The 72,089-nt window shown below is 42.7% G+C and overlaps 1 protein-coding gene across 4 annotated transcripts; it reads left to right on the top strand.

Annotated features, from left to right (window-relative positions):
• Positions 1-16,456: 16,456 nt before the first annotated feature.
• On the top strand, positions 16,457-57,146 carry ACCS (1-aminocyclopropane-1-carboxylate synthase homolog (inactive)). Of its 4 annotated transcripts, XM_056527754.1 has the most exons (16): positions 16,457-16,805; positions 19,995-20,622; positions 30,780-31,309; positions 32,939-32,998; positions 34,190-34,260; positions 35,100-35,169; positions 35,250-35,316; positions 37,397-37,494; positions 38,734-38,811; positions 42,706-42,806; positions 46,475-46,564; positions 46,836-46,881; positions 47,098-47,239; positions 49,685-49,827; positions 52,775-52,928; positions 55,677-57,146. In XM_056527754.1, the coding sequence occupies exons 2-16, from the start codon at positions 19,998-20,000 to the stop codon at positions 55,958-55,960; spliced, it is 2,559 nt and encodes an 852-aa protein (XP_056383729.1). In that variant the 5' UTR covers positions 16,457-16,805; positions 19,995-19,997; the 3' UTR covers positions 55,961-57,146. The 4 variants fall into 4 exon arrangements, with proteins under 4 accessions (XP_056383729.1, XP_056383731.1, XP_056383732.1 ...); XM_056527756.1 differs by lacking the exons at positions 16,457-16,805; positions 19,995-20,622 and adding an exon at positions 22,383-22,492; XM_056527757.1 differs by lacking the exons at positions 16,457-16,805; positions 19,995-20,622 and adding an exon at positions 22,401-22,500.
• Positions 57,147-72,089: the final 14,943 nt, after the last annotated feature.

A 72,089-nucleotide genomic window follows, 5' to 3' on the forward strand; every position in this document is an offset into this window, starting at 1 on the left:
TCTAAGGAGAGGAGGCATTATATATAAGGAGAGGAGACACTATATATAAGGAGAGGAGACACTATATCTAAGGAGAGGAGGCATTATATATAAGGAGAGGAGACACTATATATAAGGAGAGGAGACACTATATATAAGGAGAGGAGACATTATATCTAAGGAGAGGAGGCATTATATATAAGGAGAGGAGACACTATATATAAGGAGAGGAGACACTATATATAAGGAGAGGAGACATTATATCTGAGGAGAGGAGGCATTATATATAAGGAGAGGAGACACTATATATAAGGAGAGGAGGCATTATATCTAAGGAGAGGAGGCATTATATCTAAGGAGAGGAGGCATTATATCTAAGGAGAGGAGACACTATATATAAGGAGAGGAGACATTATATCTAAGGAGAGGAGGCATTATATCTAAGGAGAGGATACATTATATCTAAGGAGAGGAGGCATTATATCTAAGGAGAGGAGGCATTATATCTAAGGAGAGGAGGCATTATATCTAAGGAGAGGAGACACTATATCTAAGGAGAGGAGACATTATATCTAAGGAGAGGAGGCATTATATCTAAGGAGAGGAGGCATTATATCTAAGGAGAGGAGACATTATATCTAAGGAGAGGAGGCATTATATCTAAGGAGAGGAGACATTATATCTAAGGAGAGGAGGCATTATATCTAAGGAGAGGAGGCATTATATCTAAGGAGAGGAGGCATTATATCTAAGGAGAGGAGGCATTATATCTAAGGAGAGGAGGCATTATATCTAAGGAGAGGAGACACTATATCTAAGGAGAGGAGGCACTATATCTAAGGAGAGGAGGCACTATATCTAAGGAGAGGAGGCACTATAAGGAGAGGAGGCATTATATCTAAGGAGAGGAGGCACTATATCTAAGGAGAGGAGGCACTATAAGGAGAGGAGACATTATATCTAAGGAGAGGAGACATTATATCTAAGGAGAGGAGGCATTATATCTAAGGAGAGGAGACATTATATCTAAGGAGAGGAGGCATTATATCTAAGGAGAGGAGACATTATATCTAAGGAGAGGAGGCATTATATCTAAGGAGAGGAGGCATTATATCTAAGGAGAGGAGGCATTATATCTAAGGAGAGGAGACACTATATCTAAGGAGAGGAGGCACTATATATAAGGAGAGGAGGCACTATATCTAAGGAGAGGAGGCACTATAAGGAGAGGAGGCATTATATCTAAGGAGAGGAGACACTATATCTAAGGAGAGGAGGCATTATATCTAAGGAGAGGAGGCATTATATCTAAGGAGAGGAGACATTATATCTAAGGAGAGGAGGTACTATATCTAAGGAGAGGAAGCATTATATCTAAGGAGAGGAGGCATTATATCTAAGGAGAGGAGGCACTATATATAAGGAGAGGAGGCACTATATATAAGGAGAGGAGACACTATATCTAAGCAGAGGAGGCACTATAAGGAGAGGAGGCATTATATCTAAGGAGAGGAGGCACTATATATAAGGAGAGGAGGCACTATATATAAGGAGAGGAGACACTATATCTAAGCAGAGGAGGCACTATAAGGAGAGGAGGCATTATATCTAAGGAGAGGAGGCATTATATCTAAGGAGAGGAGGCACTATATCTAAGGAGAGGAGGCACTATATATAAGGAGAGGAGGCACTATATATAAGGAGAGGAGGCACTATATATAAGGAGAGGAGGCACTATATATAAGGAGAGGAGACACTATATCTAAGCAGAGGAGGCACTATAAGGAGAGGAGGCATTATATCTAAGGAGAGGAGGCATTATATCTAAGGAGAGGAGACACTATATCTAAGGAGAGGAGGCATTATATCTAAGGAGAGGAGGCATTATATCTAAGGAGAGGAGACACTATATCTAAGGAGAGGAGGCACTATATCTAAGGAGAGGAGGCATTATATATAAGGAGAGGAGGCATTATATCTAAGGAGAGGAGGCATTATATATAAGGAGAGGAGACATTATATCTAAGGAGAGGAGACATTATATCTAAGGAGAGGAGACATTATATCTAAGGAGAGGAGACATTATATCTAAGGAGAGGAGACACTATATCTAAGGAGAGGAGACATTATATCTAAGGAGAGGAGACACTATATCTAAGGAGAGGAGACATTATATCTAAGGAGAGGAGGCATTATATCTAAGGAGAGGAGACACTATATCTAAGGAGAGGAGACATTATATCTAAGGAGAGGAGGCATTATATCTAAGGAGAGGAGGCATTATATCTAAGGAAAGGAGGCACTATATATAAGGAGAGGATGCATTATATCTAAGGAGAGGAGACATTATATCTAAGGAGAGGAGACACTATATCTAAGGAGAGGAGACATTATATCTAAGGAGAGGAGACACTATATCTAAGGAGAGGAGACATTATATCTAAGGAGAGGATACATTATATATAAGGAGAGGAGGCATTATATCTAAGGAGAGGAGGCACTATATCTAAGGAGAGGAGGCACTATATCTAAGGAGAGGAGACACTATATCTAAGGAGAGGAGACACTATATATAAGGAGAGGAGGCATTATATATAAGGAGAGGAGGCATTATATATAAGGAGAGGAGGCACTATATCTAAGGAGAGGAGGCACTATATCTAAGGAGAGGAGACATTATATCTAAGGAGAGGAGGCATTATATCTAAGGAGAGGAGACACTATATGTAAGGAGAGGAGACACTATATCTAAGGAGAGGAGACATTATATATAAGGAGAGGAGACACTATATATAAGGAGAGGAGACACTATATCTAAGGAGAGGAGGCATTATATCTAAGGAGAGGAGGCATTATATCTAAGGAGAGGAGACATTATATCTAAGGAGAGGAGGCATTATATCTAAGGAGAGGAGGCATTATATCTAAGGAGAGGAGGCACTATATCTAAGGAGAGGAGGCACTATAAGGAGAGGAGACATTATATCTAAGGAGAGGAGACATTATATCTAAGGAGAGGAGGCATTATATCTAAGGAGAGGAGACATTATATCTAAGGAGAGGAGGCATTATATCTAAGGAGAGGAGACATTATATCTAAGGAGAGGAGGCATTATATCTAAGGAGAGGAGGCATTATATCTAAGGAGAGGAGGCATTATATCTAAGGAGAGGAGACACTATATCTAAGGAGAGGAGGCACTATATATAAGGAGAGGAGGCACTATATCTAAGGAGAGGAGGCACTATAAGGAGAGGAGGCATTATATCTAAGGAGAGGAGACACTATATCTAAGGAGAGGAGGCATTATATCTAAGGAGAGGAGGCATTATATCTAAGGAGAGGAGACATTATATCTAAGGAGAGGAGGCATTATATCTAAGGAGAGGAGGCACTATATATAAGGAGAGGAGGCACTATATATAAGGAGAGGAGACACTATATCTAAGCAGAGGAGGCACTATAAGGAGAGGAGGCATTATATCTAAGGAGAGGAGGCACTATATATAAGGAGAGGAGGCACTATATATAAGGAGAGGAGACACTATATCTAAGCAGAGGAGGCACTATAAGGAGAGGAGGCATTATATCTAAGGAGAGGAGGCATTATATCTAAGGAGAGGAGGCACTATATCTAAGGAGAGGAGGCACTATATATAAGGAGAGGAGGCACTATATATAAGGAGAGGAGGCACTATATATAAGGAGAGGAGGCACTATATATAAGGAGAGGAGACACTATATCTAAGCAGAGGAGGCACTATAAGGAGAGGAGGCATTATATCTAAGGAGAGGAGGCATTATATCTAAGGAGAGGAGACACTATATCTAAGGAGAGGAGGCATTATATCTAAGGAGAGGAGGCATTATATCTAAGGAGAGGAGACACTATATCTAAGGAGAGGAGGCACTATATCTAAGGAGAGGAGGCATTATATATAAGGAGAGGAGGCATTATATCTAAGGAGAGGAGGCATTATATATAAGGAGAGGAGACATTATATCTAAGGAGAGGAGACATTATATCTAAGGAGAGGAGACATTATATCTAAGGAGAGGAGACATTATATCTAAGGAGAGGAGACACTATATCTAAGGAGAGGAGACATTATATCTAAGGAGAGGAGACACTATATCTAAGGAGAGGAGACATTATATCTAAGGAGAGGATACATTATATCTAAGGAGAGGAGGCATTATATCTAAGGAGAGGAGACACTATATCTAAGGAGAGGAGACATTATATCTAAGGAGAGGAGGCATTATATCTAAGGAGAGGAGGCATTATATCTAAGGAGAGGAGGCACTATATATAAGGAGAGGAGACATTATATCTAAGGAGAGGAGGCATTATATCTAAGGAGAGGAGACACTATATGTAAGGAGAGGAGACACTATATCTAAGGAGAGGAGACATTATATATAAGGAGAGGAGACACTATATATAAGGAGAGGAGACACTATATCTAAGGAGAGGAGACATTATATCTAAGGAGAGGAGACATTATATCTAAGGAGAGGAGACATTATATCTAAGGAGAGGAGGCATTATATCTAAGGAGAGGAGGCATTATATCTAAGGAGAGGAGACATTATATCTAAGGAGAGGAGACATTATATCTAAGGAGAGGAGGCATTATATCTAAGGAGAGGAGACATTATATCTAAGGAGAGGAGACACTATATCTAAGGAGAGGAGACACTATATCTAAGGAGAGGAGGCACTATATCTAAGGAGAGGAGACACTATATCTAAGGAGAGGAGACATTATATCTAAGGAGAGGATACATTATATCTAAGGAGAGGAGACACTATATCTAAGGAGAGGAGACATTATATCTAAGGAGAGGAGACACTATATCTAAGGAGAGGAGACATTATATCTAAGGAGAGGAGGCACTATATCTAAGGAGAGGAGGCACTATATCTAAGGAGAGGAGACACTATATCTAAGGAGAGGAGACACTATATATAAGGAGAGGAGGCATTATATATAAGGAGAGGAGGCATTATATATAAGGAGAGGAGGCACTATATCTAAGGAGAGGAGGCACTATATCTAAGGAGAGGAGACACTATATATAAGGAGAGGAGACACTATATCTAAGGAGAGGAGGCATTATATCTAAGGAGAGGAGGCATTATATCTAAGGAGAGGAGACATTATATCTAAGGAGAGGAGGCATTATATCTAAGGAGAGGAGGAATTATATATAAGGAGAGGAGACATTATATCTAAGGAGAGGAGGCATTATATCTAAGGAGAGGAGACATTATATCTAAGGAGAGGAGGCATTATATCTAAGGAGAGGAGGAATTATATATAAGGAGAGGAGACATTATATCTAAGGAGAGGAGGCATTATATCTAAGGAGAGGAGGCATTATATCTAAGGAGAGGAGACACTATATCTAAGGAGAGGAGACACTATATCTAAGGAGAGGAGGCATTATATCTAAGGAGAGGAGACATTATATCTAAGGAGAGGAGACATTATATCTAAGGAGAGGAGACATTATATCTAAGGAGAGGAGACATTATATCTAAGGAGAGGAGACATTATATCTAAGGAGAGGAGACACTATATCTAAGGAGAGGAGGCATTATATCTAAGGAGAGGAGGCACTATATCTAAGGAGAGGAGGCACTATATCTAAGGAGAGGAGACACTATATCTAAGGAGAGGAGACATTATATCTAAGGAGAGGAGACATTATATCTAAGGAGAGGAGACATTATATCTAAGGAGAGGAGACATTATATCTAAGGAGAGGAGACACTATATCTAAGGAGAGGAGACATTATATCTAAGGAGAGGAGACATTATATCTAAGGAGAGGAGACATTATATCTAAGGAGAGGAGACACTATATCTAAGGAGAGGAGGCATTATATCTAAGGAGAGGAGACACTATATCTAAGGAGAGGAGGCATTATATCTAAGGAGAGGAGACATTATATCTAAGGAGAGGAGACACTATATATAAGGAGAGGAGGCACTATATCTAAGGAGAGGAGGCATTATATCTAAGGAGAGGAGACATTATATCTAAGGAGAGGAGACATTATATCTAAGGAGAGGAGACACTATATCTAAGGAGAGGAGGCATTATATCTAAGGAGAGGAGACACTATATCTAAGGAGAGGAGGCATTATATCTAAGGAGAGGAGACATTATATCTAAGGAGAGGAGACACTATATATAAGGAGAGGAGGCACTATATCTAAGGAGAGGAGGCATTATATCTAAGGAGAGGAGGCATTATATCTAAGGAGAGGAGGCATTATATCTAAGGAGAGGAGACATTATATCTAAGGAGAGGAGGCATTATATCTAAGGAGAGGAGACATTATATCTAAGGAGAGGAGACATTATATCTAAGGAGAGGAGACATTATATCTAAGGAGAGGAGACATTATATCTAAGGAGAGGAGGCACTATATATAAGGAGAGGAGGCACTATAAGGAGAGGAGGCATTATATCTAAGGAGAGGAGACACTATATCTAAGGAGAGGAGACACTATATCTAAGGAGAGGAGACATTATATCTAAGGAGAGGAGACACTATATCTAAGGAGAGGAGACATTATATCTAAGGAGAGGAGACACTATATCTAAGGAGAGGAGGCATTATATCTAAGGAGAGGAGGCATTATATCTAAGGAGAGGAGACATTATATCTAAGGAGAGGAGACACTATATCTAAGGAGAGGAGACATTATATCTAAGGAGAGGAGACACTATATCTAAGGAGAGGAGGCATTATATCTAAGGAGAGAAGACATTATATCTAAGGAGAGGAGGCATTATATCTAAGGAGAGGAGACATTATATCTAAGGAGAGGAGACACTATATCTAAGGAGAGGAGGCACTATATCTAAGGAGAGGAGGCATTATATCTAAGGAGAGGAGACACTATATCTAAGGAGAGGAGACACTATATCTAAGGAGAGGAGGCATTATATCTAAGGAGAGGAGACACTATATCTAAGGAGAGGAGACACTATATCTAAGGAGAGGAGACATTATATCTAAGGAGAGGAGACACTATATCTAAGGAGAGGAGACATTATATCTAAGGAGAGGAGACACTATATCTAAGGAGAGGAGGCACTATATCTAAGGAGAGGAGACATTATATCTAAGGAGAGGAGACACTATATCTAAGGAGAGGAGACACTATATCTAAGGAGAGGAGGCATTATATCTAAGGAGAGGAGACATTATATCTAAGGAGAGGAGACATTATATCTAAGGAGAGGAGACATTATATCTAAGGAGAGGAGACACTATATCTAAGGAGAGGAGACACTATATCTAAGGAGAGGAGGCATTATATCTAAGGAGAGGAGACATTATATCTAAGGAGAGGAGACACTATATCTAAGGAGAGGAGGCATTATATCTAAGGAGAGGAGACATTATATCTAAGGAGAGGAGGCATTATATCAAAGGAGAGGAGACATTATATCTAAGGAGAGGAGGCATTATATCTAAGGAGAGGAGGCATTATATCTAAGGAGAGGAGACATTATATCTAAGGAGAGGAGGCATTATATCTAAGGAGAGGAGATATTATATCTAAGGAGAGGAGACACTATATCTAAGGAGAGGAGGCACTATATCTAAGGAGAGGAGACATTATATCTAAGGAGAGGAGGCACTATATCTAAGGAGAGGAGACATTATATCTAAGGAGAGGAGACACTATATCTAAGGAGAGGAGGCATTATATCTAAGGAGAGGAGACATTATATCTAAGGAGAGGAGGCATTATATCTAAGGAGAGGAGATATTATATCTAAGGAGAGGAGACACTATATCTAAGGAGAGGAGGCACTATATCTAAGGAGAGGAGACATTATATCTAAGGAGAGGAGGCATTATATCTAAGGAGAGGAGACATTATATCTAAGGAGAGGAGACACTATATATAAGGAGAGGAGGCATTATATATAAGGAGAGGAGGCATTATATCTAAGGAGAGGAGACACTATATATAAGGAGAGGAGACACTATATATAAGGAGAGGAGACACTATATATAAGGAGAGGAGACACTATATCTAAGGAGAGGAGGCATTATATCTAAGGAGAGGAGGCATTATATATAAGGAGAGGAGATATTATATCTAAGGAGAGGAGACACTATATATAAGGAGAGGAGACACTATATATAAGGAGAGGAGGCATTATATATAAGGAGAGGAGATATTATATCTAAGGAGAGGAGACATTATATATAAGGAGAGGAGACACTATATCTAAGGAGAGGAAACATTATATCTAAGGAGAGGAGGCATTATATCTAAGGAGAGGAGACACTATATCTAAGGAGAGGAGGCACTATATCTAAGGAGAGGAGGCATTATATCTAAGGAGAGGAGGCATTATATCTAAGGAGAGGAGGCATTATATCTAAGGAGAGGAGACATTATATCTAAGGAGAGGAGGCATTATATCTAAGGAGAGGAGACATTATATCTAAGGAGAGGAGGCACTATATCTAAGGAGAAGAGACATTATATCTAAGGAGAGGAGACATTATATCTAAGGAGAGGAGGCATTATATATAAGGAGAGGAGACATTATATCTAAGGAGAGGAGGCACTATATCTAAGGAGAGGAGGCACTATATCTAAGGAGAGGAGGCACTATATCTAAGGAGAGGAGACATTATATCTAAGGAGAGGAGACACTATATCTAAGGAGAGGAGGCATTATATCTAAGGAGAGGAGACATTATATCTAAGGAGAGGAGGCATTATATCTAAGGAGAGGAGATATTATATCTAAGGAGAGGAGACACTATATATAAGGAGAGGAGACACTATATATAAGGAGAGGAGGCATTATATATAAGGAGAGGAGATATTATATCTAAGGAGAGGAGACATTATATATAAGGAGAGGAGACACTATATCTAAGGAGAGGAGACATTATATCTAAGGAGAGGAGACATTATATCTAAGGAGAGGAGGCATTATATCTAAGGAGAGGAGATATTATATCTAAGGAGAGGAGACACTATATATAAGGAGAGGAGACACTATATATAAGGAGAGGAGGCATTATATATAAGGAGAGGAGATATTATATCTAAGGAGAGGAGACATTATATATAAGGAGAGGAGACACTATATCTAAGGAGAGGAAACATTATATCTAAGGAGAGGAGGCATTATATCTAAGGAGAGGAGACACTATATCTAAGGAGAGGAGGCACTATATCTAAGGAGAGGAGGCATTATATCTAAGGAGAGGAGGCATTATATCTAAGGAGAGGAGGCATTATATCTAAGGAGAGGAGACATTATATCTAAGGAGAGGAGGCATTATATCTAAGGAGAGGAGACATTATATCTAAGGAGAGGAGGCACTATATCTAAGGAGAAGAGACATTATATCTAAGGAGAGGAGACATTATATCTAAGGAGAGGAGGCATTATATATAAGGAGAGGAGACATTATATCTAAGGAGAGGAGGCACTATATCTAAGGAGAGGAGGCACTATATCTAAGGAGAGGAGGCACTATATCTAAGGAGAGGAGACATTATATCTAAGGAGAGGAGACACTATATCTAAGGAGAGGAGGCATTATATCTAAGGAGAGGAGACATTATATCTAAGGAGAGGAGGCATTATATCTAAGGAGAGGAGATATTATATCTAAGGAGAGGAGACACTATATCTAAGGAGAGGAGGCACTATATCTAAGGAGAGGAGACATTATATCTAAGGAGAGGAGGCATTATATCTAAGGAGAGGAGACATTATATCTAAGGAGAGGAGACACTATATATAAGGAGAGGAGGCATTATATATAAGGAGAGGAGGCATTATATCTAAGGAGAGGAGACACTATATATAAGGAGAGGAGACACTATATATAAGGAGAGGAGACACTATATATAAGGAGAGGAGACACTATATCTAAGGAGAGGAGGCATTATATCTAAGGAGAGGAGGCATTATATATAAGGAGAGGAGATATTATATCTAAGGAGAGGAGACACTATATATAAGGAGAGGAGACACTATATATAAGGAGAGGAGGCATTATATATAAGGAGAGGAGATATTATATCTAAGGAGAGGAGACATTATATATAAGGAGAGGAGACACTATATCTAAGGAGAGGAAACATTATATCTAAGGAGAGGAGGCATTATATCTAAGGAGAGGAGACACTATATCTAAGGAGAGGAGGCACTATATCTAAGGAGAGGAGGCATTATATCTAAGGAGAGGAGGCATTATATCTAAGGAGAGGAGGCATTATATCTAAGGAGAGGAGACATTATATCTAAGGAGAGGAGGCATTATATCTAAGGAGAGGAGACATTATATCTAAGGAGAGGAGGCACTATATCTAAGGAGAAGAGACATTATATCTAAGGAGAGGAGACATTATATCTAAGGAGAGGAGGCATTATATCTAAGGAGAAGAGACATTATATCTAAGGAGAGGAGACATTATATCTAAGGAGAGGAGACATTATATCTAAGGAGAGGAGACATTATATCTAAGGAGAGGAGACATTATATCTAAGGAGAGGAGACATTATATCTAAGGAGAGGAGGCATTATATCTAAGGAGAAGAGACATTATATCTAAGGAGAGGAGACATTATATCTAAGGAGAGGAGACATTATATCTAAGGAGAGGAGACATTATATCTAAGGAGAGGAGACATTATATCTAAGGAGAGGAGACACTATATCTAAGGAGAGGAGGCACTATATCTAAGGAGAGGAGGCATTATATCTAAGGAGAGGAGACACTATATCTAAGGAGAGGAGACACTATATCTAAGGAGAGGAGACACTATATATAAGGAGAGGAGGCATTATATCTAAGGAGAGGAGACACTATATCTAAGGAGAGGAGACATTATATCTAAGGAGAGGAGGCATTATATCTAAGGAGAGGAGACATTATATCTAAGGAGAGGAGACATTATATCTAAGGAGAGGAGACATTATATCTAAGGAGAGGAGGCATTATATATAAGGAGAGGAGACATTATATATAAGGAGAGGAGACACTATATCTAAGGAGAGGAGACATTATATCTAAGGAGAGGAGACATTATATCTAAGGAGAGGAGACATTATATCTTTAGGTTTAGTTACCTGCTGCTTTCTGGCACCAGGTACTGAGGAGACATTCAGGGCTCCCGGTGGGGTTTTCAAACAGAAACGCTGTGCAGGGGAAATATATATAGAATCCCTGGGGCGGTATATATCTGGCCCCCACAGCGCTTCTATATATCTTACCCCCCGCAGCGTATTTATATATGTTCCCCCTGCAGCGATATGAATGAAAAGTGTTCTACAACAGCGCATCTGGCCGGCGCAATGTGCTGCTGAAAGAATACTTGTCATTCATGGCGCTGCGGCGGCATATGATTATAGAAGCACTGTGGGGGCCAGACATATGGATATATGTCTGACTCCTGCAGCGCATCTATATACAGATGCCGCTGCAGCACTCTGAATGACATGTATTCTTTCAGCAGCACATTGCGCCGGCCAGATGCGCTGTTGTAGAACACTTTTCATTCATATCGCTGCCCGGGGCTTATGATGCCGCTGTGGGGGGGAACATATATAAATGTGCTGTGGGGGGTGAGATATATAGAAGCGCTGTGGGGGCCAGATATACACCCCCCCCCCCCAGCGATTCTATATATCTTTCCACACCACATCGCTTCTATTTGAGAACCCCGCCGGAAGCCCTGATTGGCTCCTCAGTATCGGCCATTCAAGGCTCCCAGTGGGGAATTTAAAAAGGAAAGTAAATAGATCATATATCGCAGGGTAGTGGAGCATGCCGCCCGCTCCCCTGTTTATTAACTTCTAATCGCATCGGGTCTCAGAAGTGAGACCCGGTGCGATTAATTCCTCAGCCCCTGTACTACAACCCCCATCATGTAACAGAGTATGTTTCATGATGGGGGTAGTAGTACAAACACTATTGTCACCTCCCCAGCGGTCTGCAGACTCCCACAGCTGGGGAACTACTACTCTCATCATGGAAGAAGTCTGTTCAATGATGGGAGTAATAGTAGTCCCGGCTGTGAGAGGTGTTAAAGCGGCCATACATGAGGGATGTTATAACGGGTCTTTACGGATGAATATTTATTCTGCCGCTAGCACCCGTTATTTCATCAGTTATTATACATCCGTTTTTACACAGAAAATGGACGTTTAATAACGGATGAATGCTCATAGTGTGAAAGGAGCCTAAGCTGGTTTGAACAGGATTTTAACCCCTTAAGGACCAAGGACGTACCGGTACGTTCTTGGTCCTGCTCTTCTGATATAACGCGGGGTTACACAGTAACCCCGCGTCATATCATGGCGGGCCCGGCGTCATAGTGAAGCCGGGACCCGCCTCTAATAGCGCGCGGCGCCGCGCGCTATTAACCCTTTAGCCGCGCGCTCAAAGCTGAGCCGCGCGGCTAAAAGTGAAAGTGAAAGTTCCCGGCTAGCTCAGTCGAGCTGTTCGGGATAGCCGCGGCTAATCGCGGCATCCCGAACAGCTGACATGACAGCGGGAGGGCCCCTACCTGCCTCCTCGCTGTCCGATCGCCGAATGACTGCTCAGTGCCTGAGATCCAGGCATGAGCAGTCATCCGGCAGAATCGTTGATCACTGGTTTCTTATGAGAAACCAGTGATCAACATAGAAGATCAGTGTGTGCAGTGTTATAGGTGCCTATGGGATAACAATGATCAGTGTGTGCAGTGTTATAGGTCCCTATGGGACCTATAACACTGCAAAAAAAAAGTGGAAAAAAAAAGTGAATAAAGATCATTTAACTCCTCCCCTATTAAAAGTTTGAATCACCCCCCTTTTCCAATAAAAAAAAAAACAGTGTAAATAAAAATTAAAATAAACATATGTGGTATCACCGCGTGCGGAAATGTCCGAATTATAAAAATATATCATTAATTAAACCGCTCGGTCAATGGCGTGCGCGCAAAAAAATTCCAAAGTCCAAAATAGTGCATTTTTGGTCACTTTTTATATCATTTAAAAATGAATAAAAAGTGATCAATAAGTCCTATCAATGCAAAAATGGTACCGTTAAAAATTTCAGATCACGGCGCAAAAAATTAGCCCTCATACCGCCCCATACACGGAAAAATAAAAAAGTTATAGGGGTCAGAAGATGACAATTTTAAACGTATTAATTTTCCTGCATGTAGTTATGATTTTTTTCCAGAAGTCCGACAAAATCAAACCTATATAAGTAGGGTATCATTTTAATCATATGGACCTACAGAATACATATCAGGTGTCATTTTTACTGAAAAATGTACTACGTAGAAACGGAAGCCCCCAAAAGTTACAAAACAGCGTTTTTTTTTCAATTTTGTCGCACAATGATTTTTTTTCCCGCTTCACCATAGATTTTTGGGCAAAATGACTGACGTCATTACAAAGTAGAATTGGTGGCGCAAAAAATAAGCCATCATATGGATTTTTAGGTGTAAATTTAAAAGAGTTATGATTTTTTAAAGGCAAGGAGCAAAAAACGAAAATGCAAAAACGGAAAAACCTCTGGTCCTTAAGGGGTTAAACAGGAGCTGGCATCGTTTCAAGCCATCCTTAGCTAACATGTTGGCCTCTGACAACCTCTCAGCAGAGAGGCTACCTCTCCCTTCCTCTCACAAGGAGAGGCTGCGCTGGCTAACTAACCTTTCTCCTTTTCTCAGCAGAGAGGCTAGCTCTCCCTTCCTCTCACAAGGAGAGGCTGCGCTGGCTAACTAACCTTTCTCCTTTTCTCAGCAGAGAGGCTAGCTCTCTCTTCCTCTCACAAGGAGAGGTTCCACTGATTAATTTTCCTCCTCATCCTCTTAGTAGAGAGGCTATATCAGAGTAAGTTCCTCTCCTGCCTCTGGAAGGTTCCTATAAGTATTTGTATGTGTTAACTCCTTATTGCTCACAGCCATGCCTGGTACATTTCAGTTCCAATAGTAAAGAAAACATAATAAAACAATGCAAACAGGTAGAAATAATCTGTATGGAGGCATCTGCCAGATCCTAGTAGGACACTGCAGTACTATATACACTATATATTTGTGCTCTCTAAACGGCAGACTGCCAGCTGTTGCAAAACTACAACTCCCAGCATTCTGGAAGTTGTAGTTTTGAAACAGCTGAGGGTTGACCGTTTGGAGACCATGGCTATATATATTTCTAGTTTCCTGGTACCCTGTAATCATTTGGGGCCCCACATTTTTTATTTTGCCCAGGGCCACACTCAGGTCACATTTACACAGTGTACTTTAGCCATAAAAAATATGGCCCTGTTTTTTTTTCTTTTTTTCTTAACCCCTTAAAGGGGTACTCCGCCCCTAGACATCTTATCCCCTATCCAAAGGATAGGGGATAAGATGTCAGATCGCCGCGGTCCCGCTGCTGGGGACTCCGGGGATCGCTGCTGCGGCACCCCGCTATCATTACAGCACAGAACGAGTTCGCTCTGCACGTAATGATGGGCGGTACAGGGGCCGGAGCATCGTTACATCACGGCTCCGCCCCTCGTGATGTCACAGCCCGCCCCTTTCAATACAAGTCTATGGGAGGGGGCGTGGCGGTCATCATGCCCCCTCCCATAGACTTGCATTAAGGGGACGGGCCGTGATGTCATGAGGGGCGGAGCCATGACGTCACGCTGCTCCGGCCCCTGTATCGCCCGTCATTACGCACAGAGAGAACTCGCTCTGTGCTGTAATGATAGGGCGGTGCCGCAGCGGGGATCCCGGGGCTCCCCAGCAGCGGGACTGCGGCGATCTAACATCTTATCCCCTATCCTTTGGATAGGGGATAAGATGTCTAGGGGCGGAGTACCCCTTTAAGGACCACGTGTTTTTCCGTTTTTGCACTTTCATTTTTTCCTCCTTACCTTTAAAAAATAATAACCCTTTCAATTTTGCACCTAAAAATTCAAATGAGGGCTTATTTTTTGCACCATCAATTCTACTTTGCAGGGACATCAGTCATTTTACCCAAAAATCTACGGCGAAACGGAAATAAAAAACCATTGTGCGACGAAATTGAAGAATGCCGCTTTTCTATAGACTCACATGAGATACACTGCGGCGTTTTCGTAGCCCATGTGTAAAGCATCTGCTCACGTTGGATTTACCGAGTGGCGCAGACCTGGAATACGCCTGTGCAACAAGCGCAGAAACCTAAGCCAGATTACATTTTTGCGCCAATTTAGATAAATTTGGCATGTGCTGAGGTTACGTCCCCTTGGTGTGAATGGCTTATAATGAGAAAAGGCTCAAAGTTCTTGCAAAAACCCCATTTTGATAAAAAAAAAAAAAAAACCCTGTGCATTTTCACAATTCACGCCAGCAGCTAAATGTCCATTACTTAAAAAAAAAAAAAAAAAAAAATTTTATATATATATATATATATATATATATATATATATATATACACACACACACAGTGATCCCTCAACTTACAATGGCCTCAACATACAATAGTCTGGACCATTGTAAGTTGAAACCAGACTCAACATACAATGTACAGACAGTCCAGATCTGTGAAATGTGTCAATGGCCGGAAGAACCGACCAATCAGAATGAGCAATTTACTGGTAAAACCCCTGTATTACTTAAGTATATGCACTGACTGGTGTCTGGTAGCGCCCCCTACAGTACAGGGAGGTATTACATGTTCTGTACTCTTTATCTGTACCAGGGTTACCTGCTCCTTTGGACACCAGGTGAGGGCGACTCCATGTTACTTTTTTAGGACATTGTGTGCTGTACAGGACCCCGAAGAAGCTCCTGTCCTCTACATAGACCAGTGTTTCCCAAGCAGGGTGCTCCCAGCTGTTGCAAAACTACAACTCCCAGCATGCCCGGACAGCCTTTGGCTGTCCGGGCATGCTGGGAGTTGTAGTTTTGCAACAGCTGGAGGCTCCCTGCTTGGGAAACACTGACATAGACAGTGATTACCGCTACCAGTAGATCTTTCTTACTTTTATATGTAAGGATTTGCTTTATCTATATTAGTTATCTACTTATTTTTCTTTAATTTTCACTTTTTCATATTTTTGGATGACATTTTGGTGCCTTTAGAACCAATTACCAGGTTTCCATAGAGTTCTGGTCTCAACATACAATGGTTTCAACATACAATGGTCGTCCTGGAACCAATTAATATTGTAACTTGAGGGACCACTGTGTATATATATATATATATATATATATATATATATATATATATATGAACATGGCCTTCGTCTGAATCTCAACCTGATTTATATAAAGTCTCTTAGGCTCACTTGAAATTGTACTCTTGTCCTGCAGGGCTCTGCATCCTCCTCCCCTGTGGTGGGACTACAACTCCCAGCAAGTGCTGCCAACAGGTTACACGTGTCTGCTATTACTTACGGAAGCTGCAGTACCCGCCTGTGACCACACGATGCCGCCAGCACACCCGCTCTAGGTGGAGGGGGGAGGTTGTCTCAGTCCCTCCCGGCCGCACAATGACTGACACGGACCAAAGTTATCCCGGAATAATGGCAGCACGCATGTGCACGGACCCGGATGTGATCCGCCCCGCCCGGAGCCTCGTTCCCGCAGCTTACCGGCCCGAGCTGTGCCGAACCGGACCGTGCCGAGCCAGGACAACCCCAAGCGGGTCACATCGGGGCCAAGCGCACCCCTCCCCCCCCACCAGGACCAGCCGCTAGTGATAAGGGAGTCACGACATAGGACTATATCGCGATAGCAAAGAATTCCGGGAAAATATTAGCGATGCGATCCTAATAAGCGGAATCAGGTTATAATATCCAGGAGGTGCCACTAATATAAGATCCGGGAGAGAATTCTAATGATCAGAACCGACCATTATATCTACAGACACTTATAATATACAGTAGTTATATCACCTTATAATATATAGTAGTTATATCACCTTATAATATCCAGTAGTTATATCACCTTATAATATCCAGTAGTTATATCACCTTATAATATATAGTAGTTATATCACCTTATAATATATAGTAGTTATATCACCTTATAATATATAGTAGTTATATCACCTTATAATATCCAGTAGTTATATCACCTTATAATATACAGTAGTTATATCACCTTATAATATCCAGTAGTTATATCACCTTATAATATCCAGTAGTTATATCACCTTATAATATACAATAGTTATATCACTACAGACACTTATAATATATAATAGTTATATCACCTTATAATATACAGTAGTTATATCACCTTATAATATCCAGTAGTTATATCACCTTATAATATCCAGTAGTTATATCACCTTATAATATCCAGTAGTTATATCACCTTATAATATATAGTAGTTATATCACCTTATAATATCCAGTAGTTATATCACTACAGACCCTTATAATATATAATAGTTATATCACCTTATAATATACAGTAATTATATCACCTTATAATATACAGTAGTTATATCACCTTATAATATACAGTAGTTATATCACCTTATAATATACAATAGTTATATCCCTACAGACCCTTATAACATATTAGTTATATCACTACAGACCCTTATAATATATAATAGTTATATCACCCTATAATATATAGTAGTTATATCACTACAGACCCTTATAATATATAGTAGTTATATCACCTTATAATATACAGTAGTTATATCAACTTATAATATCCAGTAGTTATATCACCTTATAATATACAATAGTTATATCACTACAGACCCTTATAATATATAGTAGTTATATCACCTTATAATATCCAGTAGTTATATCACTACAGACCCTTATAATATATAGTAGTTATATCACCTTATAATATCCAGTAGTTATATCACTACAGACCCTTATAATATATAGTAGTTATATCACCTTATAATATACAGTAGTTATATCACCTTATAATATATAGTAGTTATATCCCTACAGACCCTTATAACATATTAGTTATATCACTACAGACCCTTATAATATATAATAGTTATATCACCTTATAATATATAGTTGCTATATCACCTTATAATATACAGTAGTTATATCACCTTATAATATCCAGTAGTTATATCACCTTATAATATCCAGTAGTTATATCACCTTATAATATACAATAGTTATATCACTACAGACCCTTATAATATATAGTAGTTATATCACCTTATAATATCCAGTAGCTGCAACCAAAATAACCGATCCTGGTGATCCCGGTATAATAACCAGTCGGCTGTAATATAAGGGTAATGCCCGGTAATAATAAGACTGTATAGTTATAATAACATCATCTGGTTAGAATAAAAAGATACAGGAATAATAATGACCAGAACTGGTAATAATAAAATGAGTTATAATATGATATAAGGCCCAGGTATAATAATAATTAGGTCTCGTCAGTGAGCGCTCTGTAGTCTACACCCCCTCTCTCTCTTTAGTCTCTCTCCTCTCTTTATTGGTTCTCTCTGCAGTCTCTCTTTCTCTTTATAGGTTCTCTCTGCAGCCTCTTTCTCTATTGGTTCTCTCTGCAGTCTCTCTTTATTGGTTCTCTCTGCAGTCTCTTTCTCTTTATTGGTTCTCTCTTTCTATAGGTTGTCTCTGCAGTCTCTCTTTATTGGTTCTCTCTGCAGTCTCTCTTTATTGGACCTCTCTGCAGTCTCTCTTTCTATAGGTTCTCTCTGCAGCCTCTTTCTCTATTGGTTCTCTCTGCAGTCTCTCTTTTTATAGGTTGTTTCTGCAGTCGCTGTCTCTTTCTATAGGTTGTCAGGCTTTTATACTCTCTATAATATATATAGTGTTTCTCTCTCTTTATATGATATGAAGTCTCTCTATAGTCCTAATAGACTTTCTCTCTAGTTTTTATAGTCTCCTAGTCTTTTTCTACAGTCTCTCGCTGTTGTCTCTGTACTGACTTTATAGACTTTTATAGTTTCTCTCTTAATGGACTTTCTATTGTCTTCATAGTCTCTCTCTCTAGTCTTTCGCAGCAGTCTCTCTTCATTTCGCTGTACTCTCTAGAATCTCTATCTATAGTCTCTCTAATCTTTTCAGTCTCTCTCTCCCTATATTCTCTCTATAGTATTTCCCCGTAGTCTCTTTCTATAGTATTCCCTGTAGTCTCTCTATAGTATTCCCCGTAGTCTCTCTCTATAGTATTTCCCATAGTCTCTCTCTATAGTATTTCCCGTAGTCTCTCTCTATAGTATTCCCCGTAGTCTCTCTCTATAGTATTTCCCGTAGTCTCTCTATAGTATTCCCCGTAGTCTCTCTCTATAGTATTTCCCGTAGTCTCTCTCTATAGTATTTCCCGTAGACTCTCTCTATAGTATTTCCCGTAGACTCTCTCTATAGTATTTCCCGTAGACTCTCTCTATAGTATTTCCCCGTAGTCTCTTTCTATAGTATTCCCTGTAGTCTCTCTATAGTATTCCCCGTAGTCTCTCTCTATAGTATTTCCCGTAGTCTCTCTATAGTATTCCCCGTAGTCTCTCTCTATAGTCCTCTCTTTAGTCTCTCTAATCTTTTCAGTCTCTCTCTCCCTATATTCTCTCTATAGTATTTCCCGTAGTCTCTCTCTATAGTATTTCCCGTAGACTCTCTCTATAGTATTTCCCGTGGTCTCTCTCTATAATATTCCCCATAGTCTCTCTCTATAGTATTCCCCGTAGTCTCTCTCTATAGTATTCCCTGTAGTCTCTCTCTATAGTATTTCCCGTAGTCTCTCTCTATAGTATCCCTGTAGTCTCTCTCTATAGTCCTCTCTTTAGTCTCTCTAATCTTTTCAGTCTCTCTCTCCCTATATTCTCTCTCTATAGTCTTTCCCTATATCCCCCCATACATTTCCCCTTTATGCTCCTTATATAAGAGTCTCCACATGACAGGAGTCTGGCAGCAGCTTTAGTAGGGTGTGTAGTATGTCTGTGCTGCGGGGCCCTGTAGTGTAGTCGATTCGGGGGCCTCGTTCTCTCCATATTTTGCCGTCATATCTGTAGGGGATGGATTTCCGTGGGAAGAAGTATGAGCGGGGCAGCAACTGGTCGGACCCGGAGGTGGTGGAGCTGCTGCAGCTTTGGGGCAATGAGTCGGTGCAGATGGAGCTGGAGAGCTGCCTGAGGAACCAGCACGTCTTCAACCGGATCGCAGACGTCCTGAGGGAGAAGGGGATCCACCGGACCGGAGATCAGTGCCGGGAGAAGATCAAGAAGATGAAGCTGGAGTACCGCCGACTGAAGGACAACAGTAAGACCCTGCGGGGGGGCCGCGCCTGGAAGTTCTATGAAGTCATGGACAGAGTGCTGACCCACCGCCCCACCATCTCTTATGGGGCCATGGCTCCTGGCGGGGTGCTGGGACAGCCGGTGCTGCAGAGTCCGCTCTCCGATGGGTTCCATACTCACTTCACCCAGTACAGTCACTCCCAGCATCCGGAGCTGATGGAGATCAAGTGTGAGGAGGTGCAATCCGACGAGCAATGTCTGACCCCCGAGCCCCCCACCATGACCTACATACACGACTCTGGGGCCGAACAGGAAGAGGAGGAGCAAAGCATGATGGACAGGGGGGGCCCCGACTCCCCAATATCAAGGGTGGAAGTGACCGGAGATGCTGCCTCCCCCTCAGGTAAAGCTATGGTGACCCCAGTGTGACAAATCTGTGGGCTCAGGGGCCCCGCTGTTAGGGCCATGTCCTGTACATTTTAGAAAAATCCACCAGGTGTATCCCAGTGTTCCCCAACCTGTGTCTCTTCTGCCTTACCACAACTACAACTCCCATCATGACGTGACACCCTTCGTCTGTGTAGCTCACAGTTAAAGGGGGACTCCGGTGGAAAACGTATTTATTTATTTATTTATTTTTTTAATCAACTGGTGCCAGAAAGTTAAACAGATTTGTAAATTACTTCTATTAAAAAAATCTTAATCCTTCCAGTACTTATTAGCTGCTGAATACTACAGAGAAAATTTATTTTCTTTTTGGAACACAGAGCTCTCTGCTGACATCACGAGCACAGTGCTCTCTGCTGACACCTCTGTCCATTTTAAGATCTGTCCAGAGTAGAAGAAAATCCCCATAGCAAACATATGCTGCTCTGGACAGTTCCTAAAATGGACAGAGATGTCAGCAGAGAGCACTGTGCTCGTGATTCAGCAGAGAGCTCTGTGTTCCAAAAATATAAGAATTTCCTCTGTAGTATTAAGCAGCTAATAAGCACTGGAAGGAATAAGAATTTTTAATAGAAGTAATTTACAAATCTGTTTAACTTTCTGGCACCAGTTGATTTAAAAAAAAAAAAAAAAAAAAAAGTTTTCCACCGGAGTACCCCTTTAACCAACCCATGGCTTCCCAGCTCTTGCAAAACTACAACCCCCATCATGCCTTGACACCAATAACCTGTGTAGCCCAGTGTTCCCCCAACCCGTGGTTTTCCAGCTGTTGCGATACTACAACCTCCATCATACCCTGACAGAAATGTTGGGGCGGTACAACTCCCATCATGACTTGATACCCCTCGTCTGTGTAGGTAACAGTTTTCCAACCCATGGACTACAACTCCCATGATGCCCTGACAACCTTCGCCTTTGCAGCACAGTGTTCCCCAACCTGGGGCTTTCCGGCTTTTCCAAACTACAACTCCCATCAATCTCATGGGTGGAGTTGTACTTTTGGATCATTTGTAACGTTTTGCAACTGTTTAGTAGGGGAATGATGGGAGTTGTAGTTTTGCTACAGCTGGAGAGTTACAGGCAGGTGGAACATTGGTGCAGCATAAGGGTATGTTCACACGGAGCGAAAAAAAACAAAAATGCGTCCTTAATTTATTTATGGCTATATTTTTTATCGTAAACAACAAACGCCCGCAAAGTAATAAATTGTTTGTTTTTAGGGTTCTCAGCATTGCCCCCCCAACCTACAGAACAGGGTTTCCCAACCGGTGTGCCTCTATCTGTTGAAAAACTACAACTCCCAGCATGCCCGGACAGCCAAAGGCTGTCCGGGCATGCTGGGAGTTGTAGTTTTGCAACAGCTGGAGGCACACTGGTTGGGAAACACTGCTTTAAATTTTATCATTTAGCTCTACAGCAGAGTTTCCCAACCTGTGTGCCTCCAGCTGTTGCAAAATTACAACTCCCAGCATGCCCAGACAGCCTTCGGCTGTCTGGGCATGCTGGGAGTTGTAGTTTTGCAACAGCTGAAGGCACCCTGGTCGGTCGGAAAACACTACCATAGAACATAAAGCAGCAACCTGATTGGTTGCTACAGTCTTTATTGCTCAACTTTTTCAGTGTGGTAAAGTGAAAGCTGAACTGTGATTGGTTGCTATAGGCAACAACAGTGATAGTTGTCTCATCTGGGGGGAGGAGCAGTTGCCCATAGCAACCAATCAGATTCCCGCTTTCATTTCTTCAGAGGCCTTTTAGAAAAATGAAAGCTGAGATCTGATTGGTTGCTATGGGCAACTGCTATGGGCGAAAAAGAACAGCGGCCAAATGTTAGTTGGTACTTATTAGCGCATTTTTTTTGTTTGGTGTGGATAACATGTCTGACCGCGAGTATCTGTCCGCTGGGGACCCCGCGGCACCGAAGTCCGCTCTGTGCGACCACGGCCGCCACGCCCCCTCCATTCATGTTCTATTGGAGGGGGCATGACGACTGTATACATAGACATGAATGGAAGGGGCGTGGCATGATGTCACGAACATGGAAGCCCAAGGCCTCCATGTTTATGATCGCCGCAGTGCCGGCCCAGAGATCGCGGGGGTCCCAGCGGCCGCCTCTCCCACGATCAGACATGTTATCCCCTAATAACCTATCTAGGGGCTGAGTTCCCCTTTAAGCGAATCTTGGCTTTTTTTTTTCCTCCCGTAGACTTCTATTGTAGGAAAAACAAAATTCCAAGAAAAAAAAAGCGCAATGTGGGTTTAAAGGGGTACTCCACTCCCTGGCATTCGGAACATTTATTTCCGAACGCTGGTGGCGGTTTCGGGGGTTGCCACGCTCCCTTGTGACATCACGTCCCACCACTCATGATGTCATGCTCCACCCCTTCAATACAAGTCTATAAACTTGCATTGAGGGGGTGGAATGTGACGTCACAAGGGGGCGTGGCGACCCCTGAAGCCCGCACCCAGTGTTCAGAAGAAAATTTTCCGAACGCTGGAGAGTGGAGTACCCCTTTAAAGGAGAAGTCTCATGCCGGTATTCACAGTCACTACTGTCCCCTCATCTCTTCTGTGTTACAGTCACTACTGTCCCCTCATCTCTTCTGTGTCACAGTCACTACTGTCCCCTCATCTCTTCTGTGTTACAGTCACTACTGTCCCCTCATCTCTTCTGTGTCACAGTCACTACTGTCCCCTCATCTCTTCTGTGTCACAGTCACTACTGTCCCCTCATTGCTTCCGTGTCACAGTCACTACTGTCCCCTCATTTCTCCCTGTGTCACAGTCATTACTGTCCCCTCATTTCTCCCTGTTTCAGTCATTACTGTCCCCTCATCTCTCCTGTGTCACAGTCATTACTGTCCCCTCATCTCTTCTGTGTTACAGTCACTACTGTCCCCTCATCTCTTCTGTGTCACAGTCACTACTGTCCCCTCATCTCTTCTGTGTCACAGTCACTACTGTCCCCTCATTGCTTCCGTGTCACAGTCACTACTGTCCCCTCATTTCTCCCTGTGTCACAGTCATTACTGTCCCCTCATTTCTCCCTGTTTCAGTCATTACTGTCCCCTCATCTCTCCTGTGTCACAGTCATTACTGTCCCTTCATCTCTCCCTATGTCAGTCACTACTGTCTCCTCATCTCTCCCTGTGTCACAGTCACTACTGTCCCCTCATCTCTTCTGTGTCACAGTCACTACTGTCCCCCCATCTCTCCTGTGTCACAGTCACTACTGTCCCCTCATCTCTCCCTGTCACAGTCACTACTGTCCCCTGATCTCTTCTGTGTCACAGTCACTACTGTCCCCTCATCTCTTCTGTGTCAAAGTCACTACTGTCCCCTCATCTCTTCTGTGTCACAGTCAATACTGTCGCCTCATTTCTCCCTGTGTCACAGTCATTACTGTCCCCTCATCTCTCCTGTGTCACAGTCATTACTGTCCCTTCATCTCTCCCTATGTCAGTCATTACTGTCCCCTCATCTCTCCCTGTGTCACAGTCATTAGTGTCCCCTCATCTCTCCCTGTGTCAGTCATTACTGTCCCCTCATCTCTTCCTGTGTCACAGTCATTAGTGTCCCCTCATCTCTCCCTGTGTCACAGTCATAACTGTTCCCTCATCTCTCCCTGTGTCAGTCATAACTGTCTCCTCATCTTTCCCTGTGTCAAAGTAGTTAGAGATGAGGGGACACTAATGACTGTTACACAAAAGTAGCAAAATTGTGTTCTCCCCCCCTCCTGAATATATAATTGCTTTTATTTTAAATTTTTTATACTTTTTATTTATATTGATGAAATCCACAGCATTTACCTGTTAAAGGGGTACTCCGCATAGCCCCGCCCCCTCATGATCTCACGCCCCTGCCCCCTCAATGCAAGTATATGAAGGCTGTCATGCACCCTACAATAGACTTGCATTGAGGGGATGGGGCATGACGTCATGAGGGGGCTTGGCTATGGCGTCACGAGCTCCCGGCGCCGGCTCTAGAGTTCGGAACAGTTTGTTCCAAAGGCTGAGTAGCGGAGTACCCCTTTATGGATGCAGGGTGTATGGTTGCGCCCTTGTGCCCGAGTCCTTAAGGCGTACCTGTTCATCCTGGTCCCGTTACCGGCGTTAAAGACACACTCACTGGCTGAGCGTTAAACCCCGTGGGTCCCGACTGCTATAAGCAGCCAGGACTGAGGGTTAATGCCGGGCATCACCGATCGGGCATCCGGCATTAAACCTTTAGACGCCGCAATCGAAGTTGATTGCGGCATCTAAAATGAAAGTGAAAGCATCCCAGCAGCTCAGCGGAGCTGATCAGGACCTTCGCTATGTCCTGATCAGCTGAGAGGACAGCAGGAGGGCCCTTACCTGCCTTCTCGCTGCCCAATCGGTCCTCTGCTGCTCCAGGAAACTTCAGCAGGATAGAGCAGCAGAGCACCGATAACACCGATCAATGCTATGCAATGGCATAGCATGGAACATTATATGCAATCAAAAGATTGCATGGTATAGCCCCCTATGCGGGCTAAAAAAAAAAAGTAAAAGAGTTAATAAATGTGAATAAGCCCCTCCCCTAATAAAAGTTTGAATCACCCCACTTTTCCTATTTTTTAAATAAAATAACGTAATAAAAAATAAAAATAATCATATGTGGTACCGCCGCGTGCGTAAATGTCCGAACTATTAAAATATAAGGTTAGCTAAACCGCACAGTCGATGGCGTACACGTAAAAAAATACCAAAGTCCTAAATTGTGCATTTTTGGTCACATTATATACCATAAAAAAAATTATAAAAAGCAATCAAAAAGTCCCATCAAAACAAAAAAAAGGTACCGATAAAAACTACAGATCACGGAACAAAAAATAAGCCCTCCTATGTCCTCGTATACAGAAAAATAAAAAAGTTATAGGGGTCAGAAGATGACAATTTTAAACATTTTAATTTTGGTGCATGTAGTTATAATAGTAGTAAAATAAAATAAAACCTACATAAATTGGGTATCCTTGTGACCGTATGGAACTACAGAATAAAGATACGGTGTCATTTTTACCAAAAAGTGCACTGCGTAGAAACGGAAGCCCTAAAAAGTTACATTTTTTTTTTTTTTTTTTATATGCTCACACAGAGCGGAAAAAAAACAAACGCGTCCTTAAAGGGAAAACTTTTTTTTTTTTTTTTTTTTTAAATCAGCTGGTGCCAGAAAGTTAAACAGATTTGTAAATGACTTCTATTAAAAAATCTTAATCCTTCCAGTACTTTTTAGGGGCTGTGTACTAAAGAGAAATCCAAAAAAGAAATGCATTTCCTGTGATGTCCTGACCACAGTGCTCTCTACTGACATCATGACCACAGTGCTCTCTGCTGACCTCTGCTGTCCATTTTAGGAACTGTCCAGAGCAGCATATGTTTGCTATGGGAATTTTCTACTTCTCTGGACAGTTCCTAAAATGGACAGCAGAGGTCAACAGAGAGCACTGTGGTCAGGACATCACAGGAAATGCATTTCTTTTTTGGATTTCTCTTTAGTATACAGCCCCTAAAAAGTACTGGAAGGATTAAGATTTTTTAATAGAAGTGAATTACAAATCTGTTTAACTTTCTGGCACCAGTTGATAAAAAAAAAAAAGTTTTCCACCGGAGTACCCCTTTAATTTATTTATGGCCATATTTTTAATCGTAAACGACAATCGCCCGCAAACTAATACTGTGCATTGTTTGTTTTTAGGGTTCTCAACATTGCTCCCCCCCCCCACCTACAGAACAGGGTTTCCCAATCAGTGTGCCTCTAGCTGTTTAAAAACTACAACTCCCAGCATGCCCGGACAGCCAAAGGCTGTCCGGGCATGCTGGGAGTTGTAGTTTTGCAACAGCTGGAGCAGCACTTGTTGGGAAACACTGCTTTCAATTTTATCATTTAGCTCTACAGCAGAGTTTCCCAACTTGTGTGCCTCCAGCTGTTGCAATTTTTTTTTCATTTTATTTCACCTGACAAATAAGTTTGTTATAAGGCATAATAAATAAGGCAGATTATGTTTATAAAATAATTGATGTCATTATAAAGTACAATTGATCTATTTATCCACTCTTTAAGATATAGGTTATTGATTTCTTAAAGAGGTTATCCAGGAAATATATATATATATATATATATATATATATATATATATTTCAACTGGCTCCAGAAAGTTAAACAGATTTGTAAATTACTTCTATAAAAAAAAAAATCTTAATCCTTTCAGTACTTATGAGCTGCTGAAGTTGAGTTGTTCTTTTCTGTCTAAGTGCTCTCTGATGACACGTGTCTCGGGAACCGCCCAGTTTAGAAGCAAATCCCCATAGCAAACCTCTTCTACTCTGTGCAGTTCCCGAGACAAGCAGAGATGTCAGCAGAGAGCACTGTTGCCAGACAGAAAAGAACAACTCAACTTCAGCAGCTGATAATTATTGGAAGGATTAAGATTTTTTAATAGAAGTAATTTACAAATCTGTTTAACTTTCTGGAGCCAGTTGAGATATATATATATATATATATATATATATATAAGTTTTTTCCTGGAATACCCCTTTAACACCAACCTGTGCTGCTGTGACCACCCCACCACCACCATAGCAGACACAGATACAATCATGTTGGCGGTCTGCCAGCAGCACATAAACGCCAGTCTGTGTATTTCTCAGTAACGTCCCGCGGTCTTCTCCTGCTCCATCATAAGAGACCCTCAGTGTCCTTTGCGGATTTGGCGTCTTCGCTCCCCGCACAGAGCTTCGTTGTCTCCTTCATAGACACTTCCTGAGACTCCACCGATGGGTCAGTCTCATGTGAGCGGGGGAAGACTTCGGGCGTGCTGATCGCGTAAAGCAGCGGTGCCCTATAGAATATACCTAAAGGTAAGACCCCCCCCCCAGGGGCTTTTCCAAAATTTGCATTATATTTTACTAATCTACAGGGGAAAATTGCACAAAGTTTTTTGTTTTGTTTTTCGCAAATCTGGCGAATACCAAAATGACAAGTTGTCGCCAGTGATGCAAATGCAAAAACACTGTTTTATGCAACAGGAAATATATATTAGGGCTGCACCATATATGGCAAAAGCAGTCGAATCGCGATTTTTGCTTTTTGCGATATAGCAGTACGGCCCCCCGGGAAAACTTGCGATTATCTGCAGTAGGTAAAAACTAATTTAAATACTAAAAGTCAGTGTTTCCCAACCAGGGTGCCTCCAGTTGTTGCAAAACTACAACTCCCAGCATTCCCAGACCGGCAAAGGCTGTCCAGGCATGCTGGTAGTTGTAGTTTAACAACAGCTGGAGGCACCCTGGTAGAAAATCACTAAGCTAAGTAAAAGCCAGTGATTGGCTGATGGAGAAAGGTCTTTTTTGGCTGCAAACACACCAGGTTTCCCGGATCCGGTGGGAGATGGGAAACCCAGTGTGTTGCTGCAGTACAAAATGTGACTGGGGGGGGGGGGGGATTTGACAGGGGGGGAATATATGATATGTGACGGGGGGATATGTGACAGGTGACAGGGGGGATATGTGACAGGAGGGGAATATGTGACGGGGGGAATATGTGACAGGTGACAGGAGGGGAATATGTGACAGGGGGGAATATGTGACAGGGGGGGATATGTGACAGGAGGGGAATATGTGACGGGGGGAAAATGTGACAGGTGACAGGAGGGGAATATGTGACAGGGGGGAATATGTGACAGGGGGGAATATGTGACAGGGGGGGATATGTGACAGGAGGGGAATATGTGACGGGGGGAAAATGTGACAGGTGACAGGAGGGGAATATGTGACGGGGGGAATATGTGACAGGTGACAGGAGGGGAATATGTGACGGGGGAATATGTGACAGGGGGCAATATGTGACAGGGGGGAATAGGTGACAGGAGGGGAATATGTGACGGGAGGAATATGTGACGGGGGAATATGTGACAGGGGGGAATATGTGACAGGTGACGGGGAGGGATATGTGATGGGGGGGAATATGTGATGGGTGACAGGAGGGGAATAGGTGATGGGGGAATATGTGACGGGGGGAATATGTGACAGGTGACAGATGGGAATATGTGACAAGGGGAATATGTGACAGGTGACGGGGGGGAATATGCGACAGGTGACGGGGGATATGTGACAGGTGACGGGGGAATAGGTGACAGGGAGGGGGATATGTGACGGGGGAAATATGTGACAGTGACGGGGGGAAATATGTGACATGGGGGAATGTGACAAGGGGGGAAGATTGTGACGGGGAATGTTACATGGAAGGAAGATTGTGGCGGGGGAGAATGTGACAAGGATAATGTGATGGGGGGAGTGTGACAAGGGGGGAAGATTGTTACGGGGGATGTGACACTGGGGCGGGGACAATGTGAAGGGGGGGAATGTGACGGGGGGATTGTGACGTGGGGGGGGAGAATGTGACAAGGGGGGGATGTGACAAAGGGGGAGAATGTGGCAAGGGGGGGGGGGAAGAAATATGATGGGTGAAGATGTGACCATGAGGGGAGAATGTGACAGGGGGGAGATGGTAATTAAATGGGGAGATGTGAAATGGGCGGTGGTCATAAAATGAGTGGATAGTTGTAACATGGTGAAGATTGGACATGGCCATAATTAACCATTTATTTATAATATCGCATCCCATATCGAAATCGCAATATTTGGGCCCATAATCGCAATCGCACATTTTCCCCATATCGTGCAGCCCTAATATCTATAGAGACTGTAACATAAATGCGCCCCCGCCGTACTCCAATAAAGTGAACACGAAAAGGTTTATTTCATCATGGAAAGGAAGCGACGTTTCAACCGTCTACATGATCTTTATATCAAGCGTACAAAGTGACAAAAACCTCCTAAATCTATATGGGGTACATACAAAATCAATTTAGGGATTAATTGTGATACATTCTGCAATAATTGGAATACACACATATATACAAGTGAATTACACAGTACAGTGAAAGGTGATAGTACATGGTACAATATACTTTAAACAATACATATTTGCCAATAGTACAGGTGTTAAAGGGGCACTCCGCTGCTCAGCATTTGGAACAAACTGTTGCGAACGCTGGAGCCAGCGCCGGGAGCTCCCTCAATTCAAGTCCCATCAATATAGCTTTCATCTAGGGTTTAACTCAGCTTTCCCAGACTCCAGAACATCAGACTTGTCTATTTTTTGCTTCCCCAGACTTCTCCATGATTGCTTTGAAACCAGACAGGTCTGCCAGTCAGGACTCCAGAAAAGCTGGGTGACAATAAGTAGGTTCGCCATAGGGCTTTACCCAGCTTTTCCAGATTCCTGAATATCAAACCTATTTATATGGTCTTTTGTCTCTTCACCCTGCTTACCTGGACTCCTGAATGTCCGCCTTCGTCTGTTTATGCAGTGGCTTTATGATAACTGTATGACAAGGCAGACTTGCCTATCACAACTTTAGGAAAGCTGGTTTGACAATCATTATGACCCCTACTATAATTCCGATAGGGTTATTACTCAGCTTTCTCTGACTCCTGAATGTCAGACATGTCTGTTTTTGCTGGGATAAATTCCATACAGTATAGTCGCTGTGTAACAGGGCAGATTTGCCTCTCAGGACTCCAGAGAAGCTGGTTTGACAATCAATGTGACCCCTATTATAATTCCTATAGGGGTTTTTACCCAGCTTTCTCAGACTCCTAAATGTCAGACATGTCTATTTTTGCTGTAATAAATCCCATGCAGTATAGTCGCTGTGTAACAGGGCAGATTTGCCTCTCAGGACTCCAGGGAAGTTGGTTTGACAATCAGTGTGACCTCTTTTATTACTCCCATAGGAGTTGTCACCCAGCTTTCCCAGACTTTTGCAGTGGCATATCCCCTGCTTTATGATTGCTGTATAACAGTGTTTCCCAACCAGGGTGCCTCCAGCTGTTGCAAAACTACAACTCCCAGGCTGTCCGGGCATGCTGGGAGTTGTAGTTTTGCAACAGCTGGAGGCATTCTGATTGGGAAACCCTGCTGTATAACAAGGCAGATTTGCCACTCAGGACTCCAGTAAAGCTGGATGGGAGCTGTAATGGTGACCATATTGGTTATAATTGGCTTCTACTTTTGTACCTTTTGCCCTTTCAGGCTTTAGTGAATCCAACATGGCCGGCTCATCGGGGCAGAGCGGTGGGCAGAGGTTCTGGAGGAAGAGGAAGGATCGGGAGCCACTGAATGAGTTAATCTCCCAGATGCTGATGGCGCAGAGGGCGTCCGAGGACCGTTTCCTCCAGATGGAAGAGCGGAGGATGGAGCAGGAGCAGGAGGCTGAGGAGCGCAGGCTGCGGCTGGAGGAGCGGAGGCTTCAGCTGGACCGCCAGCACGAGCTGCGCATGTTCTCCATTTTCGCTCAGATGTTGGGCATGATACGTCAGAATGGAGGCGGAGAGCCCGTGCCCCCCCCAGATGCCAACTTCTCTCCGGAGGGGGACATAGTGAGCAAAGTGGTGACGAGTAAAGTGCAGGAATCCATGGTGGGCGACATCTACAACTGCACCCAGTACGGCAGCCCCTACCTGTCCACCCGCGGCAACATCCTGTGCGGCTTCAGGGGTTCCTCCGAGGAGGGGTACAGGGCGTACCACGAAGACAAGTACGACGAGGACAAGAACCCCAACGTGAGTCGCCAAAGCCCAAGCGTCGGCACCGGTGGCGCAACAGTATCTTGTGTTTTTATGGATGTGCCGGGTGTCTTATGCCTAAAGCACGTGACGCTGTGAACTGACTACATCAGCTGAGGGTGCGTGACAGTGTGTCAGCGTACTTCTCAGCCGGGAGTGAGGTTTGTATTGTTGTGTTAAAGGGGTACTCCACCCCTAGACATTTTATCCCCTATCCAAAGGATGGGGGATAAGATGTCTGATCGTGGGGGTCCCCGCGATCACGGCTGTGGCACCCCAGACATCCAGTGCATGGGGCGAACGTCACTCCGCGCCGGATGACTGGCGGGGGCGGAGGCTCATGACATTACGGTCACGCCCCGCACATGACGTCACGGCCATGCCCCTTCAATGCAAGTCTATGGGAGGGGGCGTGACTGCAGTGACACGCCCCGTCCCATAGACTTGCATTGAAGGGGCGTGGTCATGGCATCACGAGCGGGGCGTGACCGTGATGTCACGAGCCTCCAGCGCTGCACCCGACGCTCTAAACGAACGCCGGGTGCAGCAGAGAGATCGCGGGGGTCCCACCGCTCCTATGGATAGGGGATAAGATGTCTAGGGGCGGAGTACCCCTTTAAAGGGGTACTCCACTGGAAAAAAATTTTTTTTTAATCAACTGGTGCCAGAAAGTTAAACAAATTTGTAAATAACTTCTACAAAAAAAAATCTTAAAGGGGTACTCCGGTGCTTACACATCTTATCCCTTATCCAAAGGATAGAGGATAAGATGCCTGATCGCGGGAGTCCTGCAGCTGGGGATGCCCATGATCTTGCACGAGGCACCCCGTTTGTAATCAGTCCCCGGAGCGTGTTTGCTCCGGGTCTGATTACGCTCGACCGCAGGGTCGGCGTCGTGTGACGTCACGCCTCCGCCCCCGTGTGATGTCACGCTCCGCCCCTCAATGCAAGCCTACGGGAGGCATCCGTGGACTGATTACAAATGGGGTGCCGCGTGCATGATCACGGGGTCCCCAGCTGCAGGACTCCCGCGATCAGACATCTTATTCCCTTTCCTTTGGATAGGGGATAAGATGTATAAGCACCGGAGAACCCCTGTAATCCTTCCAGTACTTATAAGCTGCTGTATGATCCACAGGAAGTTCTTTTCTTTTTGCATTTCCTTTCTATCTGACCACAGTGCTCTCTGCTGACACCTCTGTCCATTTTAGGAACTGTCAAGAGTAGAAGCAAATCCCCATAGCAAATCTATCCTGCTCCGGGCAGTTTCTAAAATGGACAGAGGTGTCAGCAGAGAGTACTGTGGTCAGGCAGAAAAGAAATTCAAAAAGAAAATAACTTCTTCTGTAGTATACAGCAGCTGATAAATACTGGAAGGATTAGGATTTTTTAATAGAAGTAATTTTACAAATCTGTTTAAGTTTCTGGCACCAGTTGATTTAAAAAAATAAATGTTTTCCAGTGGAGTACCCCTTTAACCTTGACGCATTGTAACAAGCCCATCAGCTGTATGAGCAGGACTAAATCTGAATGGATGAGGTTTCCATTCACTGACAACAAGGATAGTAATGATGTTTTGCTTGCTAATGTTCTAAAATAAACTTTGGTCTTCTGTTACTTTTGCAGGGAATCATCAATTTCGGCACGAGTGAGAATAAACTCTGCTTCGATCTGATGTCTAAGCGGGTAAGTCCTAATGGATGTGGGGAGTGGTTAAAGGGGTATTCCGACTTATAATGCTTATCCCCTATCTATACGGCTACCATCAGCAGCTCCATAGACGACTATGAGAGTGGCATCACGTATGCACGACTCACCGCTTATCTGCTGCTGTATGCTCCACAGGAAGTTGTGTAGTTCTTTCCAGTCTGACCACAGTGCTCTCTGCTGACACCTCTGTCCATGTCAGGAACTGTCCAGAGTAGGAGCAAATCCCCATAGCAAACTGACAGTTCCTGACATGGACAGAGGTGTCAGCAGAGAGCACTGTGCTCAGACTGGAAAGAACTACACAACTTCCTGTGGAGCATACAGCAGCTGATAAGTACTGGGAGGATTAAGATTTTTAAATAAGTGATTTGCAATACTGTATATCTTTTTTTGGCACCGGTTGATGAGAAAACCAGAGTAAAGAACCCAGATAAATACACAGAGATAAGGACACAGTAGATATTGTATAAGCCAGTGTTTCCCAACCAGTGTGCCTCCAGCTGTTGCAAAACTACAACACCTAGCATGCCCAGACAACCGTTGGCTGTCCACTCACCACTGCATGTATGGGTACGCCGGTGGAAACCTTTTTTTTTTTTTTTTTTTATCAACTGGTGCCAGAAAGTTAAACAGATTTGTAAATTACTTCTAATAAAAAAATCTTAATCCTTCCAGTACTTATTAGCTGCTGAATACTACAGAAGAAATACTTTTCTTTTTGGAACACAGTGCTCTCTGCTGACATCATGACCACAGTCCTCTCTGCTGACATCTCTGTCCATTTTAGGAACTGTCCAGAGCAGCATAGGTTTGCTATGGGGATTTTGGTCCTACTCTGGACAGTTCTTAAAATGGACAGAGATGTCAGCAGAGAGCACTGTGGTCATGATGTCAGCAGAGAGCTCTGTGTTCCAAAACAAAGAGAATTTCCTCTTTAGTATTCAGCAGCTAATAAGTACTGGAAGGATTAAGATTTTTTAATAGAAGTAATTTACAAATCTGTTTAACTTTCTGACACCAGTTGATTTAAAAAATAAAAAGTTTCCCAGAGTACCCCTTTAAGAGACTAGAAGAAGTCAGATATTTAAAAAAAACAAACACTTTTCACATTCTTCTTGTGCATTAAGTGACATTATTTCAGTTTCCGCTGTGGTTCTATTCCTGCAGCTGACGCAGAGTGACATGAATGTGGTCGAGCCGCCACTGCTGCAGTACCCGGACTGGAAGGGCCACAACTTGTGAGTATAGCAGGGGTTAACCATTCATCTGGTTGGGGGCATTCCCATCTTGTCTTTTGGGCTCCCCGGGTCCCTCCGGCCTTTTTTCTCCCATTGGAGGTGGTCGGGAAGCCAGAAACAGCAGACGGTGGGTGAGTTATGGAGTTTGCGTACTTTCCATTGACTTTAATAGGTGTTGTGCAAACTCTACTGTAATATCAGTCACACTATGGAATCTCTACTGTAAGAGCAGTCACACTATGGAGCATGTACTGTAATAGTAGTCACACTGTGGAGTCTCTATTATAAGAGCAGTCACACTATGGAGTCTCTACTGTAAGAGCAGTCACACTGTGGAGTCTCTACTGTAAGAGCAGTCACACTGTGGAGTCTCTGCTGTAAGAGCAGTCACACTGTGGAGTCTCTGCTGTAAGAGCAGTCACACTGTGGAACCTCTACTGTAAGAGCAGTCACACTGTGGAGTCTCTGCTGTAAGAGCAGTCACACTGTGGAGTCTCTACTGTAAGAGCAGTCACACTGTGGAGTCTCTACTGTAAGAGCAGTCACACTGTGGAGTCTCTACTGTAAGAGCAGTCACACTGTGGAGTCTCTACTGTAAGAGCAGTCACACTGTGGTGTTTCTACTGTAAGAGCAGTCCCACGATAGAGATTCTAATGTAAGAGCAGTCACACTATAGAGTTTCTACTGTAAGAGCAGTCACACTATAAAGTTTCTACTGTAAGAGCAGTCACACTATAGAGTTTATAGTGTAAGAGCAGTCACACTATAGAGTCTACTGTAAGAGCAGTGACAGTGTTGAATGCTCCAGTTTATTAATCATTTTCTCTGTGTATTTCAGTTTACGGGAGGAGGTGGCGCGTTTCCTGACCTATTACTGTAAAGCACCTGCACCTTTAAATTCTGAAAATGTAAGTTTTCCTGCCAATTCTATAGGAGATCGCAGCTTGTGGCGGCTGCTGACGTTGCGGCTCTCTACTTTGTCCCGTAGGTTATTATCTTGAATGGATGCGGCTCCTTGTTCTCTGCCTTGGCTGCCGTACTGTGCGATCCAGGAGGTAGGTTTACTATCTACCTATACACAATGTTTTCCTATCTGTTCTCAATTCAGAGATCCTGTCTAAACCTGAGTAATGTCAGACAGACTAGTTACTATGGATATGCTGCCGGACCACCCTACTAAGCTTTTACCTAGAAACAGACGTCACATGTGACTGTACATGACAGCAATGTGCTTTATATAAAGGCCCCTTGTCCTGCCTGGAAATAGGGATGTCCCAATACCATTTTTTTTTTTTAAGACCAAGTACCAATACTTTTTTTTTTAAGTACTCGCCGATACCAATTACTGATACTTTTTTCTGTCATGTGACAGGGTTTTTTTTATTTGTTTTTTTTTATGGGAAAAAAAATATTTTATTTTATTTAAAATGGGGGTGGAGGGAATTCAAACTTTTATTATGGAAGGGGTTAATTCACATTTATTTATTTTTATTTTTTTCACTTTTTTTTAGTCCCCATAGGGCATTATTGCATGCAATCTGTAGACTGCATACACTGAACAATGATATGCCATAGCATAGCATTGATCAGTGTTATTGGGGCTTCTTTACTAATGCCTGCATGGATGGCTGCAGTAAAGGAGCGACGATTGGACGGCACCATAAGGGACCTCCGGCTGTCCCCACTGCTGATCGGGACACCGCAATTTTACCGCGATGATCCTGATCAGCATCCCTGAGCTAACCGGCAGTTAACTTCAGGACTTTTAGACACCGCAATCAACTTTGATCACGGCGTCTATAGGGTTATTGCCGGATATTACCGCTATCGGTGATGTTCTGCATCAGCCGCAGGTCCCAGCTATGATGCGAGCTCAGCTGCTGGGCGCACTGCATAGTTCGGTACCTCTGTGATACCTGCCGGCGGATACCACACGGCCGTTTAGACCCGTCCCGTTCTTCTCTCGTCAAAAATAAAAACGGACTTTAAAAAAAAACGGACAATAACTGATGCAAACGGACTGTTATCTGTTTGGATCTGTTATTGTTCAGTTAACAAACAAAAAAAAAATTCTTTTTTGTTCTGAGCATGCTCAGAAGTAAAAACGGATCAAATAACGGATTGAAAAAACAGATGCAGACGGATGACATTAAAGGCTCATCCGTTTTCCATAGACTTCAATGTTAAATTTACTGTATCCATTTTTTCTTCCATTTTTTTGACGGGAGAAAAAATACTGCATGCGCCGTCTTTTCTCCCGTAAATAAAAAAAAACGAAAATGAGCACAGACGGGTACAAACGGATGTGAAAGGATTGTAAAAAAAAAAGTCCCATTGTCATCACTGGGATTATTTTACAACCGTTTGTAATCTGTTTACAAGGAGCAACAACGGAACCTAAACGGGGGAGAGAAAAACGGGGACAGACGGCCATGTGAACGCACCCTTAGAAACAGATTTTCTTCTATAAGTATCAATTAAAGGGGTACTCCAGTGGAAAACGTTTTATTTTTTTAATCAACTGGTGCCAAAAAGTTAAACAGATTTGTAAATTACTTCTATAAAAAAATCTTAATCCTTCCAGTTCTTATAAGCTGCTGAATACTACAGAGGAAATTTTTTTCTTTTTGGAACACAGTGCTCTCTGCTGACATCACGGCCACAGTGTTCTGCTGACACCTCTGTGCATTTTAAGAACTGTCCAGAGTAGGAGAAAATCCCCATAGAAAAAATATGCTGCTCTGGACAGTTCCTCAAATGGACAGAGATGTCAGCAGAGAGCACTGTGGTCATGATGTCAGCAGAGAGCTCTGTGTTCCAAAAAGAAAAGAATTTCCTCCGTAGCATTCAGCAGCTAATAAGTACTGGAAGGATTAAGATGTTTTAATAGAAGTAATTTGCAAATCTGTTTAACTTTCTGGCACCAGTTGATTAAAAAAAAATAATAATATTCCACCGGAGTACCCCTTTAAGTGAAAATAAATGAAAATAGCAAAAAGAGTCAAAGAGATGTATTACTAAGATGCAGGATTATACAATGGTCATTTTGTGGTCATTGTGCGGGCAGGATGTGGACTTGTAGGTTTATTGTATTTATTTATTTATCCTTATATTTATGAGATTTTTATTTTGCAGATGCGATTCTTATCGCCACCCCCTTCTATGGAGGAATTACGCAGAGTATTTTTCTGTACAGCGGCATTAAATTGATGTATGTGCACCTAGAGAGCAAGGTAAGGGGGGTGCGGGGACGGACCACCCAGGGACCTGCAAAACACAGGAGGTAATGAATGAAGGAGCCGCTATGTGCAATATACTAGAACAGGCATAGGCAACCTTTGCCCCTGCAGATGTTTTGGACTACATCTCCCATGATGCCTTTATAGCCAAAGTGGGAGATGTAGTCCAAAACATCTGCAGGGGTGAAGGTTGCCTATGCCTGTACTAGATCTCATGTGGGACAGTCCTGAGGTTCCTAGTTATGGGGTTTTGTTGCATAGATGTATAGTTTATGGTAGTGTTGCCCAACTTGTTGCACAGCTACAACTTCCAGCATGCTGGGAGTTGTAGTTCTGCAAAGGTTGGAGGGCCACAGGTTGGGGAACAATGGTGTATGGCAGTGTTTTCCCAACCAGGGTGCCTCCACCTGTTGCAAAACTACGACTCCCAGCAGGCCTGGACAGCCGAAGGATACTACCCAGCTCTTCTAGACTCCTGAATGGCCTATCAGACTGGACCTTGATTTTGTAGTGCAGTGTTTCCCAACTAGCATGCCTCCAGGTATTGCAAAACTACAACTCCCAGCAGGCCTGGACAGCCGAAGGATACTACCCAGCTCTTCTAGACTCCTGAATGGCCTATCAGACTGGACCTTGATTTTGTAGTGCAGTGTTTCCCAACTAGCATGCCTCCAGGTATTGCAAAACTACAACTCCCAGCATGCCTGGGCAGCCGAAGGCTACTACCCAGCTCTCCTAGACTCCTAAATGGCCTATCAGACTGGACCCTGATTTTGTAGTGCAGTGTTTCCCAACTAGCATGTCTCCAGCTATTGCAAAACTACAACTCCCAGCATGCCTGGACAGCTGAAGACTACTACCCAGCTCTCCTAGACTCCTGACTGGCCTTTCAGACTGGACACTGATTTTGTAGTGCAGTGTTTTCCCAACCATGGTGCCTCCAGCTGTTGCAAAACTACAACTCCCAGCATGCCTGGACAGCTGAAAGCTACTACCCAGCTTTCCTAAACTCCTGAATGGCCTATCAGACTGGACCCTGTTTTGTAATGCAGTCTTTCCCAACTAGCATGCCTACAGATATTGCAAAACTACAACTCCCAGCATGCCAGGACAGCCACCAGCTGTCCGGGCATGCTGTGAGTTGTAGTTTTGCAACAGCTGGAGGCTGCCACCTTCAGATTTGATGCATAAAACTTAAACTCCAGTCACATAATTGTTTGGTCTCTTTCTCAGGTCACGTCTCCAGCTACTCGTCCATTCCAGCTGACTGTGTCCAAACTGGAATCAACCCTGCAGACAGCCAAGGAGGAGGTGAGGCTTCCATGTGGGTTAAAGGGGTACTCCCGTGGAAAACTTTTTTTTTTTTTAAATCAACTGGTGCCAGAAAGTTAAACAGATTTGTAAATTACTTCTATTAAAAAATCTTAATCCTTCCAGTACTTTTTAGGGGCTGTATGCTACATAGGAAATGCTTTTCTTTTTGGATTTCTCTTCTGTCACGACCACAGTGCTCTCTGCTGACCTCTGCTGTCCATTTTAGGAACTGTCCAGAGCAGGAGAAAATCCCCATAACAACCATATGCTGTTCTGGGCAGTTCCGAAAATGGACAGCAGAGGTCAGCAGAGAGAAGTCCAAAAAGAAAAGAATTTCCTCTGTAGTATACAGCCCCTAAAAAGTACTGGAAGGATTACGATTTTTTAATGGAAGTAATTTACAAATCAGTTTAACTTTCTGGCCCAAGTTGATGATAAAAAAAAAAAATGGTTTTCCACGAGAGTACCCCTTTAATTTTTATAAATTAAACTGTTTTTATTAGGGGGTTGCCAATATCATGCACCATCACTAGTCACACAGCGCCAATGGTTTAATTCCAGCGCAACTGCATCTATGAGTTTCATTACCCTAACTTGATCATGTGATCACCACTTTGATTCAAAGAAAGTCACCGTGCTTAAAGGGGTACTCCGCTGAAAAACTTTTTTTTTTTTTTTTCTAACTCAACTGGTGCCAGAAAGTTAAACAGATTTGTAAATTACTTCTATGAAAAAATCTTAATCCTTCCAGTACTTATCAGCTGCTGTATACTACAGAGGAAGTTCTTTTTGAATTTCCTTTCCATGTCAGGAACTGTCAGAAACCTATCATGCTTCGGACAGTTCCTGACATGGACAGAGGTGTCAGCAGAGAGCACTGTTGTCAGACAGAAAAGAACAACTAAACTTCAGCAGCTGATAAGTACTGGAAGGATTAAGATTTTTTAATAGAAGTAATTTACAAATCTGTTTAACTTTCTGGAGCCCCAGTTGATATGAAAAAAAAAATGTTTTTTACTGGAATACCCCGTTATCCAAAGAATAGGGGATAAGATGTCTGATCGAGGGGATGGCCACGCTATGCCCCTTCCATACATGTCTATGGGAAGGGGTGTGGCATGACGTCATGACCACAGCTGCCCAAACCCAGCGTTCTGAACATAATGTCCGTGACATCACGAGCCTCCGTCCCACATCACCAGTCATCCGTCACGGAGCAACGTTCCCTCTGCACTGGATGTCTGGGGTGCCGCAGCCAAGATCGCGGGGGTCCCTAGCAGTGGGTCCCCAGCGATCAGATATCTTATCCCCTATCCTTTGGATAGGGGATAAGATGTCTAGCAACAGAGTACCCCTTTAAATGTGCAAACACACAAAGATTTCAGATCTTCTTGAAACACCTTAGTTGTGATTATAGGTTAAATCACATTCATCTCCAGTGCAATATTTCTCTTTGAGTCAGAAAATGCATTAAAACTCCATGTAGTGTGAACTGACACTAACCCACTTATGAGTCCCAGCAGTTTAGGCTTATGGTTGCTGGAGTCTATCCAGGTGATTAGGTTAGTCTCATTGGGTGACTTGCGGTGATGAGACTCCACCTCCTCTCTTTGTCCAAAACCAGAGGATTCATGGGAAATGTAGGCAGCATGAGAACATCATTTCTGTTCTGAAAGAGAATCAGTATGGCTGAATACCCCATGCCTGCCACGTCAGCTTAAACAGGCAAGCAGAAGGCGTACACAAGAACCTCTGCATTATTATTGATTATATGTGTGTGTATATATATTTATACTTCTTGTTTGAATTGTTGGCTCTTTATACAATGTAATGTCTGATTTTCTCTGTATGTGATTAGCCTGTAGAGACTGTATTTGTGGGAGGGGCGTGGCCTATTTATACGTCCGCTCACCCTCAGGACAAGGCGTTTCGTATCAGCGTTTTTTGCGGGAGTCTCTGCTTCCGGTTGCAGTCTGGCTTTTGAATCTCTCGCCAAAATCTTCAGAGCGGCCGCTCGCGGTGCCGGGGCCTCGATGATCATGAGTCTGGCTTGGGGGGTGCAGGCGCGGCATCCCTGGCAGCTCCGCTGGCGGTCTTATTGTGGGATACTCAGTCACCCTCTGCTTATAAGGTAATAATAGGGCAGGTTTGTGCTGGGGGTGGCGCGGCCTCGGTATCTCGCATAGCCGCTAGCTGCCTCATGGCGCGATGCGCACCGCTCGCCACCCGCGCAGCTACAATTGTCCGTGCCCCAGGGACAGCTTGCGGCAGCTGCACAGTTCTCTGCTCGGCTGCTCGTTAGGCGGTCCTGTCAGCTTGTCTGATGTCGCTTAAACTACAGTATAGTACAATGCTCTGCAGAGGGTCGTTTCAATACAACAATTACTATATATGTTGTGGTGCGATGCTCTGTAGAGTTTGGAACAAACTGTTTCCAACGCTGGAGCTGGCGCCGGGAGCTCATGATGTCATAGCCCCGTCCCCTCATTATGCCATGCCCCTCCCATAGACTTGCATTGAGGGGGTGGGGTGTGACGTCATGAGGGGCGGGGCTATGAAATCCAGCGTTCGAAACAGTTTGTTTCAAACACTAAGCATCGAAGTACCCCTTTAAGGTCATATTATGTAGGTCTCGTTCCTGGCTTGTCATGTCATGTGTGCATTGATCATGGATACAATTCAATTTTAGGTTAGGTATACGTTCCCAGCGTTTCATGTGTGGTATACCCTCATAGAATTTATAGTAGGTATGTCATGTATCGGTTCCAAGTATCTTTTTTTTTGGCATACCTTCATAGCAGGGCCTGTCATGTACCCGTTCATAGCATATATGCATGCATATACATTGTAGATTCATACCGGCTCATGGCACAGGGCGTTATGTCTTATGCTCAGGCTACTATAGCCGACTTATCGAGCACACGTCACTTCGACAATTGCGTCACCTATATGTTACTAGTTTAATATTACACTTATATATTAGCATCCTGGTTGTCCGAATGTGTACACTCAGCCTCCGATTCAACCTTCTATTCCTATAGGATGCGGGATATGTACTATTCTAGTCCCTATTGCTGACATATTTCCACAGGTACATCCTCACGACAATTGGGTGGTGTGTCACTGTTGCGCCTTGCGCATAGGCGGCTGTATACCCATTATGCCTGCCACGTCTGCAGGGGTGATGCGCTGCGTAGTTGTTGTTGCTGACACGTCTTCAGAACAATAACATTGTTACTCATAGGCGGCTGTATACCCATTATGCCTGCCACGTCTGCAGGGGTGATGCGCTGCGTAGTTGTTGTTGCTGACACGTCTTCAGAACAATAACATTGTTACTCATAGGCGGCTGTATACCCATTTTACCTGCCACGTATGCAGGGGGATGCACTGTGTCACACCCCACCCGCTCAATGCAAGTCTCCTATAGACTTGCATTGAGGGGGCGGGGTGTGATGTCATGAGGGCCGGGGCTATGATGTCACGAGCTCCCGGCTCCAGCGTTCGGAACAGTTTGTTCCAAACGCTGAGCAGTGGAGTACCCCTTTAAATATGTGGCTCTGTAATTTTACTATAAGATTTGCTTCTCTACTCTACTGGTCTTTCAATTTTGCCCTTGTTCGCGGTTTTGGGCACAGTTCAACCGCTGTTGTTAAGTTCAGTGTATGTGCAAGTTGTTCTGTTAGGTAGGATGCTGTATTTTCCAGGTTTCCGGTGTAAGGTCCGGAGGGTCCCAGTCTGACGTGATGTTCAGGTAAGTACACCTATTCATTATCGCCACGACCACAAATAAAGATTATCATTACATGAAGATTAGAAAACACTTTATGAGACGTACATAAGACTTTAATGTTTCTACCGAACCTACATCTTTTTTACTGCTTTTTCTAGGGCACTAATGTAAAGGCCTTAATCCTGATAAATCCACATAATCCCCTGGGTGACATATACTCGGCTGCTGAAATGATGGAGTTTTTAGAGTTTGCTAAAAGGTAAAGTGAAACTTTTTGTTTCTATCACTGTCGTCATACATTATCACTTATCCTGTACTGATCCTGAGTTATATCCTGTATTATACTCCAGAGCTGTACTCATTATTCTGCTGGTGAGGTCACTGTGTACATACAATACATTACTTATCCTGTACTGATCCTGAGTTATATCCTGTATTATACACCAGAGCTGAACTCACTATTCTGCTGGTGAGGTCACTGTGTACATACATTACATTACTTATCCTGTACTGATCCTGAGTTATATCCTGTATTATACTCCAGAGCTGTACTCACTATTCTGCTGGTGAGATCACTGTGTACATACATTGCATTACTTATCCTGTACTGATCCTGAGTTATATCCTGTATTATACTCCAGAGCTGTACTCACTATTCTGCTGGTGAGGTCACTGTGTACATACATTACTTATCCTGTACTGATCCTGAGTTATATCCTGTATTATACTCCAGAGCTGTACTCACTATTCTGCTGGTGAGGTCACTGGGGGACATGTATCAAAGATTTGACCCCTGTTTTTTGTGTATTTTTTTGCACACGTTTTGGTAGAGCATGTCCTCCAGATGTGGCTGAATCAGGGTACCTTGGAGCTGCATATATAGTACACATGGATTTATTACCTGCATACTTTTCCTTTGCACCAAAAATCTTTTTCCCCGTAAATATAAGCCAACTATAACTGCACGTAGCGAAATCCTTTCTATTTCTGAAGGAAACTACTGCTAAGGAACCACCAGAATGTTTTCACTTTCCTATCTCCATTCCTCCTTTTGTTTGCTTTATATTGCTTTTTACTCCTTGGTTATTCCAAAGCACTTTTAAAATAATTTGCATATAGAATATTTGTTTATAGTTCAGTTATTCATTAGATCACTTGTATATTGGTTTTGTTATTTTATGATCCAACAATTTAATACATTTACATAGGAAATGTTTGATAACTTATCATTGAACAAGATCCGTCACATTAAATAGCTTTGTAATCCACTTAACACTGTAGATCATTCTCCTTTTTTTTTTACAATTTACTGCTTTCCATTATACTTATCCCCAGCGCCCGGTAAGATGGTGGCTATCACTGATATCCAGCCATCTTACCATGTGACAACGGGGGGTTTCATCCCCCCCCCCCAGCGATCGCTGCCATCAGTCAAATCTGACTAGCTGATAGCAGCGCGGTGTGTGAGTCCGGATCACGGGGATCGGGACACACACCGCTCTGCTAAGTGTCCCTTACCCGTCCCCCGGCGTCACTTACCCGGCCATTCGGTGTCCCGAGCGGTCCCGGTGCGAGCGGCGTCCTCCAGGCGGTCCCGGAGGTGGTGCGTCCCGGCGGTGAGTTTCCGGCAGCAGGGCGGCATCTTCATTGGCAGCAGTGAGATCGCCGTAAAGCGATCTCACTGCTACCTCTGGGAGTTTCAAAACTGCAACTCCCAGCATGCCCAGACAGCCTTTGGCTTTCTGGGCATGCTGGGAGTTGTAGTTTTGCAACATCTGGAGGGCCACAGTTTGGAGACCACTGTATAATGGTCTCCAATCTGTGCTCTTCCAGATGTTCCAAAATTACAAATCTCAGCATGCCCACTCTGTCGAGGCATGCTGGGAGTTGTAGTTCTGTAACATCTGGAAGACCACAAATTGGAGACCATTATACAGTGGTCTACAAACTGTGGACCTCCAGCTGTTGCAAAACTACAACTCCCAGCATGCCCAGACTGCCCAAGCATGCTGGGAGTTGTATTTCGTCAACATCTGACCCTTCAGAAATTGCCGAAATACAAATATAGTTTTGCAACAGCTGGAGGCACACTAGTTGGGAAACATTGTTCGTTTCCTAACTCTTTTTCCCAACCCGTGTGCCTCCAGCTGTGCCTCCAAACTATAACGCCCAGCATGCACTGACAGACCATGCATGCTGGGAATTGAAGTTGTGCAACAGCTGGAGGCACACTGGTTTGGAAACACTAAGTTAAGTAAAAAACTTTCAAGTGTTTTGCAACCAGTGTGCCTTCAGCTGTTGCATAACTACAACCCTCAGCATGCACGGACTGCCAAAGGGCATGCTGGGAGTTGTAGCAGTATGCCTCCAGCTGTTGCATAACTACAAGTTCCAGCATGTCCTTCTGCTGTCACTGCATGCTGAGATTTGAAGCTTTTGCAACAGCTGAAGGCACACTGGTTGCGAAACACTGAGTCTGTTTCCGTGTTTCGCAACCAGTGTGCCTCCAGCTGTTGCAAAACTACAACTCCCAGCATGCACGGACAGCCAAAGGGCATGCTCGGAGTTGTAGTTTTGCAACAGCTGGATGTTTCCCCCCCCCCCCTCCCCGCCAATGTGAATGGACAGGGTACACTCACATGGGCGGAGGTTTACAGGGAGTGCTGCAAGATTGAGATGCAGCAAACTCGCTGTGAACCCCCGCCCGTGTGACTGCACCCTAAAAACACTACACTACACTATATATACACATACCGCTACACAGCCCCCCTCCCCAATAAATATGAACAATGTCTGGTACTGCACTGTTTCCAAAATGGAGCCTCCAGCTGTTGCAAAACAACAACTCCCAGTATTGCCGGACAGCCATTGACTGTCCAGGCATGTTGGGAGTTTTGCAACAGCTGGAGGCACCCTGTTTGGGAAACACTGGCATAGAATACCCCTATGTCCACCCCTATGCAAAACCCTAATTCAGGCCTCATATGCGCATGGCGCTCTCACTTTGGAGCCCTGTCGTATTTCAAGGCAACATTTTAGGGTCACATATGGGGTATCGCCGTACTCGGGAGAAATTGCCTTACAGATTTTGGGGGGCTTTTTCTCCTTTTACCCATTATGAAAAGGAACAGTTGGAGTCTACACCAGTATGTTAGTGTATAAAAATAAAATTATTTACACTGACATGCTGGTGTTGCCGCATACTTTACATTTTCACAAGAGGTAAACGGGAAAAAAGATCCCCATATTTTGGGACACAATTTAGCCAGAGTACGGAGATACCACATATGTGGGCGCAAAGTGCTCTGCGGGCGCACAACAAGGCCCATAAGGTAGAGTGCACCATGTACATTTGAGGTGATTTGCACAGGGGGGTCACAGATGTTAAATGAAGAATAAGGACATTGGTATAATTGATGTGTTATAATTGGGTGCAAAAAGTGGTATTATTGTGAGATTAAAACTCTACATAATGAAGAAAAAAAATTCTGAAACTAATAACGAGGACACAATTACTGTTTAGGTGCAGATACGCTGCAGACAAAGCTCCTACTAAATAGAGCTGCCGTGTAAATTTATGCTCTGTGGAGAATTCTAAATTTAAACGCAATTCAAGAAAGTCACTGTGTACATACATTACCTTACATATCCTGTACTGATCCTGAGTTATATCCTGTATTATACCCCAGAGCTGTACTCACTATTCTGCTGGTGGGGTCACTGTGTACATACATTACATTACTTATCCTGTACTGATCCTGAGTTATATCCTGTATTATACTCCAGAGCTGTACTCACTATTCTGCTGGTGAGGTCACTGTGTACATACATTATATTACTTATCCTGTACTGATCCTGAGTTATATCCTGTATTATACTCCAGAGCTGTACTCATTATTCTTTCATTGGATTCCTTTTTTTTTATAGGAACTCTCTGCACGTTATTGTGGATGAGATCTATATGCTGTCAGTGTTTGAGGAGTCTTTATCCTTCCATAGTGTGCTGAGCCTGGACAAGTAAGGTTATATCTTGGTTTTATATTGTGGTAAAGGGTTGTATGAGGATCACACATTTACCTGTCACAGAAGAAAACAATATACTTTAAATTCTCCTGGCACGTGGTCATTATGGCCTTGGCTAGCCCTATCCTTATTGGATCTTACCAGACCACTGTCCACACACATTTTATGCAACTGGTCTGCAGAAAATTGGGAGCTTGTGAACATATCCTAAAATGAATCCTATTCCTAAATTCCTTTTTACCCTATTTTTCTTAATTTTTTTTAGGCTTCCTGATCCTCAGAGGACTCATGTTATGTGGGGAATTAGTAAGGTGAGTAAGGAGGATTTATAGATGTAATTCCCCCCCCCCCCCCCATCTGGCCCCCCCGCAGAAGGGGTTAAAGGGGTTCTCTGCCCCTAGACATCTTATCCCCTATCCAAAGGGTAAGGGATTTTGGTTGCCACTCAGCTTTCCCACGTGTATTACAGCTTACATTTTGACTCCAGGACTTATCCATTTTTACTTGCATCTCTTTTCCCCCTGCAGGACTTTGCTGTCTCAGGGATCCGTTTTGGCACGCTGTACTCCCAGAATCAGGATGTCTGCAATGGCGTGGCCTCCCTCTGCTACTTCCATGGGGTCTGTGGCCCTATACAATACAAGATAGCTCAGCTAATACGTGATCGAGGTAAGATCATAAGGCATATGGGGGTGGGGACATTCAATGGGCACTCTCATTAAAACTCATTTTTGCTTTTACACTCCTTTAAGGTAAATAAAAAAATCTTTCTATGTACTTTGATTGAATTTTTTTTTTTGTTTTCTATGCTTTATTTGTGTTTAAAAAAGCTGCCACTAGGGGTCTCTCTACTTGTCCAGAGCACATTTCCCCCCATCTCTTGCAAAGACTTTGGACTCTGCTGGCCTGGCAGAAGTCCAAAATCAGGAAATGCAGTCTGGAGTGCTGATGGGTGTGTGTGCAGCCTTAGCTAATCATAGATCATCTCACACTGAACTGCTCTGGGCTGTGTGTAGCAGAGTGAGGGAGGAAGTTCTCCCCTGTTTGGCTTCAGATGATGTCACAGCCTGCTGGGGAACGCCCCTTCCCAGTATGTGAATCTGACTGAGACTGAGCAGAAAATACAGAGAGATAAGAGAGACACCCACTGATTGTAGGACCCTCAATGTGACCTGTGCCCCTGTACTGGTTACACAGCAGAAGATGTCTAAAGTAGACTACCCTGTAATGACAGCCACCATGTACGCTGGGATTAGAGATGACTCAGATCCCAGCCACATAACCCCATAAAGGCAATATGTAATAGGATACTGCTGAAATAACAGTACACTGCAATACATTAGTATTGCAGTGTACTGAACAAGTGATTGCATATTCAAGTCCTTTTGGGGTTAAAAGTATAAATAATATTTAAAAATAATAAAGAGGATTCCATTGTACACATACAGTGGAAGTACGTTGGAATTTGAAGTTTTTCGCTGAAGTTTAACCCCTTAAATGCCGATGTCCACACGAACAGCTACGTCTAGGCATTTAGAAGCCACATGCAGGGAAGTTCCTGGGTCAAATCGGAATCTGTACTAAAACATCTGCTGTCTGACAGTTCACTGCAATACTTATGTATTGTATTGCAGTGTACTGTATGAGCAATCGAGTAATCGTATAGTAAAGTCCTATAGGGGAACTACAAAAGGTACTTAAAAACATTTTTTTTGTTTTTTGCAGAGGTCAGAATGTGGCCATGCAAATCAAATTTTTTAATTTTTACAGTAGTAAAATATAAACTTTTCTGCAGAGTGAATCCTATAAAAATAAAACTCCCCAAAATGGCTGAAATGTGTGGGTTTCCCCCCCCCCCCTATTTCACCCCACATATACTTAAAGGGGTTATACAAAGGGGTTATACAGGAAAAATAAACTTTTTTTCATATATATATATATATATATATATATATATATATATATCAACTGGCTCCAGAAAGTTAAACAGATTTGTAAATTACTTCTATTAAAAAATCTTAATCCTTTCAGTACTTATGAGCATCTGAAGTTAAGGTTGTTCTTTTCTGTCTAAGTGCTCTCTGATGACATGTGTCTCGGGAAACGCCCAGTTTTGAAGCAAATCCCCATAGCAAACCTCTTCTAAACTGGGCGTTTCCCGAGACACGTGTCATCAGAGAGCACTTAGACAGAAAAGAACAACCTTAACTTCAGAAGCTCATAAGTACTGAAAGGATTAAGATTTTTTAATAGAAGTCATTTACAAATCTGTTTAACTTTCTGGAGCCAGTTGATATATAAAAAAACGATTTTTCCTGGATAACCCCTTTAATTTGGTTTCTCAATACACATTGTGGTAAAAAAAAGAACAGCACCATAAAAAGAAACAAAAATAATCCCTCATACATAAAAACAGAATAAAAAAAATAAAAAAGTTATGAAGGCGAGGAGGAACATAATAAAAATGGCTGCATTTCTAAGGGGTTAAAGGGGTACTTCACTGCCCCAGCATTCGGAACATTGTGTTCCGAATGCTGGGTGCGGGCTGCGGGGGTCGTGACAGCATGGGCACGCCCCTTGTGATGTCACATCACGCCCCCTCAATGCAAGTCTTTGGGATGGGGCGTGGTGGCCGCCACGCCCCCTCCCATAGACTTGCATTGTGGGGGCGTGGTCTTATGACATGAGGGGCGTGGCCGTGATGTCACGACCCCCACCGTCCACAGCCAGCATTCTAAACAAACGCCGGTTGCGATGCCTAAGGGCAAAGTACCCCTTAAGGGTATGTTCACATGGGCGGATTACCTGTGGAATTTCCGCAGCGTATTTGCTGCGGAAAATCCGCAGCAAATTTTGCTACCATTGATTTCAAAGGGTCAGCAGAAAATCTGCAATAGAGGCAGTTTTGCAGATTTTCCTTCGGACCCATTGAATTCAATGGTAGCAAAATCTGCTGCGGATTTTCCGCAGCAAATACGCTGCGGAAATTCTGCTGGTAATCCGCCTGTGTGAACATACCCTAAAGGTGTCCATAAGCAAACCCTCCTTGTTCTCCATTATGTACTATGTGCGGTCTCTCATACTCACCAGACTTTCTTCTCATTCCCCGTCCAGACTGGATTAACCAGGTCTACTTACGGGTCAATCATTCCCGCTTGCGGGCGGCCCAGGCGTACGTGGCAGACGAGCTCCGCTCCATCGGCGTTCCCTTTCTTAACCGCGGTGCAGGATTCTTCATCTGGATTGACTTCCGTAAGGTGAGAAGCTCAAGGTGATCACTTTACAATATGAAGATTGGATGTGTTGATATTATACTGATTTCTGGAGAACACAGCTACATCCATGAGTTTTATTATTGTAACTGGGTCATGTGATTAACAGTCTGACCCACAGAAAATCAGTGTTTAATATGTCAGAGGAAGTGGCCAGTCCTGTGTCCGCTAAATTCCAGTAAACTACAGGATGACATCATCACCTATTGGATCTTTCCTGGCATCTCCCAGACCCCTCTCCTCCAGCTCTGTCTGTATACTGCTGCTGTTATCACCATGGGATCAGGATATACAATACTCATACTCCTCCCCCTCTCTCTATATACAGCTGCTGCTATCTCTATGGGATCGGAATATATAGTAGCTATACACCTCCTCTCCAGCTCAATCTGTATACTGCTGCTTTCTCTATGGGATCAGGATATATAGTAGCTATACACCACCCCTCCAGATATATCTATGTATACTGCTGCTATCTCTATGGGATCAGGATATATAATACTTATACTCTTCCCTCCAGCTCTATCTGTATACTGCTGCTGCTATCTCTATCGGATCAGAATAAAAAGTAGTTATACACCTCCCCTCCAGGTCTATCTGTATACTGCTGATATATCTATGGGATCAGGATATATAATACTTATACTCTTCCCTCCAGCTCTCTTTAATGGATCAGAATAAAAAGTAGTTATACACCAGTTATATAACCTCCAGCTCTATCTGTATACTGCTGCTATCTCTATGGGATCAGGATATATAGTAGTTATACACCTCCCTTCCAGCTCTATCTGTATACTGCTGCTGCTATCTCCATAGGATCAGGATATATTGTAGTTATACACCTTCCCTCCAGCTCTATCTGTATACTGCTGCTCTTTCTGTGAGATCAAGATATAAAGGAATTATACACCTCCCCTCCAGCTCTATCTGTATATTTCCCAAAATCACAGCAAAAATTGTACTTCTTTACTGCAACTGTGCAAATCATAGGAAAAAAATGTGTCACTTTAACTGCCGAAAAGCAGTAAAAATGTGGGAAAAATGCTGTAAAAATTCAAAAGACTAGAAATCTTCATAAAGCACCCTAGTTGTGAATATAGGTCAATCTTCTTAATGGCAATATTTCTCTTTAAAAAAAAAAAACGCACTTGGAATAAGTAAACACATTGAAACCACACACAACTGAACTCAACCCACATATAAGTCTAATCATTCAGCTTGGCAGCCTTATTAGATGACTAGGTGCTTCAATGGGTAACTTAGGGTGCATTAGGAAATCATTTCAGTGATGGAATTGGGATCAGTATGGCTAAAAAAAAAAATGCCTGCCACATCAGCTAAAACAGGCACAATGCATATCTTAATTTGTTATTAGATGGCGATAACCTACTATTTGGAGCTTTATTTTAAAGGGGACCTTTCATTAAAAAAAATGTTGATATATTATAGATTAGTGTATGCAGAATAACTTTCCAATTGCATGTTATTAAAAAATATGCTTCTTTCTATTTAATTTTCCACTTTGTAAAAATGACCACTAGGGGTCTCCCTACCAGTCCTGGCCGCAAGCCTTTTTTTATAGATGTCAGACTCGTGCTGGAGTCCTAAATCTCAGACTGCAGCCGGGACACAGACAAGCTCAGCACTGCTCCCTGCCTGTCAATCAGACAGGCAGGAGCCAGCACTGAACTCATAGCACAGTAGAGCATACTCCTGACTCTGCCTTACTGCATGCCCTCATTCATTTTACTATCTGAGCTCCGATCTTTCTTCTCTCTGCACATGCAGTTGTAAACAGAGAGGAGAATATTCAGAGCTGCAGGCTGCTGTGTTCACAGCCTCTATGCTGGGCCACGCCCCCTTCCTCCCTCACACTAGGACAGCTGAATGAGCAGCCAAGAAGACAATAAATCAGGTAGAAAGAGGGGGTTTTGAATGAAAAGAAACACAGGGATTATTGAGAGTTTAGATCATGATAGGTACTCTTTAAAGGGGTACTCCGCCCCTAGACATCTTATCTCCTATCCAAAGGATAGGGGATAAGATGTCAGATCGTCTGGGGACCCCCGGGATCTACCATATGCAGCACCCACCTTTAGCAGCTTCCAAAACCGCTGGAGGTCCTCAGGCTGAGTCCATCTCGACCACAAGGACGGAAGATTGTGACGTCACGACTCCGCCCGCGTGTGATGTCACACCCTGCCCCTCAATGCAAGTCTATGGGAGGGGAGCGTGAACTTTTATTTTTTTTTTAATTATTTGTAATCAACTGGTGCCAGAAAGTTAAACAGATTTGTAAATTACTTCTATTAAAAAAAAGTCTTAATCCTTTCAGTACTTATTAGCTGCTGAATACTACAGAGGAAATTCTTTTCTTTTTGGAACACAGAGCTCTCTGCTGACATCAGGACCACAGTGCTCTCTGCTGACATCTCTGTCCATTTTAGGAACTGTCCAGAGCAGCATATGTTTTCTATGGGGATTTTCTCCCACTCTGGACAGTTTATAAAATGGACAGAGATGTCAGCAGAGAGCACTGTGGTCATGATGTCAGCAGAAAGCTCTGTGTTCCAAAAAGAAAATAATTTCCTGTAGTATTCAGCAGCTAATAAGTACTGGAAGGATTAAGATTTTTTTTTATATAAGTAATTTAGAAATGTGTTTAACTTTCTGACACCAGTTGATTAAAAAAAAAAATAAAGTTTTCCAACCGGAAAAACCTCTGCATTATTTTGTGTCCTGCACTATACAGTATATGCAAGTGTTTCCCAACCAGGGTGCCTCCAGCTGTTGCAAAACTACAACTCCCAGCATGCCCAGACAGCCGAAGGCTGTCTGGGCATGCTGGGAGTTGTAGTTTTGCAACAGCTGGAGGCATCCTGATAGGGAAACACTGACATAAGCAATATAAAAACTTTTCTTTACATTTCAGTACCTGAGGTCTCCGACCTTTGAGGAAGAAGTCACCCTATGGAGAGATTTCCTGGACAATAAGGTTCTTCTGTCTTGCGGGAAAGCCTTCGAGTGCTCCGAGCCTGGATGGTTCCGAATTATATTCTCAGACAAGACTCACCGGCTCCAGCTAGGTAAGTGCTTGGGTGTTATATAAAACTGTAACTTACTGACATCAGCCTTATACTGAGTCGCATCCTGTGATCTTGGTGACCAATGTGACCACTGTTAAAGGCGTTATCCAGGAAAAAACATATATATATATATATATATATATATATATATATCAACTGGTTCCATATTTGTAAATTACTTCTATTAAAAAATCTTAATCCTTTCAATAATTATCAGCTGCTGAAGTTGAGTTGTTCTTTTCTGTCTGACAACAGTGCTCTCTGCTGACATCTCTGCTTGTCTCGGGAACTGCGCCGAGTAGAAGAGGTTTGCTATGGGGATTTGCATCTAAACTGGGCGGTTCCCGAGACAGGTGTCATCAGAGAGCACTTAGACATAAAAGAACAACTGAACTTCAGCAGCTCATAAGTACTGAAAGGATTAAGATTTTTTTTATAGATGTAATTTACAAATCTGTTTAACTTTCTGGAGCCAGTTGATATATATAGAGATGAGCGAACTTACAGTAAATACGATTCGTCACAAACTTCTCGGCTCGGCAGTTGATGACTTTTCCTGCATAAATTAGTTCAGCTTTCAGGTGCTCCCGTGGGCTGGAAAAGGTGGAAACAGTCCTAGGAGACTCTTTCCTAGGACTGTATCCACCTTTTCCAGCCCACCGGAGCACTGGAAAGCTGAACTAATTTATGCAGGAAAAGTCAGCAACCGCCGAGCCGAGAAGTTTGTGACGAATCGAATTTACTGTAAGTTCGCTCATCTCTAGATATATATGAAAAGTTTTTTCCTGGATAACCCCTTTAACCATGGTGACGCAACATACAAAGTCAGCAGTGACTGCCATGATCAAATAACTTGGCCATATATTAGTAGTTTAAAAGTTAAAGGGGTGCTCCGCTGCCTCAGCCCCCTCCCATAGACTTGCATTGAGGGCGAGTGGCTGTGACATCACGACCCCCGCCGCATGCACCCAACATACCAAACTGGGACCCACGCAATCAAACATCTTATCCCCTATCCATTGGAAAGGGGATAAGATGTCTAGGGGCAGAGTACCCCTTTAAAACAGTTTCCTTCACATATTGCCACTTTTCATACGCTCAGGCCATGTTCACACCTAGTAAAAATGGGCTGAATATCCGCCCAGACATTCTGCACATTTGAAAGACCCGGCGGGCGCTGGGACCGCACCAAAATGCACTCGTTGACGGCAATGCAGTTCTGAGCGGAATCTGCAAAAAGAATTAACACGACTATTCTTTCTGCAGATGCCAGAATCGGGATTTCCGGGGCAGAAACATCTTTCACTTTTTAAGGAGTTAAAGGGGTACTCTGGTGGAAAACTTTTATATATATATATATATATTTTTTTTTTTTTTAAATCAACTGGTGCCAGAAAGTTAAAGAGATTTGTAAATGACTTCTATTAAAAAATCTTAATCCTTCCAGTACTTATTAGCTGCTGAATACTACAGAGGAAATTCTTTTCTTTTTGGAACACAGTGCTCTCTGAAGACACCTCTGTCCATTTTAAGAACTCTCCAGAGTAGGAGAAAAACCCTCATAGCAAACATATGCTGCTCTGGACCGTTCCTAAAATGGACAGAGATGTCAGCAGAGAGCACTGTGGTCATGATGTCAGCAGAGAGCTCTGTGTTCCAAAAAGAAAATAATTTCCTCTGTAGTATTCAGCAGCTAATAGGTACTGGAAGGATTAAGATTTTTTAATAGAAGTGATTTACAAATCTGTTTAAAGGGGTACTCCCATGGAAAACCTTTTTTTTTTTTTAAATCAACTGGTGCCAGAAAGTTAAACAGATTTGTAAATTACTATTAAAAAATCTTAAACCTTCCAGTACTTTTTAGGGGCTGTATACTACAGAGAAAATGCTTATCTTTTTGGATTTCTCTGATGTCATGACCACAGTGCTCTCTGCTGTCCATTTTAGGAACTGTCCAGAGCAGGAGAAAATCCCCATAGCAAACATATGCTGCTCTGGACAATTCCTAAATTGGACAGCAGAGGTCAGCAGAGAGCACTGTGGTCATGACATCAGAGAAATCCAAAACGATAAGCATTTCATCTGTAGTATACAGCCCCTTAAAAGTACTGGAAGGATAAAAAAAAAATTAATAGAAGTAATTTACAAATCTGTTTAACTTTCTGGCACCAGTTGATTTAAACAAAAAAAGTTTTCCCCCGGAGCACCCCTTTAATTCAGCGGTGACAACCAATACGTCTTCTCTTCCTGTTAGTTTTTAAAATATGGCCGCCTCAATTGTGTTGACCAAACTTTTGCCGTTGCTCTAACTTTTCATTTACTATAGACTTGCATTGAGGGGGTGCGGCCTTGACTTCACGAGCTTCTGGGGCTGCACCCCACACTCTAGACCAGTGGTCTTCAACCTGCGGACCTCCAGATGTTGCAAAACTACAACTCCCAGCATGCCCGGACAGCCAACGGCTGTCCGGGCATGCTGGGAGTTGTAGTTTTGCAACATCTGGAGGTCCGCAGGTTGGAGACCACTGCTCTAGACGAACGCCGGGTGCAGCAGGGAGATCGCGGGGGTCCCCAGCTGCAGGACCCCCTGTGATCAGACATCTTATCCCCTATCCTTTGGACAGGGGATAAAACGTCTAGGGGTGGAGTACCCCTTTAACTTTTAGTAAAGTTAGAAGTACCTGTTCTTTGGGGGCCCGTGATCTTTCTTCCATCTAACCCTCCACAACCATCATTTCCTCTTCTCAGGGATGCAGCGGATCCGCAAGGTGCTGGAGGGGAGGGAGAAGGAGCTGCTGCACGTAGAATTGCAAAACCCCATAGAAGAAGATGGTAAAGCAGACAGTACGGACGAGGTCATCTACATCTCCAGTCACCACGAACCTTCAAGCTCCAACCTGAGCGATCTCATCCTTCAGCTCCAGAACCAGATGCGTTCATCGGACTGGCTGCAGAGGAACACCGTAGAAAACTTTGCTCAGCAGAACCCGGAGGTTTTCCAAGTGTACAGCAAATGTGTGGGAAAGCAGTGAGGATCTGGTGTCCTGTCCAAGTCCCTATAAACAACAACTTTTGGGGTAACCCCTCCCTGAAGGCGTATGCCCTAAACTAGAAATCCCCCCTAAAAGTAAATGCTTTGAGTTAAAACGTCTGATAATGAGTGTGACAAGTGCTTTAAAAAACACAGCCTGTGCTCGGAGATGTCAGTGCATCCTTATTATCACTTGGAATGTGTATATACCTTTTAGCTGTGGATGCCTATTGACATATATTTTCTGGCATTCACGGCTGCTGGTTAAAAAAATCACTTTCTAGCCATCGGCACCCCGACGTTTCGTCAGACCTCGCTGACTTTATCAAGGGAACCAGGCTAATATAGATTTCAGACTCATGCTGGAGTCCTAAATCTCAGACTGCAGCCGGGACACAGACAAGCTCAGCACTGCTCCCTGCCTGCCAATCAGACAGGCAGGAGCCAGCACTGTGCTCACAGCATAGCACAGCAGGGCATACTCCTGACATACTTTCTAGCCATCCGCACCCCGACATTTCGTCAGACCTCGCTGACTTTATCAAGGGAATCAGGCTAATTAGTATAGTGCATACCCCTTTGGGGGGGGGTTACCTTTAAGGTTGTTGTTTATATCAAGTCCCTGTCACAAGAGCACAAAGTCTACGTCAGAACTGTCTATATTGGGAATCCTCAGTACTGTGAGGGTGTAAGTGCTGGACTGTATTGGTGCCAGCATATATGCTGCATGGACCCCATTGGGAAACCAGTCAAGGATAATCCATCTCCGCCTGTCTACCACTTGCTGCTCCCACATAAATTGGTAGTACAATGGTCCTGCATAGGTTCCGGGCCCTCGACTTTATCAGTGGGACCAAATAAATGGAATTGTAACCGAAAAGAATCTGTAGCACTTAATGAACTGAATATTTTGACAAATTTTAATGGGTAAATTTTTTCGGCATGACCCTAAACCGGCATTCAGTCTGTTTGCTTCTTTATAGATTTCATCCGTATATAATAGGATCTTCAGAATCATGAGGTTTCTCTACTGTGAAAAATACTTTAAAATGTGTTTTATATATTTCCAAATAGAATGTCACATGAAGGTTCAGTGTGGGCAACATGAGAAGCTCACCTCCGACTGAACCAGTGATGAGAAAGGTTATTGGTATATATGTGTGTGTGTGTGTATATATATATATATATATATATATATATATATATATATATATATATATAGGACTTACAATAAAATGACTTTATCTGGGTGTCAATCTGCTGCTTGTAAAGTTAATGCAAATAGTGTTATGCCCCCTCCATATATCTCTATGGGAGAGTCCAAAGATAGCCGAACGGCTCTCCCGTAGAGATATATGGATGAGGCGTGACGTGCCGCTCCCTGGGAGAGCAGGGGCTCCCTACAGGAGATCGCAGGAAGCCCTAGTGGTCGGACCCTCCCGCGATCTAAAACTTGTCCTGCGGATAGGGGATACGTTTTTCTGTAATCTTAAGTAAGAGACATCTTAAGTATGAGACATCTCCTTTAAAAGGGTACTCCGCCCCTAGACATATTATCCCTTATCCAAAGGATAGGGGATAAGATGTCTGATCACGAGGGTCCTGCCGCTGGGGACCCCCTCGATCTCTGCTGCGGCAGCCCAGACATCTGGTGCATGGAGCGAGCTGACGTCACGGCCCCGCCCCTCAATGCAAGTCTAAGGGAGGGGGCGTGACGTCTGTCACGCCCCCTCCCATAGACTTGCATTAAGGGGGCATGGCCGTGACCTCTAAACAAATGTTGGGTGCCGCAGCGGAGATCATGGGGGGTCCCGGCGGGATTTTTTTTTAAATCAACTGGTGCCAGAAAGTTAAACAGATTTGTAAATTACTTCTATTAAAAAATCTATACCCTTCCTACTTTTTGGCAGCTGTATGCTACAGTGGAAATTCTTTTTGTCATGTCCACAGTGCTCTCTGCTGACACCTCTGTCCGTGTCAAGAACTGTCCAGAGGAGCAGTGTTAATGCAATGGGGATCTTCTGCTCTGGACAGTTCCTGATACGGGCATCAGGTGTCAGCAGAGAGCACTGTGGACAAGACAAAAAAGAAAAGAATTTCCTCTGTAGCATACAGCTGCTAAAAAGTACTGGAAGGATTAAGATTTTTTAATATAAGTCATTTACAAATCTGTTTAACTTTCCGGCACCAGTTGATTTAAAAAAAAAAAAAAAAAAAGTTTTTCACCAGTTTTACCCCTTTAAGGCTTTGGTTAAGGATTTAGGATGAAACAACAAAATCAACTAGCGCTTAAAGCGCAACTGTCATGAAATCTGGGTACAGTAGCCTTTGTACTGTGTGCAGGTGGTGGGTATAGCAATGTTTTACCTAATATTTGCAGACATTCATGATCCCAAAAAATGCTTTTGATCAAAGCCACTGATAGGCGTGGCACGAGGTACATGATGCCCCCGCTGCCGCCACACCCACCCCCTGTATGTCAGCGATGGGACCGCTGTGTGATTGACACACGGGTCCCAGCGCATGCGCCCTTCAGCGAATCTAACGTGCGCGCGTGTAATCCAGCTAGCGCTGCGGAGGAAGATGGCGGCGGGAGCGAGCGTTTGCTGGGGGAGCAAGCGCTTGCTGGATGACACGCAGCGGCACGCATTTTAGATTAGCTGAAGGGCGCATGCGCTGGGACCTGTGCGTCAATCACACATAGGTCCCTGGGTGGACATACAGGGAGTGGGCGGCGGGGCATCGTGTACCTCACGCCTATCCGACCGTCAGTGGCTTTGATCAAAAGCATTTTTGGGGTAATGAAAGCCTGCAAATATTAGGTAAAAACATTGCTATACTCACCACCTGCACACAGTACAAAGGCTACTGTACCCAGATTTCATGACCGTTGCGCTTTAAGGTCTATGACATATGGCACGATACAATTGATCTAGATATATAAAATGTAATTTATTCAAAGTAAAAGTCTCTGTTAGCAGGGCCCTTGCTGTTGAAGAAAAATTTTACATACTCTTAGGAGTTAAAATGCAACTAATTAGACAAATTTAGCTAAAAGTAGATATTGCTAAAAAGTTCTCTTGAAAAGTCCTAAGTTAAATCCAAACTTAATCTACAATAATCTCTTGACAGGAGTAAATAGATATTGAGTATGAGTACAAGTCTTAAAGGGGCACTCCACTGCTCATCGTTTGGAAGAAACTGTTCCGAACGCTGGAGCTGGGAGCTTGTGACGTCATAGCCCCGCCCCCTCACGACGTCACGCCCGCCCCCTCAATGCAAGTCTATGGGAGGGGGCGTGACGGGTGTCACGCCCCCTCCCATAGACTTGCATTGAGGGGGCGGGCGTGACGTCGTGAGGGGGTGGGGCTATGACGTCACGAGCGTTTGGAACAGTTTGTTCCAAACGCTAAGCAGCGGAGTGCCCCTTTAAACACAGTTTGACGTGTACAGAAACAAATGGTACCATGTACCGCTCACCCGACTGGCGCAGATCCCCTGGTTCATTCTGCCGACTATGTAAGGTGCAGACCTCTTAGCGGGAGCGTGAAGCTGCGGACGGAGCGGCAGTGTTAATGCTCCGTCGTTGGTTTAGTTCCTCTCAAAATGCGCACCTTCTGGTTCTTGCGTTCGCTCCGCTGGTAGCGTGCAGACCTTGGTGTGTATGGAGGTGGCTGTGAATGATGACAGGGATCTCGCTGGTCCAGGTTGTAAATAGATGTTCGTATGAAGGTTCGGGTTAACGTGTCAAGAGTGGATCTCGAATGGATAGAACAGTGGCAATTGGAAGTAGGTGCTGTTTAGAAGTGTTTCGGTCCCGCCTTAGGGACCTTCCTCAGTAAAACTTTTAATATAGTGTTCCTTGTGTAATTAGCAGACACTTTCCCCTTCCCTTGCTTTTAAAATTATCAACATAAATATGTTTAAAATGTAATAGAAAAAAACGGCCACTAGGTGGCTCTGTTCTTTTCCCTGCCAATTAATACAGTGAGTTTGGTCTCCTCCCGTCCTGGCAGAAGTCCGAACTCAGGAAGTGTTTCTCTACACTGAGCTTGATTGACAGCTGCAACGAGTCTCACTGAAAGATGCACAGAGCCTGAGGTCTTCTATTCATCACAGCACTGCAACCATGTGAGGGCAGAAGTGGTCCCCCAGCAGTCTTCAGTGATGTCATGTCTGCTGGGAAATGCCCACTTTCTCCTGCTGAGAGAAAGATGTGAGCAAAACTAAAGGTATGATACACAGCTTTCTAAAGCTCTGACATTTTTTATAAGGGTAGGAGGACTGTTAAGTGTTGTTAGGAAACATAGCCTGAGTTAGTTTAGAAAAGTTTATTTGGTGGCAGGTACTTTTTAAATAAAGACGTCTCCGTGTTCTGTTGCTTTGTCTAGTTACAAGTCTGGTTTTTCAGGCTGTCGGCAGAACCCCCATATTTATAGGGGGATCTTATGTAAATAAAACCTCATCGCTGTAGAAAGAAATCCTCCATGACTTTCTGATAGACTTGTGGCATGCACAAAGCCACCATTTGCACAAAGTTTTGGGACATTTTACCCCCTCCCCAAAAAAAAAAAAAAATGGGTGGGTGGGTGGGAACTCACTTGACCCACAGCACCATCTGTTTCATTCCAGCACAGCTGCATCCATGTGTTTCGCTACTGTAACTGGGACATGTGATCACCAGTCTGATCCTCAAAGCATCACAGTGCTTAAAGGGGTACTCCGCCCCTAGACATTGTATCACCTATCCAAAGGATAGGGGATAAGATGCCTGAATGCGGGGGTCTCGCCGCTGGGGACCCCCTCGATCTCCCTGCTGCACCCGGCGTTCGTTTAGAGCGTTGGGTGCAGCGCCGGAGGATCGTGATGTCAGGGCCACACCCCCTCAATGCAAGTCTATGGGAGAGGCGTGACAGACATCACGCCCCTCTCAGATTTGCATTGAGGGGGTGTGGCCGTGACATCACAAGCGGGTGTGGCCGTGATGTCATGAGCCTCCGCATCGTTAGTCATCCGGCACGGAGCGAAGTTTGCTTCGTGCACCGGATGTCTGGGGTGCCGCAGCCGAGATCGTGGGGATCCCCAGCGGCGGGACCCCCACGATCAGGTAGGGCATAAGATGTCTAGGGGAGTAACCCTTTAATGTGTCAGAGCAGTGGTCAGTCCTGGGTCAGCTGACTTCCTGTAAACTGTCGGATGACGTCAACACCAGCTTTATCGGGCTGCCAGAGGCTGTCCGGGCATGCTGGGAGTTGTTGTTTTGCAACACTGTTTGGAAAACACTGCCATAGACATTAGATTGTCAATGGAGATGCACCAAGAGAAAACATAATAATATCCCAATAAATAGAGATTTATTTATTTATTTTTTAAAAGCTAACCTCTTCCCTTCCTACCACAAAGTACCATCAAGCTGAAACATCCGGAGATGACGGCTCCATTAGTATCCTGAATAATTAAGTAGAATTTATAATAAAATATGTAATTTCCACCTGGCGAAAGGATTCTTTAGATGCATTATAAGGGTGCGTTCCCACCTGGCGTATACGCAGCGTATTTCATGCTGCGCAAAATTTGCGGCAGCAGCGGGAAATCTGCGTATTCCTTGCTCACTATACACACAGGGCTTTCCGGCGACAGCCCTATGCGTGTAGTGAGTTTTGGAGGCGGAGCCGCGCGTCACAGTCACGCCGACACACGGCCCCGCCTCCAAAACTCACTACACGCATAGGGCTGTCGCCGGAAAGCCCTGTGTGTATAGTGAGCGAGGAATACGCAGCGTATACGCCAGGTGGGAACGCACCCTAAAAGCACTGAGGAGAGTTATGAAAACCTGTGCAGAGAAAAATTTGCCTAGTTGCCCATAGCAACCAATCAAATCCCTTCTTTCATTTTTAAGAAGGCCTCTGAAGAAATGAAAGCTGGAATTTGGTTGCTAAGGGCAACTGGACAAGCTTTCCTCTGCACATGTTTTCGCCCCCATTATGGGGGGAGATTTATCAAAACCTGTCCAGAGGAAAAGTTGCTGAGTTGCCCATAGCAACCAATCAGATTGCTTTCACTTTCATTTCTGAAAAGGCCTCTGCAAAAATGAAAGAAGCGATCTGATTGGTTGCTGTGGGCAACTGCACCGCTCTTCCTCTACACGGGTTTTGATAAATCTCCCCCTATGTGTTTTCCTTATTGCCAGTAACGCTTTTGTAGTTCACTGGCTGGAAAATTCCACTCGGAAATTTTGTTGCAGCAGTGTCCCATTGTTCTCAATGAGATCCTGCACACCGCAGGATTTTCTGCAGCAGAAAAAATGTGTCGGTTCTTTCTGCCGAATCTGCTCGGAAATGCTATGCAGTCCATGGAGATTTACGAGCGGTCCTAGCGCCGCCATGTTATGCCAATGAACACTGTCTGCAGATGTTTTGCCTTGTGAACAAAACCTAACCAAACTGCTAAGGTGCACACGCTGACTTCGTAAGCTTATATATTAGTGTTTCCCAACCAGGGTGCCTCCAGCTGATGCAAAACTACAACTCCCAGCATGCCCGGACAGCCAAAGGCTTTCCGGGCATGCTGGGAGTTATAGTTTTGCAACAGCTGGAGGCACACTGTTTGGAAAACACTGTTCTATGACTTACCTCAACATAGATTTATCTGCTTATCACTTTACAGCAGTGTTTCCCAACCAGGGTGCCTCCAGCTGTTGCAAAACTACAACTCCCAGCATGCCCGGACAGCCTTTGGCTGTCCGGGCATGCTGGGAGTTGTAGTTTTGCATCAGCTGGAGGCACCCTGATTGGGAAACACTGACAGATAAGTGACCAGGTGACAAGAGACAGCTTTCTAAAGCCTCCAAAATGGCCGAATAAAATTGCTAGTTTTTTTTTTTAAATTATTACGGTATTTCACAAAAAATCCTCCACAATGTTATGTAATACATTCAGTACATAGGATTATTGCGTGCTATATTTTGACATACAACTGCGCCAATCTGACAAAGCCAAATCATTGATGTTCCTATCTGATAATAATCTATTTTCTTATATAAATATACGGTATATATTATTATTATTAGTTTATGTTTCTTTATAAAGAAATATAAACTAATATATATATATATATATATATATATATATATATATATATATATATATATATATATATATATTTCTCTTAAATATAAAGCAAACATTATAGCCGAAAGGAACAGCTTTTTTTTTAGGCAAAAATAAATAAATAAATAAATAAATAAATAAAAAAACTGAAAAAAAAAAAAAAAAACAACAAAACATAAATAAATAAAAGTAAAAAACTACAAAAACTTGCCACTGAATAAATACATACTCATGAGTAGTACAAAGACTCAATTATATTAATAATACATTTTATTTTTTTTTATTTTTATTTTTTAAATATACAACAACCTGAATCCCCCCTCATAAAAACATGAACACACAGGACATATTAAAAACATAATGGATGGGTGAACACCATAATTTACTACACATACACAAAAGCTGAAATACAACATATACAAATTTGAAACCTATAGCAATTAAACACCTGTAGGAATTAGGTGGGCCGACATAGTAGACCACTGTATAGGATCAACCCATCAGCTGTTTTTTTGTTGTTGTTGTTTTTTTAGCCTTTTTCTTTTCAGTAATTTTTTTTTACCACTTTTCAAAGCAATTATTTTTTTCATATTTTAGGAACAGATATGCGGTGTCCCGATACCGTATTGTACCGAATGCTGGGACAGCCCCTAGTCGCCTCTTTTTTACGTGATTTTTTAATTTTTAAATGTATATATTTAATATAATGCATATTACCGTAGTATACTTGCCTTGGTAGCGTCGCAGGACCTTCTGTCATGTGACTATGTTAATTCCTCTATGGTATGTTGGAGGTCCTTGGGTCACATGATTACCCATAACTCTATGTAAAGATAATTGACAGACGTATTGGACCAATCAGCTTTAGTCCAGCCCCTGCCCATATAAGGGGACTGCAGCCAATGATCGCTCTCTTGGGTTGCTGCTCTTGTGGATGCCGGAACTACCAGGACGGATCTGCGCAACTTTCAAAGACACGCTGGGCCTGAAACCTGCCGGCCTCAGCACAAAACTAAAACGTGAGTCCTAAACTAAATCCCCGCTAAAGCTAGCGTGACTGCTGGACCGAAACTAAATCCCCTATATCCAGTGGAACAGCGCATATCAGTCTACGGACTCTAAACTGTTTAAGGTCCCAACCACTGTTAATCTCTAAGAGACTTTGCATGTATAGAGACTGTTCCGGTTATAAAGCTTGCATAAAATCTTCAGTAAAGTTCCGACAAGTTTCTGCAAAACTCTCCGGTTGTGGACATTCAATTATTCTATACCTCCCTATCGCTCTTGGGAAGGGTGGCGGTAGGACAAGCATTACAGAGAAGCACTCACCCTGGCGTCACAAATAGCAAGGGTTAACAAGCACCCTTTAGTAACCGCACAGCTACACTCCCCATACCCTACACCCCCAGGCTATCACAGATATATATATATATATATATATATATATATATATAAAAAAAAACATGCCATGTAAAGGAGCACTGCAGTCTTAGACACTTATCCCCTATCTGCAGAGTCTGATCGCGGGAGTCTGACTGCTAGGACCCACCGGCGATCTCCCGTACGTGGACAGGCGACAGGCATAGCCGCGCCTCAGCACGAACGCTGCATTTCCGCCTCTCCCATAGAGATACATGGAGGGGGCGTGTCTGCCACGGCGTTATGCTGCAGCGGACACACCCCCTGCACGGCAGAGCCGGGGCCCCGTACAGGAGATCGGGGGGGGGGGGGGGGCGTAGGGCTGCAGATCTCTTTTAATTTTAGCTGTAAAAAGTAAGGCCAGCCAAAAACAGTGTGTGAACATAGCCTTACATAGGGTAACTCACACAGACAACCCCACAACATTATTTTCTACCACCCCTCTTGTTAGACCATCAGCGTTTCCCGTCTCCGGCATTCACTAAATAGGAATATGCCAGTATTGCAGACCACCAGTATAGTCCAGGCCAAGACCCCCAACCAGTATGAGTAACCAAGACAGGTCCAGCATCTCTGTATATCCTCCAGGTGTTGACAAGTAAAAATAGTCCAACCCACGGTGAAAAGAAATCCTAAAGAAAAAAGAAAAAACATAAGTTAAAAACAAAACAAAAAAAAAGTAATAAATTGTCTACAGAAATGACAGAAAACAATTTTAGTGGGAGTCACTTGTGCGTTAACTCACAGTTACCAGAGAGGGAACAATGTCCACTCCAAGCCAAATATCATATAATTAATTATTTGCAGTACCACTCCAGACCATCGGGTGCAGCAAAAAATAAAAACCAATAGTTCTAGAACGAACTCTAATTGTAACAGTAATTTGAATTTGTATCCAACTGTGGGAAGGAATCATATTATATACTACTGGAAAGCTTTGGTGTACAGAATAAAGTGGATTCTGGATATTAAAGGGGTTGTCCTGACAAGACAATCATAACTGATACAGCAATAAAATGTCTTAATCCTGAGAAAACCAGACTACTGCAGCTAAGGGTCTCCCTTCTATGTAGCCCCCCTTACCATCCCTTTTAGTTTCCTACCCGTGATGAGAAGTATGGTCAGGAACAGCTTTGCAGGAGTTGGCATCTGCAGATCATCCTGGGAATATTCTGGCGCCTTCCAGCAAAACAAGAAGATCAGGCAAATAAAGAAACTGGCTGTAGCCGTGATGAGGGAAACTCCGAAGAAAAACAACTGAGCTTCATAAGCTAATAGATAACAAAAAGATATACGGTATGTAGTAATGTCATAATGGTATTTGAAGAACACCATAACTGCTCTCATATAAGAGGAGTACTACTAAAATACTGTCTCCTATATACAGGAATATAACTACTATAATACTGCTCCTATATACAAGAATATAACTACTATAATACTGCTCCTATATACAAGAATATAACTACTATAATACTGCTCCTATATACAAGAATATAACTACTATAATACTGCTCCTATATATAAGAATATAACTACTATAATACTGTCTCCTATATACAATAATATAACTACTATAATACTTTCCCCTATATACAAGAATATAACTACTATAATACTGCTCCTATATACAAGAATATAACTAATATAATACTGCCTCCTATATACAAGAATATAACTACCATAATACTGCTCCTATATATAAGAATATAACTACTATAATACTGCTCCTATATATAAGAATATAACTACTATAATACTGCTCCTATTGACAAGAATATAACTACTATAATACTGTCTCCTATATACAAGTATATAACTACTATAATACTGCTCCTATATACAAGAATATAACTACTATAATACTGCTTCTATATACAAGAATATAACTACTATAATACTGCTCCTATGTACAAGAATATAACTACTATAATACTGCTCCTATATACAAGAATATAACTACTATAATACTGCCTCCTAGATACAAGAATATAACTACTATAATACTGCTCCTATGTACAAGAATATAACTACTATAATACTGCATCCTATATACAAGAATATAACTACTATAATACTGCTCCTATATACAAGAATATAACTACTATAATACTGCCTCCTATATACAAGAATATAACTACTATAATACTGCCTCCTATATACAAGAATATAACTACTATAATACTGCTCCTATATACAAGAATATAACTACTATAATACTGCCCCTATATACAAGAATATAACTACTATAATACTGCCCCTATATACAAGAATATAACTACTATAATACTGCTCCTATATACAAGAATATAACTACTATAATACTGCATCCTATATACAAGAATATAACTACTATAATACTGCTCCTATATACAAGAATATAACTACTATAATACTGCTCCTATATACAAGAATATAACTACTATAATACTGCTCCTATATACAAGAATATAACTACTATAATACTGCATCCTATATACAAGAATATAACTACTATAATACTGCTCCTATATACAAGAATATAACTACTATAATACTCCTCTTATATACAAGAATATAACTACTATAATACTGCTCCTGTATACAAGAATATAACTACTATAATACTGCTCCTATATACAAGAATATAACTACTATAATACTGCTCCTATATACAAGAATATAACTACTAAAATACTGCCTCCTATATACAAGAATATAACTACTATAATACTGCCTCCTATGTACAAGAATATAACTACTATAATACTGCTCCTATATACAATAATATAACTACTATAATACTAGTCCTATATACAAGAATATATCTACTATAATACTGCTCCTATATACAAGAATATAACTACTATAATACTGCTCCTATATACAAGAATATAACTACTATAATACTGCTCCTATATACAAGAATATAACTACTATAATACTGCTCCTATATACAAGAATATAACTACTATAATACTGCTCCTATATACAAGAATATAACTACTAAAATACTGCTCCTATATACAAGAATATAACTACTATAACACTGCCCCCTATATACAAGAATATAACTACTATAATACTGCTCCTATATACAAGAATATATCTACTATAATACTACATCCTATATACAAGAATATAACTACTAAAATACTGCTTCCTATATACAAGAATATAATTACTATAATACTGCCTCCTATGTACAAGAATATAATTACTATAATACTGCTCCTATATACAAGAATATAACTACTATAATACTGCTTGTCACGATGCCGGCTGGCAGGAGGTGGATCCTCTGTGCCAGAGAGGGATTGGCGTGGACCGTGCTAGTGAACCGGTTCTAAGTCACTACTGGTGTTCACCAGAGCCCGCCGCAAAGCGGGATGGTCTTGCTGCGGCAGTAGTGACCAGGTCGTATCCACTAGCAACGGCTCAACTTCTCTGACTGCTGAAGATAGGCGCGGTACAAGGGAGTAGACAGAAGCAAGGTCGGACGTAGCAGAAGGTCGGGGCAGGCAGCAAGGATCGTAGTCAATAAGGTAATAGCAGGAGGTCAAGTACACAGTATGGACAAACACAGTAACGCTTTCACTAGGCTCTAAGGCAACAAGATCCGGCAGGGGAGTGCAGGGGCAGAGATCAGATATAGTCTGGGAGCAGGTGGAAGCCAATTAAGCTAATTGGGCCAGGCACCAATCATTGGTGCACTGGCCCTTTAAGTCTCAGGGAGCTGGCGCGCGCGCGCCCTAGAGAGCGGAGCCGCGCGCGCCAGCACATGACAGCAGGGGACGGGAACGGGTAAGTGACCTGGGATGCGATTCGCGAGCGGGCGCGTCCCGCTGTGCGAATCGCATCCCCGACGGTCATGACAGTGCAGCGCTCCCGGTCAGCGGGACCGACCGGGGCGCTGCGGAGAGAGAGACGCCGTAAGCGCTCCGGGGAGGAGCGGGGACCCGGAGCGCTAGGCGTAACACTGCTCCTATATACAAGAATATAACTTCTATAATACTGCTCCTATATACAAGAATATAAGTACTATAATACTGCTCCTATATACAAGAATATAACTACTATAATACTGCTCCTATATACAAGAATATAACTACTATAATACTGCTCCTATATACAAGAATATAACTACTATAATACTGCTCCTATATACAAGAATATAACTACTATAATACTGCTCCTATATACAAGAATATAACTACTATAATACTGCTCCTATATACAAGAATATAACTACTATAATACTGCTCCTATATACAAGAATATAACTACTAAAATACTGCCTCCTATATACAAGAATATAACTACTATAATACTGCCTCCTATGTACAAGAATATAACTACTATAATACTGCTCCTATATACAAGAATATAACTACTATAATACTAGTCCTATATACAAGAATATATCTACTATAATACTGCTCCTATATACAAGAATATAACTACTATAATACTGTTCCTATATACAAGAATATAACTACTATAATACTGCTCCTATATACAAGAATATAACTACTATAATACTGCTCCTATATACAAGAATATAGCTACTATATACAAGAATATAACTACTAAAATACTGCTTCCTATATACAAGAATATAACTACTATAATACTGCTCCTATATCTACTATAATACTGCTCCTATATACAAGAATATAACTACTATAATACTGCTCCTATATACAAGAATATAACTACTATAATACTGCTCCTATATACAAGAATATAACTATTATAATACTGCTCCTATATACAAGAATATAACTACTATAATACTGCTCCTATATACAAGAATATAACTACTATAATACTGCTCCTATATACAAGAATATAACTACTATAATACTGCTCCTATATACAAGAATATAACTACTATAATACTGCTCCTATATACAAGAATATAACTACTATAATACTGCTCCTATATACAAAAATATAACTACTATAATACTGCTTCTATATACAAGAATATTACTATAATACTGCTCCTATATACAAGAATATAACTACTATAATACTGCTCCTATATACAAGAATATAACTACTATAATACTGCTCCTATATACAAGAATATAACTACTATAATACTGCCCCTATATACAAGAATATAACTACTATAATACTGCATCCTATATACAAGAATATAACTACTATAATACTGCCTCCTATATACAAGAATATAACTACTATAATACTGCTCCTATATACAAGAATATAACTACTATAATACTGCTCCTATATACAAGAATATAACTACTATAATACTGCTCCTATGTACAAGAATATAACTACTATAATACTGCTCCTATATACAAGAATATAACTACTATAATACTGCTCCTATATACAAGAATATAACCACTATAATACTGCTCCTATATACATGAATATAACTACTATAATACTGCTCCTATATACAAGAATATAACTACTATAATACTGCTCCTATATACAAGAATATAACTACTATAATACTGCCCCCTATGTTGAGAACAGACTATAGAATTGTACCATCTGATGTAATGTTCCATACCTCTGCTAGTTGTAATACTTCCAGCACCTGAGGATTCTCGGCTTTCCCATAGTCCCCTATTGTTGTACCATTGTGGTGTTAGAGCGGAGATGATTAGGGTTAATGTACCTAGTATACCCAGCACCCCTTGTACAGTATGGCTCCAGGACAGTGTACCGCAGCAGTTGGTCCTCTGTGCCCCCATCTGTAGATGCTGTCGGTGCAGTTATGGGGGTGGATGAGAATCCTGTACATAGAGATCTATGAGAAGTCCCTTTAGTTTTGGGTTATTGTGATGTTCGGAGGGAACTTCCCAGAAAATCCCAAACTGAAAGTTGGATCGGTGTCCTCAGACGTTCAGCTGAGAATCCTCCCGGAGGCGAAACCTCTGTCGCTGCTCCAAGAATGTATGGAAGACATCTCCTTCTTTGGCCCTCACCTTAAGTGCAGAGAAGCCTCAGAAGGAAATGAGATCTGAATTATAGATCAGAAAGAGACTTCTCCCCACAGAGGTAGAGAAAAGGAATCAGAGGCTTAAATGGGCACTGTCATTAAGACTAATTATTATTATTAATTTTCTTATTTTTTTTTTTTTTGCTGTTGCACTCCTTATGGTAAATAAAAAATATTTCTAATGTACTTTGTTTAAAAAAATGAAGTTTTATTTGTGTTTAAAAAAAGCTGCCACTAGGTGTCTCCCTACTTGTCCAGAGCACATTTTCCACCCATCTCTTGCACAGACTTTGGACTCCTGCTGTCCTAGGAGAAGTCCAAAATCAGGAAATGCAGTCTGTAGTGCTGAGGGGGGTGTGTGCAGCCTAAGGGTACGTTCACACGTGCGGATTTACAGCGTATTTTACGCTGCAGATCCACCGCTGAAGGACCTCTGTATGGTGCCCTTAAATGTGCCTGCAGACACACTGCGATGTGCGAGTCGCATGAACTCGCACACATCGCGCCCGCTTCCCCTGCTCAGTGAGCTAGGCCGAGAGCTGCCGCGATGTGCGAGTATACTGCGCATGCGCGCGGCGACTCGCCCATCGCAGTGTGTCTGCTCGGAGCAGGCACATATAAAGGAACATATAGGAGGTCCTTCAACGGCGGATCCTAAGCGAAATACGCTGCGAAAATCCGCACGTCTGAACGTACCAGGGAGCGTTCACACTGAGTTATTCAAGAGGAATTTATTCGAGTAATTCCGCTTGAATTCTCCGCTCCAAATTAATGCACATCTCCTGTGCCCATTGACTTTAAAGGGTTACTCCGGCATTTAGACATCTTATCCCTGATCGCGGGGGTCCCGCCGCTGGGGACCCCCGTGATCTTGCACGCAGCACCCCAGTCAAAATCAGTCCCCGGAGACATCTTGGACAGGGGATAAGATGTCTAAGCGCCGGAGTACCCCTTTAATGTTTTTTCTGCTGCCCTGTTCACACTGTGGAAATTCCGCTAGCGGAATTTTCGATGCTGAATTCCTTTCCGCTTGAAGAAAGCAGAATCCGATAGAAGTCGATGGTAAAAAAAAAAAAAAATTCTGCCCAACATAGTTTTCGAGTGGAATTCGAGCAGAATTCAGAAAAGTAGATTAAATAGCCTCCTCCTTAATTCCTCTTCATTTCCGCATGGAAATTCCGCTTGATTGATAAATGACAGAAGGCAACAATTTCCTGACCGAAATTATTCCTCATGAATTCCTCTTGAATCCTTGGCCAATCATAGATCATCTCACACTGAACTGCTCTGGGCTGTGTGTAGCAGAGTGAGGGAGGAAGTTCTCCCCTGTATGGCTTCAGATGATGTCACGCCTGCTGGGGAACGCCCCTTCCTAGTCTGTGAATCTGACTGAGACTGAGCAGAAAATACAGAGCAAAATCAAGGTAGAAAACTAAAAAATTATAAAAATAAAGGCAGGGGGTGGTTTATCATGATGGGGGGCAGTGAACTGGCAGGATTATAAAATTTAACAAGATCGTGACAGGTACTCTTTAAGTCAGTGTTTCCCAACCAGGGTGCCTCCAGCTGTTGCAAAACTACATCTACCAGCATGTCCGGACAGCCTTCGGCTGTCCGGGCATGATGGTAGATGTAGT

Source organism: Hyla sarda, chromosome 6 (genome assembly GCF_029499605.1).
Source record: "Hyla sarda isolate aHylSar1 chromosome 6, aHylSar1.hap1, whole genome shotgun sequence".
Taxonomy (NCBI): Eukaryota; Metazoa; Chordata; class Amphibia; order Anura; family Hylidae; genus Hyla; species Hyla sarda.

Excerpts from the sequence above, each read along its gene's own strand:
- ACCS (XM_056527754.1), top strand. The coding sequence starts at position 19,998 with ATGGATTTCCGTGGGAAGAAGTATGAGCGGGGCAGCAACTGGTCGGAC. Across the intron at positions 35,170-35,249 it reads CACCTTTAAATTCTGAAAAT|GTTATTATCTTGAATGGATG; the intron begins GTAAGTTTTCCT and ends TTTGTCCCGTAG. Across the intron at positions 35,317-37,396 it reads CGTACTGTGCGATCCAGGAG|ATGCGATTCTTATCGCCACC; the intron begins GTAGGTTTACTA and ends TTTATTTTGCAG.